Source organism: Scyliorhinus torazame, chromosome 7, assembly GCF_047496885.1.
Source record: "Scyliorhinus torazame isolate Kashiwa2021f chromosome 7, sScyTor2.1, whole genome shotgun sequence".
In the NCBI taxonomy this organism is placed as follows: Eukaryota; Metazoa; Chordata; class Chondrichthyes; order Carcharhiniformes; family Scyliorhinidae; genus Scyliorhinus; species Scyliorhinus torazame.
The window spans coordinates 301401632-301473514 of record NC_092713.1 but is presented as its reverse complement, the minus strand read 5'-3'; the positions used below and the strand labels follow the sequence as shown (position 1 = coordinate 301473514).

Here is a 71883-nt window from a genome sequence, read left to right as displayed (position 1 = left end):
TGCACCGGTGAGGACCACTACAAAGGGAATGCAGCACTGTTGGAGGAGCAGTACAAAGGGAGTGCTACACTGTTGGAGGAGAAGTACAAAGGGAATGCTACACTGCTGGAGGAGCAGTCCACAGGGTATGCTACACAGTTGGACGAGCAGTACAAAGGGAATGCTACACTGTTGTAGGAGCAGTACAAAGGGAATGCTACACTGTTGGAGCAGCAGTACAAAGGGACTGCTACACTGTTGGAGGAGCAGTACAAAGGGAATGCTGCACTGTTGGAGGAGCAGTACAAAGGAAATACTACACTCTTGGAGGAGCAGTTCAATGGGAATGCTACACTGTTGGAGGAGCAGTACAAAGGGAATGCTGCACTGTTGGAGGAGCAGTACAATGGGAATGCGACACCGTTGGAGGAGCAGTACAAAGGGAATGCTACAATGTTGGAGCAGGAGTACATTGGGAATGCTACACTGTTGGAGGAGCAGTACAATGGGAATGCGACACCGTTGGAGGAGCAGTACAAAGGGAATGCTACAATGTTGGAGGAGCAGTACAAAGGGAATGTTACACAGTTGGAGGAGCAGCACAAAGGGAATGCGACACTGTTCGAGGAGCAGTACAAAGGAATGCTGCACTGTTGCAGAAGCAGTCCAAAGGAATGCAGCACTGTTGGAGGAGCAGTCCAAAGGGAATGCAAAACTGTTGGAGGAGCAGTACAAAGGGAGTGCTCCACTGTTGGAGGAGCAGTACAAACGGTATGCTACACTGTTGGAGGAGCAGTACAAAGGGAATGCTACACTATTGGAGGAGCAATACAAAGGTAATGCTACAATGTTGGAGGAGCAGTACAAAGAGAACACTGCACCGGCGAGGAGCAGTACAAAGGGAATGCTGCAATGTTGGAGGAGCCGTACCAAGGGAATGCTACACTGTTTCAGGAGCAATAAAATGGGAACGCTGCACTGGCGAGGAGCAGTACAAAGGGGATACTACACAGTTGGAGGAGCAGTACAAAGGGAATGCTACATTGTTGGAGGAGCAGTACAAAGGGAATGCTACACAGTTGGAGGAGCAGTACAAATGGAACACTGCACCTGCGAGGAGCAGGACAAAGGGAATGCTGCACTGTTGGAGGAGCTGTACAAAGGGAATGCTACACTGTTGGAGGAGCAGTACAAAGGGAATGCTACAATGTTGGAGGAGCAGTACAAAGGGAATGCTACACAGTTGGAGGAGGAGTACAAAGGGAACACTGCACCGGCGAGGAGCAGGACAAAGGGAATGCTACACTGTTGGAGCAACAGTACAATGGGAATGCTACATTGTTGGAGGAGGAGTACAAAGGGAATGCTACACAGCTGGAACAGCAGGACAATGGGAATGCTACACTATTGGAGGAACAGTACAAAGGGAGTGCTACATTGTTGGAGGAGGAGTACAAAGGGAATGCTACACAGCTGGAACAGCAGGACAATGGGAATGCTACACTATTGGAGGACCAGTACAAAGGGAATGCTACACCGTTGGAGGAGGAGTACAAAGGGAATGCCACACAGCTGGAACAGCAGGACAAGGGGAATGCTACACTATTGGAGGAACAGTACAAAGGATATGCTCCGCTGTTGGAGGAGCAGTAAAAAGGGAATGCTGCCATGTTGGAGGAGCAGGACAAAGCGAATGCTATACTGTTTGAGGAGGAGTACAAAGGGAATGCTACACTGCTGGAGGAGCAGTACAAAGGGAATGCTACACTGTTGGAGCAACAGTACAAAGGGAATGCTATACTGTTGGAGGCGCAGTAAAATGGGAATGCGGCACAGCTGGAGCAGCAGTACAAAGGGAATGCTACACTGTTGGACGAGCAGTACAAAGGGAATGCTACAATGTTGGAGCAGCAGTACAAAGGGAATGCTACACAGTTGGAGGAGGAGTACAAAGGGAACACTGCACCGGCGAGGAGCAGGACAAAGGGAATGCTACACTGTTGGAGCAACAGTACAATGGGAATGCTACATTGTTGGAGGAGGAGTACAAAGGGAATGCTACACAGCTGGAACAGCAGGACAATGGGAATGCTACACTATTGGAGGAACAGTACAAAGGGAGTGCTACATTGTTGGAGGAGGAGTACAAAGGGAATGCTACACAGCTGGAACAGCAGGACAATGGGAATGCTACACTATTGGAGGACCAGTACAAAGGGAATGCTACACCGTTGGAGGAGGAGTACAAAGGGAATGCCACACAGCTGGAACAGCAGGACAAGGGGAATGCTACACTATTGGAGGAACAGTACAAAGGATATGCTCCGCTGTTGGAGGAGCAGTAAAAAGGGAATGCTGCCATGTTGGAGGAGCAGGACAAAGCGAATGCTATACTGTTTGAGGAGGAGTACAAAGGGAATGCTACACTGCTGGAGGAGCAGTACAAAGGGAATGCTACACTGTTGGAGCAACAGTACAAAGGGAATGCTATACTGTTGGAGGCGCAGTAAAATGGGAATGCGGCACAGCTGGAGCAGCAGTACAAAGGGAATGCTACACTGTTGGACGAGCAGTACAAAGGGAATGCTACAATGTTGGAGCAGCAGTACAAAGGGAATGCTACACAGTTGGAGGAGGAGTACAAAGGGAACACTGCACCGGCGAGGAGCAGGACAAAGGGAATGCTACACTGTTGGAGCAACAGTACAATGGGAATGCTACATTGTTGGAGGAGGAGTACAAAGGGAATGCTACACAGCTGGAACAGCAGGACAATGGGAATGCTACACTATTGGAGGAACAGTACAAAGGGAGTGCTACATTGTTGGAGGAGGAGTACAAAGGGAATGCTACACAGCTGGAACAGCAGGACAATGGGAATGCTACACTATTGGAGGACCAGTACAAAGGGAATGCTACACCGTTGGAGGAGGAGTACAAAGGGAATGCCACACAGCTGGAACAGCAGGACAAGGGGAATGCTACACTATTGGAGGAACAGTACAAAGGATATGCTCCGCTGTTGGAGGAGCAGTAAAAAGGGAATGCTGCCATGTTGGAGGAGCAGGACAAAGCGAATGCTATACTGTTTGAGGAGGAGTACAAAGGGAATGCTACACTGCTGGAGGAGCAGTACAAAGGGAATGCTACACTGTTGGAGCAACAGTACAAAGGGAATGCTATACTGTTGGAGGCGCAGTAAAATGGGAATGCGGCACAGCTGGAGCAGCAGTACAAAGGGAATGCTACACTGTTGGACGAGCAGTACAAAGGGAATGCTACACTGTTGGAGGAGCAGTACAAACAGAATGCTACACTGTTGGAGGAGCAGTACAAAGGAAATACTACACTGTTGGAGGAGCAGTACAATGGGAATGCAACACTATTGGAGGAGCAGTACAAAGGAAATGCTACACTGTTGCAAGAGCAGTACAAAGGAAATACTACACTGGTGGAGGAGCAGTAAAATGGGAATGCTACACTGTTGGAGGAGCAGTACAATGGGAATGCGACACCGTTGGAGGAGTAGTACAAAGGGAATGCTGCACTGTTGGAGGAGCTGTACAAAGGGAATACTGCACTGGCGAGGAGCAGTACAAAGGGAATGCTGCACTGTTGGAGGAGCCGTACAAAGGGAATGCTGCACGTTTGGAAATCAGTACAAAGGGAATGCTGCACTGTTGGAGGAGCAGTACAAAGGGAACGCTGCACGGTTGGAAATCAGTACAAAGGGAATGCTACACTGTTGGAGCAGCAGTACAAAGGGAATGCTACACAGCCGGAGGAGCAGTACAAAGGGAATGCTGCACTGTTGGAGGAGCAGTACAAAGGGAATGCTACACTGTTGGAGGAGCAGTACAAATGGAATGCTGCGCTGTTGGAGGAGCTGTACAAAGGGAATGCTACACTTATAAGGAGCAGTACAAAGGGAATGCTACACTGTTGGAGGAGCAGTGCAAAGGGAATGCTACACTGTTGGAGGAACAGTACAAAGGGAATGCTGTGCTTTGGAGGAGCAGTACAAAGGGAATGCTGCACTGTTAGAGGAGCAGTATAAAGGGAATGCTACGCTGTTGGAGGAGCAGTATAAAGGGAATGCTGCACTGTTGGAGGGGCAGTACAAAGGGAATGCTACACTGTTGGAGGGGCAGTACTAAGGGACTGCTGCACTGTTGAAGGAGCAGTACAAAGGTAATGCTACACTGTTGGAGGAGCAGTACAAAGGGAATGCTGCACTGCTGGAGGAGCAGCACAAAGGGAATGCTGCACTGTTGGAGGAGCAGTACAAAGGGAATGCTGCACTATTGGAGGAACAGTACAAAGGGAATGCTGCACTGTTGGAGGAGCTGTACAAAGGGAATGCTACAATGTTGGAGGAGCAGTACAAAGGGAAGGCTAGACTGTTGGAGGAACAGTCCGAACGGAATGCTACACTGTCGGAGGAGCCGTCAAAAGGAAATGCTACAATGTTGGACGAGCAGTACAGTGGGAATGCTACACTGTTGGAGGAGCAGCACAAAGGCAATGCTACACAGTTGGACGAGCAGTGCAAAGGGAATGCAACAATGTTGGACGAGCAGTACAGTGGGAATGCTACATTGTTGGAGGAGGAGTACAAAGGGAATGCTACACAGCTGGAACAGCAGGACAAGGGGAATGCTACACCATTGGAGGAACAGTACAAAGGGAATGCTCCGCTGTTGGAGGAGCAGGACAAAGCGAATGCTCTCCTGTTTGAGGAGGAGTACAAAGGGAATGCTACACTGTTGGAGGAGCAGTACAAAGGGAATGCTACACTGTTGGAGCAACAGTACAAAGGGAATGCTATACTGTTGGAGGCACAGTACAAAGGGAATGCGGCACAGCTGGAGCAGCAGTACAAAGGGAATGCTACATTATTGGAGGAGGAGTACAAAGGGAATGCTACACAGCTGGAACAGCAGGACAATGGGAATGCTACACTATTGGAGGAACAGTACAAAGGGAATGCTACACCATTGGAGCAGGAGTACAAAGGGAATGCTACACAGCTGGAACAGCAGGACAAGGGGAATGCTACACTATTGGAGGAACAGTACAAATGGAATGCTACGCTGTTGGAGGAGCAGTAAAAAGAGAATGCTACCATGTTGGAGGAGCAGGACAAAGCGAATGCTACACTGTTGGAGGAGGAGTACAAAGGGAATGCTACACTGTTGGAGGAACAGTACAAAGGGAATGCTACACTGTTGGAGCAACAGTACAAAGGGAATGCTACTCTGTTGGAGGAGCAGTACAAAGGGAATGCGACACTGTTGGAGGAAAAGTACAAAGGGAACGTTGCACACTCGGAAATCACTACATAGGGAATTCTGCACTGTTGGAGGAGCAGTACAAAGGGAATGCTACACTGTTGGAGGAGCAGTACAAATGGAATGCTGCGCTGTTGGAGGAGCTGTACAAAGGGAATGCTACACTTATAAGGAGCAGTACACAGGGAATGCTACACAGCTGGAGCAGCAGTATAAAGGGAATGCTACACTGTTGGAGGAGCAGTGCAAAGGGAATGCTACACTGTTGGAGGAACAGTACAAAGGGAATGCTGTGCTTTGGAGGAGCAGTACAAAGGGAAGGCAACGCTGTTGGAGGAGCAGCACAAAGGGAATGCTGCACTGTTGGAGGAACAGTACAAAGGGAATGCTGCACTGTTGGAGGAGCTGTACAAAGGGAATGCTACAATGTTGGAGGAGCAGTACAAAGGGAATGCTAGACTGTTGGAGGAACAGTCCGAACGGAATGCAACACTGTCGGAGGAGCCGTCCAAAGGGAATGCTACAATGTTGGACGAGCAGTACAGTGGGAATGCTACACTGTTGGAGGAGCAGCACAAAGGCAATGCTACACAGTTGGACGAGCAGTACAAAGGGAATGCAACAATGTTGGACGAGCAGTACAGTGGGATTGCTACATTGTTGGAGGAGGAGTACAAAGGGAATGCTACACAGCTGGAACAGCAGGACAATGGGAATGCTACACTATTGGAGGACCAGTACAAAGGGAATGCTACACAGTTGGAGGAGCAGTACAAAGGGAACACTGCACCGGCGAGGAGCAGTACAAAGGGAATGCTACACAGCTGGAACAGCAGGACAAGGGGAATGCTACACTATTGGAGGAACAGTACAAAGGGAATGCTCCGCTGTTGGAGGAGCAGGACAAAGCGAATGCTATACTGTTTGAGGAGGAGTACAAAGGGAATGCTACACTGTTGGAGGAGCAGTACAAAGGGAATGCTACACTGTTGGAGCAACAGTACAAAGGGAATGCTATACTGTTGGAGGCGCAGTACAAAGGGAATGCTACACTGTTGGAGCAACAGTACAAAGGGAATGCTATACTGTTGGAGGAGCAGTACAAAGGGAATGCTACACTGTTGGAGCAACAGTACAAAGGGAATGCTATACTGTTGGAGGCGCAGTACAAAGGGAATGCGGCACAGCTGGAGCAGCAGTACAAAGGGAATGCTACATTATTGGAGGAGGAGTTCAAAGGGAATGCTACACAGCTGGAACAGCAGGACAAGGGGAATGCTACACTATTGGAGGAACAGTACAAAGGGAATGCTACACCATTGGAGGAGGAGTACAAAGATAATGCTACACAGCTGGAACAGCAGGACAAGGGGAAGGCTACACTATTGGAGGAACAGTACAAAGGCAATGCTACGCTGTTGGAGGAGCAGTAAAAAGGGAATGCTACCATGTTGGAGGAGCAGGACAAAGCGAATGCTACACTGTTGGAGGAGGAGTACAAAGGGAATTCTACACTGTTGGAGGAGCAGTACAAAGGAAATACTACACTGTTGGAGGAGCAGTACAATGGGAATGCTACACTGTTGGAGGAGCAGTACAATGGGAATGCGACACTATTGGAGGAGCAGTACAAAGGAAATGCTACACTGTTGCAAGAGCAGTACAAAGGAAATACTACACTGTTGGAGGAGCAGTAAAATGGGAATGCTACACTGTTGGAGGAGCAGTAAAATGGGAATGCTACACTGTTGGAGGAGCTGTACAAAGGGAAAGCTGCACTGCTGGAGGAGCAGTACAATGGGAATGCTGCACTGGCGAGAGCAGTACAAAGGGAATGCTGCACTGTTGGAGGAGCTGTTCAAAGGGAACGCTGCACTGTTGGAGGAGCTGTACAAAGGGAATGCTGCACTGTTGGAGGAGCTGTACAAAGGGAACGCTGCACTGTTGGAGGAGCAGTACAAAGAGAACACTGCACCGGCGAGGAGCAGTACAAAGGGAATGCTGCAATGTTGGACGAGCTGTACAAAGGGAATGCTGCACGTTTGGAAATCAGTACAAAGGGAATGCTGCACTGTTGGAGGTGCAGTACAAAGGGATTGCTGCACTGTTGGAGGAGCAGTACATAGGGAATGCTGCACTGTTTGAGGAGCAGTACAAAGGGAATGCTGCACTGTTGGAGGAGCAGTACAAAGGGATTGCTGCACTGTTGGAGGAGCAGTACAAAGGGAATGCTGCACTGTTGGAGGAGCAGTACAAAGGGAATGCTGCACTGTTTGAGGAGCAGTACAAAGGGAATGCTAAACTGTTGGAGGAGCAGTACAAAGGGAAGGCTGCACGGTGGGAAATCAGTACAAAGGGAATGCTGCACTGTTGGAGGAGCAGTACAAAGGGATTGCTGCACTGTTGGAGGAGCAGTACAAAGGGAATACTGCACTGTTGGAGGAGCAGTACAAAGGGAATGCTGCACTGTTGGAGGAGCAGTACAAAGGGAATGCTACACTGTTGGAGGAGCCGTACCAAGGGGATGCTACACTGTTGAAGGAGCAGTACAAAGGGAATGCTGCACTGTTGGAGGAGCAGTACAAAGGGAATGCTACACTGTTGGAGGAGCAGTACAAAGGGAATGCTGCACTGCTGGAGGAGCATTACAAAGGGAATGCTGCAATGTTGGAGGAGCAGTACAAAGGGAATGCTACACTGTTGGAGGAGCAGTACAAAGGGATGCTGCACTGCTGGAGGAGCATTACAAAGGGAATGCTAGACTGTTGGAGGAACAGTCCGAACGGAATGCTACACTGTCGGAGGAGCCGTCCAAAGGGAATGCTACAATGTTGGACGAGCAGTACAGTGGGAATGCTACACTGTTGGAGGAGCAGCACAAAGGCAATGCTAGACAGTTGGACGAGCAGTACAAAGGGATTGCTACAATGTTGGACGAGCAGTACAGTGGGAATGCTACACTGTTGGATGAGCAGGACAATGGGAATACTACACTATTGGAGGAACAGTACAAAGGGAATGCTGCACTGTTGGAGGAGCAGTACAAAGGGAATGCGACACTGTTGGCGGAGCAGTCTGAACGGAATGCTACACTATTGGAGGAGCCGTACAAAGGGAATGCTACACTGTTGGAGGAGCAGTACAAAGGGAATGCGACACTGTTGGCGGAGCAGTCTGAACGGAATGCTACACTATTGGAGGAGTCGTACAAAGGGAATGCTACACTGTTGGAGGAGCAGTACAAAGGGAATGCTACAATGTTGGACGAGCAGTACAGTGGGAATGCTACATTGTTGGAGCAGCAGTACAAAGGGAAATCTACACCGTTGGAGGAGCAGTACAAAGGGAATGCTACACAGCTGGAACAGCAGGACAATGGGAATACTACACTATTGGAGGAACAGTACAAAGGGAATGCTACGCTGTTGGAGGAGCAGTACAAAGGGAATGCTACCCTGTTGGGGGAGCAGTACAAAGTTTTATGCTACCCTGTTGGAGGAGCAGTACAAAGGAAATGCTACTCTCAAGACGTTAAACTGAGGCCTGACCTATTGTCTCAGGTAAATGCAAATGATAGAGGGGAGCACGGTAGCACAGTGGTTAGCACAGTTGCTTCGCAGCTCCAGGGTCCCAGGTTCGATTCCTGGCTTGGTTCACTGTCTGTGCGGAGTCAGCACATTCTCCCCATGACTGCGTGGGTTTCCTCCGGGTGCTCCGGTTTCCTCCCACAGTCCAAAGGTGTGCAGGTTAGGTGGATTGGCCATGCTAAATTGTCCTTCATGTCCAAAGAATTTGGGTTTGGTTATGGTGGTAGAGTGATGGTGCGGGGCTTGGGTAGGGTGCTCTTTCCAAGGGCCGGTGCAGACTCGATGGGCTGAATGGCCTCCTTCTGCACTGTAAATTCTATGATTCTAACACACTATTGGATGAAAAGAAGGGGTGTACTTCCGGTGTCCTGGCCAATATTTAGCCCTTGACCACTAAATAAAAAAGTAAATGACCCATTGACTGTATTGGTGTTGAGGGATCTTGGCACCTTTCCATCGAAGGAGATATCAAGACAGATTGGTCAAAGACTTCGGTTTTAAAGATCTTCAAGGGGGAGGCAGAGGCAGAGGCGGAGGGATTGAGGTGGGGGGGGGGGGTGGAGAAAGGGGGATTCCAGAGTTTTAGGGCCCAGCTAGACGAAGGCACAGCTGCCAATGATGGAGCAATTACAGTCCATCAAGTCCAAGAGTTCCGAAAAAGAGGAGCACAGAGATCCCAGAGGTTGGTAGGGCTGCAGGAGATTACAGATTGGGAGGAGTGAGGCCGAAGCGGAGGATTTGAAAACAAGGCTGAAACCTGGACAAGGTGCCAGAGTGGGACAGTGAGAAATGGGGTGATGGGTGAATGGGACCTTGCGCAAAACTTAGGTTTATGGAGAATGGAAGATGGGTTTAATCAGTCTCTTCCAGTGGTGGGCAACCTGTGGCCTGGGGGTCCCATGGGGCCCAGCTAGATTCTGAGTGTGGCCCATGAGACATTTTGTTAACCGTTGCCCTTGTGCACAGTTGCTACATTGTGCTGATTTCTGTGCGTGTAGCTTTTTTCCGACCAGTGTGACTGAAATGATTTGCACGTAAAGCGAGGGCAGGTGAAGTGAGGTGTGTGCTGATTGCTCACAATGACTGAGAGAGCCGTGTGTGGTACTGAAAACAGTAAGAAGTCTTACAACACCAGGTTAAAGTCCAACAGGTTTGTTCCAAATCACTAGCTTTCGGAGCACTGCTTCTTCCTTAAACCTGTTGGACTTTAACCTGGTGTTGTAAGACTTCTTACTGTGCTCACCCCAGTCCAACGCCAGCATCTCCACAACATGTACTGAAAACAGGCTGAGAAGTTACACATAGGCCAGGAATAGAAACTATCTCATCAGACCCGGGCTGGAACTGATACCGGCCATCTGCAAAAGCACTCAAATCAAAGCATAAACCTGTTATTGCTCTTTGATTACCCACTCCAAAGGCTATGAATATGTAACAATCGGTGATCAACTTTGCAGCAGGATGAAGAACCGACAAAAGAAGCCAACGGACTCTATAATGAGCTGATGGCTGGTCAGACAAGGGGAGTTTCAGAGGACAATGGGTCTTGATTGAACCACCATGGATAAACAGGAGTATCCTGTCTTTCCCATTAACAAGTTGGGGTCTGGCTAGGACAATGGCCAGTGGTGGGCGTATACCTATGACTCAATCCAACCTTCCCAGTATAAAGAAAGGAACTTCAAACAGATCTTGAGTGATAACCTGGGAGTTCTCCAGGCACAACCATCGTAAGAAGAAAGTACCCTGGGTTTCGAAGCCAGAGAAGACACCCACATCGAGTGATCGTAGCCTTTACTAAGTGTGGGTAAAACCCAAAGCTGTGAGCCTGAGTCATATTTTCTTGAGCAATAGAATTGTGAATAAAATTGCGTTAAACTGTGAACCTGTTTTGTCCTTTGTTCATCTCGCAAATAAGGGCATCTGGGTAAAACTTTTGAGTAAGTAAACTGGTCGTTTTAAAGGTTTTAAAGGTACAACATTTTGTCGCCCCAGATGGCCCTTCGATAAGAAGCGATACGTTGCTCCAAAGTCGAACCTTCAACCCAGTATTCTCCAACACTCCGTCTGAGCCTGAATTAAGAGGGCAGATTGCCCCACGTAACGACCAGCCTTAAGTGAGTGGAAGGCTAATAAGATTTCGATCAATAAAATTAGGCCATAAACCGGGGCCGGGATTCTCCGAAATTGAATCCGGCGTCAAAACCGGCGCGAGCGACGCCGGCGTCAACGGCCCTCCAGGCCCAGTCATTGTCCCCTTCCTCGGGGGCTAGAATGGTGCCGGAGTGCTGTGCGCTGCTCCAACGGCAAAAGCTGGTCCCACACGGCCGGCGCGGGTCCGCACATGCGTGCCGCGGCCGGCGCGGGTCCGCGCATATGCACCACGGCCGTCTCCACGCCGGCCCCCTGGCAACATGGCGGAACCCTACAGCCCTCGGAGAATCCCGCCCTGGGTGACTGTAACACGAGGTGAACAAACTACGTATTTAGATCTCGGATAGTCAAGGGAGTGGTGTAGAATCTGTGGGAGGGAATTTAGTGAAAGCCGGGCCTCTAACCTAGAGGATTCCCACACCCCTGTGACATACAGCATTGCGCTGGTCAAGGAGACACAGCCTGAGTGAGTGAGACACAGACAGAGTGAGAATTTGGTAATTTGGTGCCGTGAGGTAATTCGGTGAAGAGTGGGAGAAGGTGCTTTTTCCCGACTGTTTTGTTCTCTCTCTTTCTCAGGGCCTAATTTCGGGAGTCGTTCGGAGGAGGAGGAGCAGTCTCTGTGAGTATAAAAACCTAACGATAACTTTGTTTTCCAGTTTTTTCCCCCCAAAGTGACGTCAGCGGGAAGCTGTGATCTGATTGGTTGATAGCAAATCTGCCCCAAATTTAAAAAAAACACAGCTGAACTCATAAACTTAAATTAAACAAATTAATTAATTAGTGATGGCTGGTCAGGTGATGTGCTTGAGCTGCTTGATGTGGGAGCTGGCAGATCCCATTGCGAGCTGCAGCGACCACATCTGCAGTAAGTGTTGGCTGCTCGAAGAGCTCCGGCTCAGAGTTGATGAGCTGGAGTCTGAGCTTGAAACACTGAGGCACATCCGGGAGGGGGAGACTTACCTGGACACTGTTTCAGGAGGCAGTCACACCTGTCAGAGTAAGTAGTTTAAATCCTGCCAGTGGCCAGGGACAGCAGGGTGTGACTGCAAGTCAGGCAGGTAAAGGGAACCAGCAGTCAGGAACTCAGGAGCCTCAGCCCTTGACCCTGTCCAACAGGTATGAGGCACTTGCTCCCTTTGTGGATGGCGAACAGGGCTGCAGGAAGGATGAGTCAGCTGACCAAGGCACCATGGTTCAGCAGGCCATTCAAGGGGAGGGAGTAAATAGGCAAGTTGTAGTTGTAGGGGATTCTATTATCAGGGGGATAGATAGTATCCTTTGTGAGCAGGATAAAGAGTCCCGCATGGTATGTTGCCTGCCCAGTGCTAGGGTGCGGGACATCTCTGACCGGCTTGAAAGGATACTGGAGAGGGAGGGGGAGGATCCAGTTGTTGTGGTCCATGTCGGTACCAACAACATAGGCAAGTCTAGAAAAGAGGACCTGTTTAGAGATTAGAAAGAGCTAGGATTCAAATTAAAAAACAGGTCCTCAAGGGTCATAATCTCCGGATTACTGCCCGAGCCACGTGCAAATTGGCATAGGGAGGCAAGAATAAGGGAAGTTAATACGTGGCTGAAAGAGTGGTGTGGGAAAGAGGGGTTCCTTTTCATGGGACACTGGCATCAGTTCTGGGACAGGGGGGACCTATACCGTTGGGATGGTCTCCACCTGAACCGAGCTGGGACCAGTGTTCTGGCGAAAAGAGTAAATAGGGTGGTCAATAGGACTTTAAACTAGAGATTGGGGGGGAAGGGAAAGTCAGGGAACCAAGAGGTGAAGTAATCAGTGGGAAGCGTATCTGCTTAGGAATACAAAAAAGCACGAAAAGACAAAACTCAGGAGAGGTTACGATAGTCCCAATCCCACAAAATATGACACAGTGTATGGAAAGGCTCAGTAAACCAAGGTCCACCACATTAAGAAAACAAAAAGGGACGGTCAATAGAGAATTAAAGGTGCTATATTTAAATGCGCGCAGTGTACGGAACAAGGTAGATGAGCTTGTGGCCCAGATTGTGACTGGCAGGTATGATGTGGTAGGCATCACAGAGACGTGGTTGCAGGGGGTTCAGGACTGGCATTTAAACATCCAGGGATTCACAACCTATCGAAAAGACAGAGGGGTGGGCAGAGGGGGCGGGGTTGCCTTGTTAATTAGGAATGAAATTAAATCAATAGCACTAAACGACATAGGGTCAGATGATGTGGAGTCTGTGTGGGTAGAGTTGAGGAACCACAAAGGCAAAAAAAACATAATGGGAGTTATGTACAGGCCTCCTAACAGTGGTCAGGACCGGGGGCACAAAATCCACCACAAAATAGAAAGTGCATGTCAGAAAGGCAAGGTCACAGTGATCATGGGGGACTTCAATATGCAGGTGGACTGGGTAAATAATGCTGCCAGTGGACCCAAGGAAAGGGAATTCATTGAATGTTTACAGGAGGGCTTTTTGGAACAGCTTGTGATGGAGCCCACGAGGGAACAGGCCATTCTGGACTTAGTGTTATGTAATGAGCCAGACTTGATTAAAGATCTTAAAGTAAGGGAACACTTAGGAGGCAGTGATCATAATATGTTAGAATTCAATCTCCAATTTGAAAGAAAGAAGGTAGAATCAGATGTAAAGGTGTTACAGTTAAATAAAGGTAACTACAGGGGCATGAGGGACTGGGAGCAAAGCCTAGTGGGAAAGACAGTAGAACAACAATGGCAGGAGTTTCTGGGAATAATTGAGGACACAGTACAGAGGTTCATCCCAAAGAAAAGAAAGGTTATCAGAGGGAGGATTAGGCAGCCATGGCTGACAAAGGAAGTTAGGGAATGCATCAAAGCAAAAGAGAAAGCCTATAATGTGGCAAAGAGTAGTGGGAAGTCAGAAGATTGGGAAGTCTACAAAAACAAACAGAGGATAACAAAGAGAGAAATAAGGAAAGAGAGGATCAAATATGAAGGTAGGCTAGCTAGTAACATTAGGAATGATAGTAAAAGTTTCTTGAAATACATTAAAAACAAACGGGAGGCAAAAGTAGACATTGGGCCGCTCCAAAATGATGCTGGTAATCTAGTGATGGGAGACAAGGAAATAGCTGAGGAACTAAATAAGTACTTTGCGTCAGTCTTCACAATAGAAGACATGAGTAATATCCCAACAATTCAGAAGAGTCAGGGGGCAGCGTTGAATACGGTAGCCATCACAAAGGAGAAAGTGCTAGAGAAACTAAGAGGTCTAAAAATTGATAAATCTCCAGGCCCAGATGGGCTACATCCTAGAGTTCTAAAGGAGTTAGCTGAAGAAATAGTGGAGGCGTTAGTTATGATCTTTCAAAAGTCACTGGAGTCAGGGAAAGTCCCAGAGGATTGGAAAATCGCTGTTGTAACCCCCCTGTTCAAGAAGGGAACAAGGAAAAAGATGGAAAATTATAGGCCAATTAGCCTAACCTCGGTTGTTGGCAAGATTCTAGAATCCATTCTTAAGGATGAGATTTCTAAATTCTTGGATGTGCAGGGTCAGATTAGGACAAGTCAGCATGGATTTAGTAAGGGGAGGTTGTGCCTGACAAACCTGTTAGAGTTCTTTGAAGAGATAACAAATAGGTTAGACCAAGGAAAGCCAATGGATGTTATCTATCTTGACTTCCAAAAGGCCTTTGATAAGGTGCCTCACGGGAGACTGCTGAGTAAAATAAGGGCCCATGGTATTCGAGGCAAGGTACAAACATGGATTGACGATTGACTGTCAGGCAGAAGGCAGAGAGTTGGGATAAAAGGTTCTTTTTCGGAATGGCAACCGGTGACGAGTGGTGTCCCGCAGGGTTCAGTGTTGGGGCCACAGCTGTTCTCTTTATATATTAACGATCTAGATGATGGGACTGGGGGCATTCTGGCTACGTTTGCCGATGATACAAAGATAGGTGGAGGGGCAGGTAGTATGGAGGAGGTGGGGAGGCTGCAGAAAGATTTAGACAGTTTAGGAGAGTGGTCCAAGAAATGGCTGATGAAATTCAACGTGGGCAAGTGCGAGGTCAGGCACTTTGGAAAAAAGAATAGAGGCATGGACTATTTTCTAAACGGTGACAAAATTCATAATGCTGAAGTGCAAAGGGACTTGGGAGTCCTAGTCCAGGATTCTCTAAAGGTAAACTTGCAGATTGAGTCCGTAATTAAGAAAGCAAATGCAATGTTGTCATTTATCTCAAGAGGCTTGGAATATAAAAGCAGGGATGTACTTCTGAAGCTTTATAAAACATTAGTTAGGCCCCATTTAGAATACTGTGAGCAATTTTGGGCCCCACACCTCAGGAAGGACATACTGGCACTGGAGCGGGTCCAGCGGAGATTCACACGGATGATCCCAGGAATGGTAGGCCTAACATACGATGAACGTCTGAGGATCCTGGGATTATATTCATTGGAGTTTAGGAGGTTGAGGGGAGATCTAATAGAAACTTACAAGATAATGAATGGTTTAGATAGGGTGGATGTAGGGAAGTTGTTTCCATTAGCAGGGGAGACTAGGACCCGGGGGCACAGCCTTAGAATAAAAGGGAGTCACTTTAGAACAGAGATGAGGAGAAATTTCTTCAGCCAGAGCGCGGTGGGTCTGTGGAATTCATTGCCACAGAGGGCGGTGGAGGCCGGGACGCTGAGTGTCTTTAAGACAGAAGTTGATAAATTCTTGATTTCTCGAGGAATTAAGGGCTATGGAGAGAGAGCGGGTAAATGGAGTTGAAATCAGCCGCGATTGAATGGTGGAGTGGACTCGATGGGCCGAATGGCCTTACTTCCGCTCCTATGTCTTATGGTCTTATACCTGAGGGAGAGAGAGAGAATAAGAAGAGAGAGAAATGGCAGAATGCCCAGAGTGAGAAGTGACCCAAGTGAGTATTAAAGTAAATTAGAAAGGGTGTGGGACCTAGAGGTCAATAAGTAGAGTACGGACCCTCGAGGTTAAAAAGCGCGGCACAGTTGCATCAGCGTTCCTCTCACCACGTGGTGGCTGGTTTACCCACCCCCTCCTGTACTGTTTGGTAGCGTTAGCCGTCCTGTTGTTGGTAAATTCATTAGTATTGGCGTAAATCCGGCGTGCATTCCATATCTGTACTGATGAGTATCGAGTGGAGAAATTAGCAAATGGCACCGGGATCCCAGAAGGTCATGGAAGAAGGAAAGGATATTCAAAACGCCTTGTGGAAGGTGACAAAAGGCTGCTCGAGGGATCCTTTGTGTCAAAGAGGGGAGGGGGATATGAGAATTAGAAAAAGTTAGTGTAGAAATATGAGTTTTCGAAGAAGTCAGTATGGAAACATGGGGCGAAATTCTCCGTTATCGGCGGAAAGTCCGCCGATCGGCGCAAAAAACGGCGCAAATCCCACTTGCATCACGTCATAAAAATGGGACGATAGTCTCCGGCCCGAAATGGGCTAGCAGCGACGTAACGGGATCGGCGCTTGCGCACTGGTTCACGCCGTGCAGCGTCATACGCGCTGCACGGCGTGACGGCTCATAAGGCCGCGCTGCTCCCCCCCACCCGACCGGAACACCCGACCGCAACACCCGACTGGATGGCTGGCCGTCGCTCAGCCCCGAGGTTCGAGTCACGCGATGTGGAGGCGCTCCTGGACGCGGTGGAGCAGAGGAGGGACGCCCTGTATCCCGGGCACGGCCGCAGAGTTGCCCCACGCCACAGCCGTCGTCTGTGGAGGGAAGTGGCAGAGGCCGTCACCGCTGTGGCCCTGACACCACGGACAGGCACCCAGTGCCACAAGAAGGTGAACGACCTCGTCAGAGCAGGCAAGGTGAGCCTCCCCATATCCCCCTCCCCATATCCCCCCTCCCCCAGATCCCCCCTCCCCCATATCCCCCCCTCCCCCATATCCCCCCTCCCCCATATCCCCCCTGCCCCATATCCCCCCTCCCCCATATCCCCCATATCCCCCCTCCCCCATATCCCCCCCTCCCCCATATCCCCCCCTCCCCCATATCCCCCTCCCCCATATCCCCCTCCCCATATCCCCCCTCCCCCATATCCCCCCTCCCCCATATCCCCCCTCCCCCATATCCCCCCTCCCCCATATTCCCCCTCCCCCATATCCCCCATATCCCCCCTCCCCCATATCCCCCCCTCCCCCATATCCCCCCTCCCCCATATCCCCCATATCCCCCCTCCCCCATATCCCCCATATCCCCAAGTGAATCCAGCCCTAACCTTAACCTCTGCAATGCACGCGCAACCGATGGCGTGCATTCATATACCTGCCTAACACTGTTGCCTTTTACCCCTGTCCCCCCCCCCCCCCCACAGGAGAAGCGCGCACACAACAATAGCGAGCATGTGAGGACTGGAGGAGGGCCCGCTGATGAGAAGCCACTGACCGTACACGAGGAAAGGGCCCTGGAACTGGCTGGCGGACCTGAGGACCGCGAGGTTGCTGATGCAGAGGTCGGGGGCCCACCAGCAAGTGAGCCACCGACAGCCCGTCCCCATATCCCCCCTCCCCTATATCCCCCTCCCCCGTATCACCTGATCACTGCCTGATGTCTAACCATGCATGCTTCATTGTGTATCGCAGGACCAAACGTCCAGGCACCCATCCCCGCAGAAGCACACCGCCCGCAGGATGCCCCTCGGAGACCACAGGAGACGGAGAGACCCGCACCCTCCAGCATGCGACGCCCGCAGGATGCCCCTCGGAGACCACGGGAGACGGAGAGACCCGGACCCTCCAGCATGCGACGCCCGCAGGATGCCCCTCGGAGACCACGGGAGACGGAGAGACCCGGACCCTCCAGCATGCGACGCCCGCAGGATGCCCCTCGCACACCACGGGAGACGGAGAGACCCGGACCCTCCAGCATGCGACGCCCGCAGGATGCCCCTCGCACACCACGGGAGACGGAGAGACCTGGAGCAACAGGGAGATGACACCCCCGTCACGTGCGGGAGTGACCACCCAGCGGTGAGGGGGGCAGCCACAGGCCCCCGTCACATCCGAGCCAGGACACCACCATCCCGGACACCACTACCCAGGACACCACTACCCAGGACACCACTACCCAGGACACCCCTACCCGGGACAGCACTACCCAGGACACCCCTACCCGGGACAGCACTACCCAGGACACCCCTACCCGGGAGGACGAAATACCAGACAGTGACTCAGAGTGGATGGGTGGAGACGAACCCCCACCCCAAAGTGCCATGGAGTCAGAGTGGGACGAAGAGCATGACACAACGCCACTGCTGTCACCAACACCCTCCACCATCGCAGAAACACTCACCACGGTTGGGCACTTTAGTGATGAGGCGTCTGGTACACTCACTGGTGCGCACAACACAGCCGTCCCGGTACAGCAGGTGGAGGTAGGAGCAGCAGAGGGACCGGGCGGTCGGAGGGCAGCCCAGGCCAAGCGAACATCTGCCGCCCAGATGGATCCCGGGTTCCTGCAGTTACCACACCCACACATAGATCCGATGCAACCACCGACCCGGAGACGAGCGAAGAGGGTGACGGGCGGCTTGCGGCGGCCGCAGATGGAGGAGTCCACCCGCGTCCAGGAGCTGGGAGTGGTCCCGGTCATGCGTGCCACCCAGGCTGACACCGCACGGGTGGCGTCCGCGGTGGAGGCAATGGTTGCGACGGTGTCAGACATGGGGAACGGTTTGCGAGGCCTGGGGCCTTCCGTGCAGGCGGCGTCTGTTGCCCAGGAAATGGCTGCCCTCTCACAGGAGGCCATGAGCCAGTGCCAGCGCCAGATGGCAGAGGCGCTCAACGCCATAGCCCAGTCTCTGCAGGCCATGGCACAGTCTCAGCAGGCCATGGCCCAGTCTCTGCAGGCCATGGCCCAGTCTCAGCAGGCCATCGCTGAGGGCATCGGCGCCAGTGGCCATGTGCGAGCCGACGTCGCACTGTCACAGACAGGGTTGGCCAACACCCTGGGCTCCATGGCTGCAAACCTGCAGACCCCTGTCAATACCAGCACGGGCCTCCAGGACTGGCAGCGCCAGATGTCGGGGGGGCGTCGGATGGCCAGTCCGTTCGCATCCCCCACCCATGTAGAGGCCTGGGGGCCATCGGGCACCCCGAGGGAGGAGGAGGTGGTGTGGTCCGTCCCGGCTCCCTCTGTAGGGGAGGTCCCGGTACACCGCGACACCTCGGACTCCCCCCCTTCCGTCCCAGGTGCATCGGGTGGGCAACGGGCAGGACAGGCTGGCAGCTCGCCATCCCAGTCGCCCGGGCCGCAGCCTGGCCCAGCTAGGCCAGGACGCTCCAGGAAACGGCCGCCAAAGGGATCCAGTGTCAGAGGGCAGGAATCACAGGAGTCCACCTCCAGTTCTGCTGTACCGTCTGGGGAACCACGTAGACGTAGTCAAAGGGCCCGTAAGGCCAAACAATTAGACACTGAGTAAGTTGGCACGGGTGCAGGGCACAGATGAGTTTTAGGGGCTAGGGCACGTGCATGAACTCCTTTGGTTATTAAAGTCAATGTTACACCTACCGAAGCTGCCTTTGTGCTCTGTCCAAAGTGTGCGGGCGTGTCATGTACGTTGAGCGCAAGTGTGTGTGTGAGGGGTGGTCTTACCTCAGCCCCAGGTGAGTCTGCCCCCTTCCCCATGGGCCGCCATCAACATCCCCCGGGCAGAGGATGGGACCGTGCGCTGCAGTGTCACAGCCGCATGCAGGGATGGTCCAGGTGGATGGTGGTACTGTGGCCATGGGTCAGACATAGTCCAACGATGTAGAGCCAGGAGCTCATCGCAGGGCGGGTTGTCATCATCCTCCATGGCCTGCGATAGACACGCGTCCACCCGCAACTGTGTGAGCCCGGCCTGTTGTGCCGCCGGTGGATCGGCAATGGGGGGGGGGGGTGGTGTGCATGCGGGTAGGGTGGGTGGGGTTGGGGAGGGGGGTGAGGGTGCTGGGTGGGTGGATGGGTGGGGGGTGTGGGTGGTCAGCTGTTGCCATGGTGTGCGGTCTGTGGCCATACTACCCGATTCCCACGCCCATCTAGTCAGTGAAGCGGGCGTCTATCAGTCTGTCCCGTGCCCGCTGGGCCAGCCGGTAACGGTGGACAGCCACCCACCTGTGTCTACCCCGTCTGCCCTGACCATTGCCCCCATCCCCCTCATCTGGGGAGGACTGTGCCTCTTCCTGCTGCTCCTCCACTCCGCCCTCCTCTGCCTGCGGCACATCGCCCCTCTGCTGGGCTATGTTGTGCAGGACGCAGCACACCACAATGATGCGGCCAACCCTATCTGACCGATACTGGAGGGCGCCCCCAGAGAGGTCCAGGCACCTGAAACGCATCTTCAGCACGCCAAAGCACCTCTCGATCACTCCCCTTGTCGCTACATGGGCATCATTGTAGCGGTTCTCCGCCTCATTGCGTGGCCTCCGTATAGGCGTCATCAGCCACGATCGCAATGGGTAGCCCCTGTCGCCCAGCAACCAGCCCCTCAGCCGGGGATGGCGTCCCTCGTACATGCCGGGGATGGATGACCGCGACAACACGAATGAGTCGTGTACACTGCCTGGGTGACGGGCGCAGACGTGCAGGATCATCATGCGGTGGTCACAGACCACCTGTACGTTCATCGAATAGGTCCCCTTCCTATTAGTGAACACGGCCCTGTTATCTGCAGGTGGCCGCACGGCGACGTGCATCCCATCGATCGCGCCCTGGACCATGGGGAACCCGGCCACGGCAGAGAAGCCCACGGCCCGAACATCTTGGCTGGCCCGGTCCACGGGGAAGCGGATGTAGCGGTGCGCCATGGCATATAGGGCATCTGTCACTGCCCGGATGCACCGATGCACCGATGTCTGCGATATGCCGGACAGGTCCCCACTCGGTGCCTGGAATGACCCCGTTGCATAAAAGTTCAGGGCCACCGTAACCTTGACGGACACGGGGAGAGGGTGTCCCCCGCCAGTGCCACGCGGTGACAGGTGTGCCAGCAGGTGGCAGATGTGTGCCACGGTTTCCCGGCTCATCCGGAGTCTCCTCCTGCATTCCCGGTCCGTGAGGTCCTGGTATGACTGCCGGGGCCGGTACACACGGGGCGCCCTCGGGTGTCTCCGTTGCCGTGGGGCCGCGACGTCCTCCTCCCCCTCCTCGTCCTGTCGGTCAGGTGTCCCTCCAGCCTGGGCGGCTGCCGCCTGCCCCTCTGCGGCAGCCTGCGCCGCCTCTCTGGCACGCTCCTCCTCCTCCTCCTCATCCAGGGCAACATAGACATGAGCGGCTGCCACCACGGCGGCCAACATCGCTGGATGATCTGAAAACATGACGGCCTGGTGGGGGGGAGGGGAACGACGACATGTCATCATTGCCCATATCCCCTCCTCTCCCCAGCCAGGTGGCATGGACCGCATGGGTCCAACTGTTGGAGGCTGGCACCTGGCCAGGTGGACCAACTCATTTGCCCTCCCATCACCCTCCTCGGCACGGACCCCCTCCCCAACCTCCACCCCAGCACGGACCCCCTCCCCAACCTCCACCCCAGCACGGACCCCCTCCCCAACCTCCACCCCAGCACGGACGCCCTCCCCAACCTCCACCCCAGCACGGACCCCCTCCCCAACCTCCACCCCAGCACGGACCCCCTCCCCAACCTCCACCCCAGCACGGACCCCCTCCCCAACCTCCACCCCAGCACGGACCCCCCCCAACCGCCAAACTCCACCCCAGCACGGACTCCCCCCCCAACCCCCAACCTCCACCCCGGCACGGAACCCCTCCCCAACCTCCACCCCAGCACGGACCCCCCCCAACCCCCAACCTCCACCCCGGCACGGACCCCCCCCAACCCCCAACCTCCACCCCGGCACGGACCCCCCCAACCCCCAACCTCCACCCCGGCACGGACCCCCCCCAACCCCCAACCTCCACCCCGGCACGGACCCCCCCCAACCCCCAACCTCCACCCCGGCACGGACCCCCCCCAACCCCCAACCTCCACCCCGCCACGGACCCCCTCCCGGCACTCCCCCGGAGCCCAGCCTACTCTAACCACCCCCCCCCCCCCCGCCGCACACACACACACACAAGCCGAGACACACCTCTCCTCACGCAATCAGTCTGCGGCCACGCCATTTCCTGCCCAGAGCCAACCCCCCAGGCCGTCACTCACCTCCTCGCTGGTCGGCGTGAGCCTGGAGCACCGGGTCACGCCGATGAAAAGGAGGTTTGATTCACGTCGACGTGAACGGTCATCACGTCGACGGGACTTCCTCCCATCCGGGAGGGAGAATATCGGCAGGCCGAAAATAGGCTGCCTTGCGCAGACCCGTGACATTCTCCGCGGCAGCGGCGCCATTAACGCCCCGCCGACTTTTCTCCCTTCGGAGACTTCGGCGGGGGCGGGATTCACGGCGGCCAACGGCCATTCTCCGACCCTCTGGGGGGTCGGAGAATGACGCCCCTGAATCGTGTCACGCCGCCCCGATGCCGGGAAGCCATTCACCCGCCCGTGAAAAAACGGGTGGGCGCGCACGGCGCCGTTCCGCACGGAGAATCGGCGCAAACAGCCGTAGCGGCGATCCTCCGGCGGCGCCGCGATGCTCCGGCCTGGATGGGCCGAGCCCGAAAAACTCCGGGCGGGATTCTCCACTCCCGCGCCGCAGTTCCCACGCCGTTGTGAACGCCGTTGAGGTTCACGACGGCGCGAAACGGGCCCTATCCCGACCGATTCATCTACACGCGGCAGGCCTTGTCGTCGCGTAAAGGCCGCATACGTGACGTGGCCGGCGCCGCATAACTGGCGTCATCCGCGCATGCGCGGTTGCCGTCCTCTCTGAGACCGCCCCACAAGAAGATGGCGGACGGATCTTGCGGGGCCGCGGAAGGAAGGAGGTCCTCCTTCAGTGAGGACGGCCCGACGATCGGTGGGCACCGATCGCGGGCCATCCCACATTTGAGGTACCCCCCCAGTGCAGGATACCCCCTCACCCCTCCCCCCCCCGCAGGCCACCCCCCCCCCAGCATTCCCGCGCTGTTCCCGACGGCAGCGACCAGGTGTGGACGGCGCCAGGGGGGATCCCGCCATTTTGGGCTGGCCGCTCGGCCCATCCGGGCCTGAGAATAGCGGGGGTGCCGGAGAATCACCATTTTGGGTGTTTCCGGCGATTCTCCGGCCTGCGGCCCGCGGACCTCGACGGGGCCGTTCCCGCCGCTTGGGAGAATCGAATCGCGGGAGGGCGTCGGACCGGCGTCGCGGGAAATTTTGGCGGCCCAGGCGATTCTCCCAACCTGCGCCGTTCTAATATGCTCTAGGCCGGCGGGACTTCGGGGTTGAAGGGTCCGGGGGGCGGCCTGTGGGGGAGGAGGGGGGTCCAACCCCGGGGAGGCCCTCCGTAGTGACCTGGCCCGCGATCGGGGCCCACCAATCGGCGGGCCGGCCTCTCTGGCTGCGGACCTCTTTTCCCCCGCGCCGGTTGCTCGATCCCTGCGCCATTTGGCGTCGGGGCACGCGAGGGGTGTCGGCCAGTGCGCATGCGCTAGTTGCCGCCTGCCCAACTGCGCATGTGCAGACCCCGCGGCGCTGGGCCGACGCCGGAACCGGCAACTGGAGCGACGTGGGCCACTCCAGCGCCGTGGGCCGCTCCAGCACCGTGGGCCGCTCCAGCGGCGTGGGCCGCTCCAGCACCGTGGGCCGCTCCAGCACCGTGGGCCACTCCAGCACCGTGGGCCGCTCCAGCGGTGTGGGCCGCTCCAGCACCGTGGGCCACTCCAGCACCGTGGGCCGCTCCAGCACCGTGGGCCACTCCAGCACCGTGGGCCGCTCCAGCACCGTGGGCCACTCCAGCACCGTGGGCCGCTCCAGCGGTGTGGGCCGCTCCAGCACCGTGGGCCACTCCAGCACCGTGGGCCACTCCAGCACCGTGGGCCGCTCCAGCACCGTGGGCCGCTCCAGCACCGTGGGCCGCTCCAGCACCGTGGGCCGCTCCAGCACCGTGGGCCGCTCCAGCGGCGTGGGCCGCTCCAGCACCGTGGGCCGCTCCAGCACCGTGGGCCACTCCAGCACCGTGGGCCGCTCCAGCACCGTGGGCCACTCCAGCACCGTGGGCCACTCCAGCGGTGTGGGCCGCTCCAGCACCGTGGGCCGCTCCAGCACCGTGGGCCACTCCAGCACCGTGGGCCGCTCCAGCACCGTGGGCCGCTCCAGCACCATGGGCCGCTCCAGCGGCGTGGGCCGCTCCAGCACCGTGGGCCACTCCAGCACCGTGGGCCGCTCCAGCGGCGTGGGCCGCTCCAGCGGTGTGGGCCGCTCCAGCACCGTGCTGCCCCCCCAGGACCCGAGAGTCGGGGGCGGGATTCTCCACCCCCACGCCGAAGTGGCCGCGCCGTCGTGAACACCGTCGAGGTTCACGACGGCGCGGAACGGCCCCGGTCCCGACCGATTCAGGCCCTGACAATGGGCCAGTATCGGGGCCGCGTCATCTACCCGCGCGAGGCCTTGTCGCCCGCGTCAAAGCGGCGGCGCATAGATGACGCGGCCGGCGCCGCATAACGGACGTCATCCGCGCATGCGTGGTTGCCGTCTTGTCCAAATCCGCCCCGCAAGAAGATGGGGGACGGATCTTGCGGGGCGGCGGAAGGAAGGAGGTCCACCTTCAGAGAGGACGGCCCGACGATCGGTGGGCACCGATCACGGACTACCCCACATTTAAGGTACCCCCCGGTGCAGGATCCCCCTCGCCCCCCCACAGGCCGCCCCCCCCAGCGTTCACGCACCGCCCACGACTGTCGCGACCAGGTGTGGACGGCGTCGGGGGAAACCTGCCGTTTTGGCCTGGCCGCTCGGCCCATCCGGGCCTCATAATCACATGGGTGCCGGAGAATCGCCATTTTCGGTGTCTCCGGCAATTCTCCGGCCTGCAGCCCGCGAAACTCGACCGGGCCGTTCCCGCCACTTGGGAGAATCGCGGGAGGGCGTCGGACCGGCGTCCCCGGAAATTTGCGTAGGAGTGGAGAATCGCGCCCCGGGTCTCGGAACCAGCACCGGAGTAAAGTACTCCCGTTTTGGCGCCGGCACTCTGGCGCTGGACCAGAGAATCGCGGCCATGATGTTTAAGAAGTCAGTGTGGAAATCTGGGCGCACCTTAATGTTAGAAGCTAGGAAAAAGAGGTTAGCGTCTCCAGTCTGGAGAGTTCCCAGTCTCTGTCCAAAGAGGTATGATGTGTACTTTTGGGGAGCAAGCAATAGATAAAGATGACGGAGATATAAATTGGTGAGATATGTCTTTTGCGTTTCAACCAAAAAAAGCTAAATTAAGAATTTGGAAAGGAATCAAATTATATTCTGAATGCATATCTGAAAGAAATTGGGAAGTAGTTGGTTTTATTCAATATAAGGTTAAAAGTTAGTCTGCAGAATTTAATCAACTCATTAAGAGCGGCTGGCAGCTGGAAAAAAAGGAGAGCTGATGTATGTGTTTACTAAAGAATCTGTGAATTTCCTTTGGTGTTTCCAGTTTTTTTTACTTGTTATATTCTGCAAAACTGAGTTTTAAATCAATTGGCAGCTGTAAACTTGATTTTAATTTTCTTTTAAATTGACAAATTCATCTCAACCAAATGAACTAATTTGGCTCCAGGCCGAGTGTATCTTTGTGGTTTGGTTTTCAATCCAGATAAATCGCAAGTCACAGCCAACAATTCTAGCTGTTTCAAGATTTCCAAGATTGCTCTGTCACAACACAGTGACAATGGGGACATAAAGGCTTTCACTTTTGTGGAATGTTTAACTCATTCAGACTTCACTGTTGCCCTTTGAATTAAAGTGTTTTGTGAAGTGTTGCACTTACCTTCCACACCAATTGCCATGGCTGATGATTGTGGTAAACCACTGTTAGTATATTATATGTACTGTTTGCACATTCTCCCCGTGTTTGTGTGGGTTTCGCCCCCACAACCAAAAATGTGCAGGGTAGGTGGATTGGCCACGCTAACTTGCCCCTTAATTGGAAAAAATGAATTGGGTACTGTAAACCGTATAAAAAAAGACATAGGAATTGGGTTTTGAATATATGAATATGTAATTGAATAAGCTTTGAATATTTGATTTGATTTATTGTCACATGTACCGAAGTGCAGTGAAAAGTATTTTTCTGTGGCCAAGGGAATGTACGCAGTACGTACATAGTAGACTAAGAGAATAATCAACAGAGAACATTGACAAATGGTACAGTCCCTTCGGCGCGGGCTGAAGTGGGCCAACCCCTCCGACCTCCACCTAGCCCCCTAGACAGGTGAGAATTCCTCACCTTGGGGGCCTGTTGATGCCAGAGTCGTTTGAGGCATGATCAATTTGACTGGAGGCGAAGTTGAATCCAAACTGAGGCTTTATTAGTATCAGATGTGTGGCCTCCCACAGCAGCTGGCAAAATGGCTGTCAGCTGGAGGACACGCATATTTATAACCTGCTTCCTGGGCGGACCAAGCATGCAGGGGCCACAGGTGAACCTGTAGTGCAGGTTCTACCGTACAACCTCTAATATCAGAACACAGTGGTTTACCACATCGTTGACACTGGTTTATCTGCCGGCGTGGTGACTTCGTCCCCGGAAGGGAGAATCCCGCTGTATAATAAGCTGATGGCTGGTCAGACAAGCCGAGTTTCAGAGGACAATGGGTCTTGATTGAACCAACGTGGATAAACAGGAGTATCCTGCCTTTCCAATTAACCAGTTGGGGTCTGGCTAGGACCATGGCCAGTGGTGGGCGTATACCTATGACTCAATTCTAGCTTCCCAGTATAAAGAAAGGAACTTCGAACAGATCTTGAGCGATAACCTGGGAGTTCTCCAGGCACAACCATCGTAAGAAGAAAGTACGCTGGGTTTCGAAGCCAGAGAAGACACCCACATCGAGTGATCGAAGCCTGCCAACCTCCTTTACTAATTACGGGTAAAACCCAAAGCTGTGAGCCTGAGTCATATTTTCTTGAGCAATAGAATTGTGAATAAAATTGCGTTAAACTGTGAACCTGTTTTGTCCTTTGTTCATCTCGAAAATAAGGGCACCTGGGTAAAACTTTTGAGTAAGTAAACTGGTCGAACGTATCAGAGGTTTTAAAGGTACAACCCCGTGCACTCCCTCTGTACACAATGTGCACATATTCATTTTGTTTTTAAGATTTTTAATTGATGCCAGTTCTATTAATGTATAAATGAGTAAGCGGTTTCTATTACTCATTGTGGAACATTTAGTGTGTATTAAAAATCTTATTCATGGGGTCACGATCAGTGAACAGTCCTGATTTCAATCTTGCCACCCACTAAGATGCAGGAGGGCGATTCATGCAGCCACTCACTAGCCTGGGTATCCTATCACTGGCTGTGCAAGTAACATAGACCAGGACAAGGGTTTTAGCCTCGAATGCGTCAGGGTTGGAATCAGGTGTGGACGTAAGCGGTCTTGGTGATGCATGGGTATGTGGGCAGAAGCTCATTTCGGGGCCAAATGCAACATTCTGAGGTTGCAAACAGCTTGATTTTAGATGGTTGCCAGGGGAAGGAAAGGAAACCGGTTTAGCTCAGCTGGCTGGATGTCTGATTTGTGATGCAGAGCAAGGCCAGCAGCGCGGGTTCAATCCCCGTACCGGCTGAGGTTAGTCATGAAGGCTCTGCCTTCTCAACCTTCCCTCTCGCCTGAGGTGTGGTGATCCTCAGGTTAAATCACCACCAGTCAGCTCTCCCCCTCAAAGGGCAAAGCAGCCGACGGCCATTCAGGACTATGGCGACTTTACTTACTGTGGGCAGCATGGTAGCACAGTGGGTAGGTAGCTTGTTGCTTCGCAGCTCCAGGGTCGATTCCTGGCTTGGGTCACTGTCTGTGCGGAGTCTGCACGTTCTCCATGTGCCTGCGTGGGTTTCCTCCAGGTGCTCCGGTTTCCCCCCACAAGTCCTGAAAGATGTGCTTGTTAGGTAATTTGGACATTCTGAATCCTCGCTCAGTGTACCCGAACAGGTGCCGGAATGTGGTGACTAGGGGCTTTTCACAGTAACTTCATCACAGTGTTGATGTCAGCCTACTTGTGGCAATAAAGATTTTTTTTTGTTGAATTAAAGCGGTACTCAGGGTGCAGGGGTTTATGGCAGGGGGTCAGGGAGAGAAGGTCTGTGTCACAGTTGTCCACCTGAGAGAGTGGACAGGGTGTGGCAAGTAGCCGATTACTTCACCCGCCTCTCTAATCTAATCTTAAATGTTGACAGTTTGTGCCTCACCCACAAGTCCTGGTATCAGAGCCTGGCGGCTACTCTCTGGGTGAGCCATGTGTCTCCTGCCTCTGTGCTGAAGCATAAAATGATATAGGAAGCAGAGGAGACAGCAGAGAAGAAGGCCAGTCTGCCCATCGTGCTGGTACCGGCTTTTGGGGAGAGCTATGAGATTAGTCCCACTCACTCTTTTCCCCTGAAGCCTTTGCTAGTCAAATATTTATCCAAAGCTCTTTCTGTCTCTGCACCTTTAAGGCAGTGCAATCCAGATCAGAACAGGCTGCGTAAATAATGCGTCTCAGCAGCTTTTTTTTTGTGTCTCACATTTTAATCGAGACCCTCCCCCCCCTCCCCCCCACCGCGCAAAAAAAAATACTGCAAACCTGACCCATTCTTACCAACGAGTGCAATGTCCCAATTAAACATTTTTCAAATCTTTGCTATTTGTATCTCCCCATCTCCAGGCTGGACTCAAAATGTCAACTTCGGGGACAAGAACCGAAAGTTGTTGCCCTCATGTTCGAGGCTGTATTTGTCCCACAAAAGAACTTTGCCGGAGGCAGCCAGTTGCAGAACCAGTTTCGAGTGAGGAAATGTGATGCCCTGTCCCTCACTTGAAGCGTCAGCAGAAAGGAATCATGTTCCTTTAAAGAGGAGGATGGTTGTGACACATCAGCAGCGGAAAAGGGGGAGGAGGGTGGATCCTCAAGGCAGGCAGGTGCCGCCGAGGTGAAGCGCAGAAAGCGATTCTCACACAGCCAGCTGGGCTTTGTTGTGTGAGCTCCTGTTTTTGATGAGAAGCTCAGGAAGGCTCTCAGGGATGGAGGAAGCCATCGTCATGGCACAACACAACTGCTCCAAGGGTGAGTGCAGACCCTGTGGTCAGATCAGCCAGTGTTCCGGGGGGGGGGGGGGGGGACAGGCAAGTTTTGCAAAGTTTGGAAGGTGGAGTGTCGCTTTTGGAAAATTCTACATTCTTGAATTTTGGCCAGATCCCTATTTGGAACTTCCCTGGTTTAATTGTTCGTTTTGCATTGCCAACTGCGTGTAAAGTTGTCCAATTCCAAATTTGTTGGGTTAACGGGCACATGAAGAGGTGTCGATCGCTCGGGGGCCTTGAACAATTGGATCAGAACTTCTTGTCTGAGTTCTGCTTGGTGTGACAGCTGAACCAGGATGTGCGGGTGTGGGGGGGGAGTGAGATCGGGTGGGTTGGAGGGGTAAATAGGTAAACAGTCCAGGGCTGTGAAAAGGCAAAAGTGCTGAAAGTAACATTCTATAGATCATTGAAATTAGCTCTGTCTATGGGGCAAGGAGGCTCAGAGCCCATTCATTGGATGGACTGAACGCCTGCAGAGGGGTCAGGAAAAGTTTTCCACCCTCGGAGTTAGGATTTGTAAGCATTTTATCTTCTAAGTAGGGTGACCAGAACTGGGCAGGTTCCATGTTGCTCTTGGATTAACAAAGTGTGTGCTCCTGGTTTATTGAAATGTCATGCTAACCCCATACATAATACACATGCCCATCCTGTGACCAGTTCTGGGCACCACACTTTAGCAAGGTTTGTTGAGACCGCATGATAATAATCTTTATTAGTGTCACAAGCAGGCTTACATTAACACTGCAATGAAGTTACTGTGAAAAGCCCCTAGTCGCCACACTCTGGCACCTGTTCAGGTACACAGAGGGAGAATTCAGAATGTCCAATTCGCCTAACCTGCACGTCTTTAAACTGAGAGAAGAAACCGGAGCACCCTGAGTAAACCCCCGCAGACACGGGGAGAACGTGCAGACTCCGCACAGGCAGCAACCCAAGCCGGGAATCGAACCTGGGACCCTGGAGCTGTGAGACAACAGTGCTAACCTCTGTGCCACCGTGCCTCCACGGGGCATACACCGGAGATTTACTAAAATGGTATCTGGGATGAAGGACATTGCTTATGTGGAGAGACTGGAGAAGCTCGGGCTGTTCTCGTTTAAAGTGGAGATGGTTGAGTGTTGATTCGACGGCGATGTTCGAGATCTTGAAGGGTTTTGGCGAATAGATAGAAACTGTTTCCAGTCGCAGGAGACTTGGTGACCAGATTTCAGATGACTGTCAAAGCAAGCAGGGCTGGGAGGAGGGAGGGAATCGCTACCAGTGAGTCCTGGAGCATGCTGCCTGAGAGGGTGGTGGAAGTAGATTCAATAATCGATTTCAAAATGGAATTAGATAAACACTTGGAAAACAAATGTTTCCAAGGCTGTGGGGCAAAGGGCCCGTGCTAGCAGGATGGGTGGAATTTTGCGCGTTGCATTATTCATGATTTATTGAGTGAAGATGATTTAGTGCGAGCTGCACATTTAATGCAGACTGCTCCAAGCTTAAAATGGACTGCTACTGGCTTAGTGGAAGTGGTGGCTAGTTATACAGCAGAGTATAACATTACAAAGAGGCTGGAAAGCTTAAACGTGGGTGGTCAGGTACAAAGATAAATCATAAAGACAGTGAAATGTTCAGGCTCTTCATACAAATCTCTGTCAGCGTTTCTTAATTAATACATACTTGCCCAAATGATTGTTAATTTTGTCCCAGATCATCGTTTCTCAAAGCTTTTCCACTATTGAGGTTGGGCTTGTAGTTGCTGTGTTTATCCTTGTACCCTTTTTTGAACAGGCATGTAGTATTTGCAATTCTTCAGACCCCCTGTATCTAAGAGGATTGGTAAACCATGGGGTGTACTTCCACCATTTCCATCCTTAATTCCCTCATCATCTTCCAATTCATCCCACCCAATCTTGGTGACTTATTGGCATTAGGTACAACCAGCCACTCCCGACACCTACCTGATGCTCGATCAATAACTCCAGAAGTGAGATTGGAAGACAATTGAAGGCTTTATTGGACTAGATGTTTCCCCCAGCAGCGCAGGTACAGAATGCAGCTGCTGGGGAGACACAGGCTCTTATACTCCGCCTTACTGGGCGGAACCAGCAGGCAGGCTTCACCAATGATATTGCTGTCTCAGGTACCTCCCACACCAATGGTCTTACAGCATCAACCTGTGTACCGTAATACCCCTAATACCGACTACCACATTCACCCCCTGTTAAAAAAAAGAGTCCGGCGGGGGTGGTGGTCTTGCGTTATACAGTGGTAGAGGTTGAGGTTATGGTGGTACCCGGTATACATTAGTACAGTGTTTTGCCTCGTTACATGTCGCAACTATTTACAGTATTTATTTACATTCAAAATGAAGCAATTAGTCGGTCGGGGGCCCTGGTCGTCCTCTGCGATCGTCGCAGTTTCGGTGGTGATGCCGGTGCCGGCTCGGGCATCCGTGGCTTCGGCTTCTTCGGCAGTTTCATCACCCCTAGATAGGACCAGTGTGATAACCGATCCACCTGGGAAGTGGGCGGCTGTGGGGTGCGCCGGTGGGAGGGAGGGTGGGATTGGTGGTGGGGGTGTGGGTGGGGACCCAGCGAGCGCCAGGTCCCGCAGGGAGACCATATCCTGTCAGCCGTCGGGGTACGCCACGTAGGCGTATTGAGGGTTAGCGTGAAGGAGGTGGACCCTCTCGACCAATGGGTCCGACTTGTGCACCCGCACGTGTTTGCGGAGCAGGATGGGTCCAGGAGCTGCCAGCCAGGTTGGGAGCGAGGTCCCGGAGGAGGACTTCCTAGGGAAGACAAGGAGACGTTCGTGAGGTGTCTGGTTGGTCGTGGTACACAGCAGTGATCGGATGGAGTGGAGAGCATCCTGAGGACCTCCTGCCAGCGGGAGACTGGGAGATTCCTGGACCATAGGGCCAGTAGGACGGTCTTCCAGACCATTCCGTTCTCCCTCTCTACCTGTCCGTTTCCCCGGGGGTTGTAACTGGTCGTCCTGCTCGAGGCAATGCCCTTGCTGAGCAGGAATTGATGCAGTTCGTCGCTCATAAAGGAGGATCCCCTATCACTATGTATGTAGGCGGGGAAACTGAACAGTGTAAAGATACTGTGGAGGGCTTTTATGACGGTGGCTGTGGTCATTTCGGGCAGGGGATGGCAAATGGGAACCGGGAGTACTCGTCAATCACGTTCAGGAAGTACGTGTTGCAGTCGGTGGAGGGGAGGGGCCCTTTGAAGTCCATACTGAGGCGCTCAAGGGGACGGGAAGCCTTTATCAGGTGTGCTTTCTCTGGCCGGTAGAAGGGCGGCTTGCACTCCGCGCAGATTTGGCAGTTCCTGGTGGCGGTCCTGACCTCAATGGAGTAGGGCAGGTTGCGGGTCTTAATGAAATGGAAGAATCGAGTGACCCCCTGGTGGCAGAGGTCCGCGTGGAGGGCCCGGAGTCGGTCCACTTGTGCATTGGCACATGTGCCGCGGGATAGGGAATCAGGAGGCTCGTTTAGCTTCCCGGGACGATACAAGATCTCATAGTTGTAGGTGGAGAGCTCGATTCTCCACCATAAGATCTTATCGTTCTTTATCTTGCCCCGCTGTGCATTATCGAACATGAAAACAACCGACCGTTGGTCAGTGAGGAGAGTGAATCTCCTGCCGGCCAGGTAATGCCTCCAGTGCCACACAGCTTCTACTATGGCCTGGGCCTCCTTTTCAACTGAGGAATGGCGGATTTATGAAGTGCGGAGGGTGCGTGAGAAGAAGGCCACGGGTCTGCCCGCTTGGTTGAGGGTGGCTGCCAGACCTACGTCGGACGCGTCGCTCTCGACTTGGAAGGGAAGGGATTCATCGATTGGGTGCATCATGGCCTTTGCAATGTCCGCTTTGATGCGGCTGAAGGCCTGGCGGGCCTCTGCCGACAGGGGAAAAACCGTGGATTGAATTAGTGGGCGGGCCTTGTCCGCATAGTTGGGGACCCACTGGGCATAATATGAAAAAAATCCCAGGCAGCGTTTCAGGGCCTTGGAGCAGTGGGGGAGGGGAACTCCATGATGGGGCGCATGCGTTCTTGATCTGGGTCTATAACTCCATCATGCACTATGTAGCCTAGGATGGCTAGACGGTCGGTGCTGAACACGCACTTGTCCTTGTTGTAGGTTAGATTAAGGATTTTTGCGGTATGGAGGAATTTTCGGAGGTTGGTGTCATGGTCCTGCTGGTCGTGGCCGCAGATGGTGACGTTATCGAGGTACGGAAACGTGGCCCGCAAACCTTACCGGTCAACCATTTGGTCCATCTCCTTTTGGAAGACCGAGACTCCATTTGTGACACCGAAGGGAACCCTTAGGAAGTGGTAGAGCCGCTCATCTGCTTCGAATGCAGTGTATTTGCGGTCGCTAGGGCGGATGGGGAGCTGGTGGTAGGTGGATTTTAGATCCAACCTGGACAAGACCTTGTATTGTGCAATCTGATTGATCAGATCAGATATGCGGGAGAGGGTATGCGTCGAGCTGTAGATACCTGTTGATGGTCTGACTATAATCGATGACCATCCTATGCTTCTCCCCGGTCTTTACAACCACTACTTGAGCTCTCCAGGGACTGTTGCTAGCCTCAATAATACCTTCCTTCAGTAACTGCTGGACCTCCGACCTAATGAAGGTCCGGTCCTGGGCACTGTACCGTCTGCTCCTGGTGGCGACGGATTTGCAATCCGGGGTGAGGTTCGCAAAAAGGGAAGGCGGATCAACCTTGAGGGTCGCGAGGCTGTAGACAGTGAGGGGGGTATAGGGCCGCTGAATTTAAAAGTTAAACTCTGGAGGTTACATTGGAAATCTAACCCTAGGAGCGTGGCAGCGCAGAGGTTTTCCTCGGGCGGTGTGTGGTCATCCGAACCGGGGTCCTGAGACTCCAGCCAAGATGGCAGTGCCCACTGGTCGCACATGGCTGGTGGTGTGCAAGATGGCAGCGCCCATCCATCGCACGTGGTCCCCGGGGACAAGATGGTGGCACCCGGGGCCCGCACATGGCTCTGGAACAGGAAGATGGCGGCGCCCACTGGCCGCACGTGGCTCGTGGAGAGGGTTGGGGTGGTGGTCCCGGTTCGCCCCCGGAGACCGCGGCGACCGCCCGGGCCTGGCATACCGCCACAAAATGGCCCTTTTTGCCGCACCCTTTGCAGGTGGAGAAGCGGGCCGGACAGCGCTGCCGGGGGTGCTTGGCTTGCCCTCAAAAATAGCAGCGGGGCCCCCTGGGGTTGCCTGGTAGTCGCACACCACAAGCTTGTGGGGGGATGGGGGATGCATCGGAATCGGCCGCGGGGGGGTTCCACGCTGCCCAAGGGGCCGACGCGCGGTTGGGTACGTAAGTGCGGGCATTTCGGGAGGCCACATCCAGGGAGCTAGCAAGGGCCCGTGCTTCCTTGAGGCCTAGTATCTCTTTTTCTAGCAGCCGCTGGCGGATTTGGGAGGACAGCATACCTGCAACAAATGCGTCCCGGATTAAAAGCTCTGTGTGGTCGCTGGCTGAAACTTGCGGGCAGTCACAGTTCCTACCTAACACCAGGAGCGCATGGTAGAATTCCTCCAGCGATTCCCCGGGGATTTGTCGCCTCGTCGCTAGCAGATGTCTGCCATAGACCTGGTTTACTGGGCGAATATAGTGTCCTTTCAGCAGGGTCATTGCGGCCTCAAAATCGTCCGCATCCTCGATGAGGGTGTAGATCTCTGGGCTCACCCTCGAGTGGAGAACTTGCAGTTTCTAGTCCTCCGTAGGTTCAGTCGTGGCCGAACTGAGGTACCCTTTGAAGCATGCCAGCCAGCGTTTGAAGGTTGCCGCTGAGTTTGGCACGTGGGGGCTGAGTTGCAGATACTCTGGCTTGATTCGGAGCTCCATTCTTTAAAATCTAGTCCAATAAATTGATGCTCGATCAATGACTCCAGAGCGAGATTAGATGACAATTGAAGGCTTTATTGTACTAGATGTTCCCCCCAGCAGCGCAGGTACAGAATGCAGCTGCTGGGGAGACACAGGCTCTTATACTCCGCCTTACTGGGCGGAACCAGCAGGCAGGCTTCACCAATGATATTGCTGTCTCAGGTACCTCCCACACCAATGGTCTTACAGCAGCGACCTGGGTACCCTAATACCCCTAATACCGACTACCACACTACCCTTTATCAATTTTCAGCCCACCCAGCACCTGAATTGTCTCCCCCTTCACTGTGACATTGGCAGCATCTTCATCCTTGATTTGCTCCTGGTTTAACGGATTTGAGCAATAAATTGTCAGAAGGAAAGGCTTGCATTCTTAAAATGCGGGTTTCCATGACCTCCGGATATCTCAAAGCACTTGACAGCCAGCGAGATACTGTTTGAAGTTCAGCCACCACTGAGTGAGATGTAGCAGCCAATCTGCACACTGCATTGTGATATATGGTGAAAAGCTGGAAATGGTGTAGATCCAATGAAATTTGGGGCGGAGGAGGGGGTGAGGGTGTACAGGTTAACAGCTTGGATTGGATTGGATTGGATTTGTTTATTGTCACGTGTACCGAGGTACAGTGAAAAGTATTTTTCTGCGAGCAGCTCAACAGATTAAATACATGGGAAGAAAAGGGAATAAAAGAAAATACATAATAGGGCAACACAACATATACAATGTAACTACATAAGCACTGGCATCGGATGAAGCATACAGGGTGTAGAGTTAATAAGGTGAGTCCATAAGAGGGTCATTTAGGAGTCTGGTAACAGTGGGGAAGAAGCTGTTTTTGAGTCTGTTCGCGCGTGTTCTCAGACTTCTGTATCTCCTGCCCGATGGAAGAAGTTGGAAGAGTGAGTAAGCCGGGTGGGAGGGGTCTGTGATTATACTGCCCGCTTTCCCCAGGCAGCGGGAGGTGTAGATGGAGTCAATGGATGGGAGGCAGGTTCGTGTGATGGACTGGGCGGTGTTCACGACTCTCTGAAGTTTCTTGCGGTCCTGGGCCGAGCAGTTGCCATACCAGGCTGTGATGCAGCCAGATAGGTTGCTTTTTATGGTGCATCTGTAAAAGTTGGTATGGGTTAATGTGGACATGCCAAATTTCCTTAGTTTCCTGAGGAAGTATAGGCGCTGTTGTGCTTTCTTGGTGGCAGCGTCAACGTGGGTGGACCAGGACAGATTTTTGGAGATGTGCACCCCTAGGAATTTGAAACTGCTAACCATCTCCACCTCAGCCCCGTTGATGCTGACAGGGGTGTGTACAGTACTTTGCTTCCTGAAGTCAATGACCAGCTCTTTAGTTTTGCTGGCATGGAGGGAGAGATTGTTGTCGCTGCACCACTCCACTAGGTTCTCTATCTCCCTCCTGTATTCTGACCCGTCATTATTCGAGATCCGGCCCACTATGGTCTATCGTCAGCAAACTTGTAGATGGAGTTGGAACCAAGCTTTGCCACGCAGTCGTGTGTGTACAGGGAGTAGAGTCGGGGGCTAAGTACGCAGCCTTGCGGGGCCCCGGTATCGAGAACTATTGTGGAGGAGGTGATTGTGGTCTGTTGATCAGAAAATCGAGGATCCAGGTGCAGAGTGGAGAGCCAAGTCCTAGATTTTGGAGCTTTGATAGGAGCTTGGCTGGGATTATGGTGTTGAAGGCAGAGCTGTAGTCAATAAATAGGAGTCTAATGTAGGAGTCCTTGTTGTCGCGATGAGTGTAGGGCCAGGGAAATGGCGTCTGCTGTGGACCGGATGTGACGGTATGCGAATTGCAGTGGATCAAGGAGTTCTGGGAGTATGGAGGTGATGCGCTTCATAGAATCATTGAATTTACAGTGCAGAAGGAGGCCATTCGGCCCATCGAGTCTGCACCAGCTCTTACAAAGAGCACCCTACTGAAGCCCACGTATCTACCCTATCCCCGTAACCCAGTAACCCCCACTTACATTTTTTTTGGACACTAAGGGCAATTTAGCATGGTCAATCCACCTAACCCGCACATCTTTGGACTGTGGGAGGAAACCGGAGCACCCGGAGGAAACCCACGCACTCACGGGGAGAACGTGCAGAGTCCGCACAGACAGTGACCCAAGCCGGGAATTGAACCTGGGACCTGGAGCTGTGAAGCAACTGTGCTAACCACTATGCTACTGTGCTGCCCACTTGATCAACCTCTCGAAGCACTTCATTACAACTGAAGTCAGGGCCACCGGTCGGTAGTCATTGAGGCACGTTGCCTGGTTCTTCTTTGGTACCGGTATGATGGTGGTCTTCTTGAAGCAGGTGGGGACCTCGGACTGGAGTAAGGACAGGTTAAAGATGTCCGCAAACACTTTTACCAGCTGGTCCGTGCAGGCTCTGAGTGCACGACCAGGGGTCCCGTCCGGGCCCGTCGCCTTCCGAGGGTTCACTTTTAGGAAGGCCGATCTGACTTTGGAAGCTGTGATGGTGGGTATGGGTGAGCTATGGGCTGCTGGGGCACTCGACAGAGGATTGTTGGTTACCTGCACGAACCGAGCATAGAATGCATTGAGTTCATCGGGGAGGGGTGCGCTGCTGCCGGAGATACTGCTCGGCTTCGCATTGTAGCCCGTTATGTTATTTAGCCCTTGCCACAACCGCCGAGAGTCTGTCTGTGACTCTAGCTTGGTTTGATATTCTCACTTGGCATCTCGGGTGGCTTTGCGGAGGTCGTACCTGGATTTCTTGTAAATCTCCGGCCCCATTTAAAAGTCACGAACAGCCAGAGAAAATAATCAGACTGGTCAATGGAAAGCTGGCCATTGCACCTAGAGGCTAGTATACAAGGGGATAGAAGTCTCAATAGTGTAAATTCGCCTAAATGTTGAGGGAAACTGCATCAGCAGAAACCAAAAGAATTGAGTTGGAGAAGGGTGGGTGCATAGGGGGGGCCGGCGGTGGGGGGGGGGGGGGGGGGGGGGGCGGTGCGGGGGGTGTTGGTAATCCTTAAAAATAAGGAAGAAGTGTGAATGAAGCCCTCTTGGATTCTGCTTTCTCAACCACACTCTGCTCTCTCTACAGGATCTTATGTGACATTGGTGTGCCCTTCGACTTCCTGTGAGGCGTTGTGTCAGATTATCCATGTGAAGGATCTAGCCGGCTCCTCCCTGAATGAATCGCTGGCACAGGATCCAACGGGGCAATCTCTTGATTTCTACATTGGTCTGGCCCTGGCCATTTTCTCCAGCTGCCTCATCGGTATCAGTGTCATTCTCAAGAAGAAAGGGCTGCTGCGTTTGGCCCAAATAGGTGGCACCAGAGCAGGTAAGGGGTTTGTTGTAGTTCTCACTCCGCCCCTCTTTAGATCCCGGGACTGATGGAGGAAGCCCCTCTCACTTTCGTTAATTGGGCCATTCCCCCATCAATCGGCCCACGTGGGCTTTGTGTTCTTGCCTTGCCGAAACCATAAAAGAGAGAACTTGCATTTGTACAACATCAATCACCATGTCATTGAGTCCCAAAGTGTTTCAGTAAAATTATGTAGACTTTATGAAGTGCTTTTCTAAAGCAGGAAATGCAGCAGTCCATTGATAAATTACCATAACTGAGTCATTTTATTTGAGGAATAAATATTGATCCTAAACACCAGGGAGAACCCCCCTTCAACACAGTGGCATCTTTCGCATCCATTTGACAAATTGAGGCAATCTGCCCGAAAGTATCATCCAAAAGGTGACCCCCTTGGACAGTGCAACACTCTGGAGTGTCAGAGTAGATTATTGGCTCAAGTGCCGTATAGGAGGCTGTTAAACAGAGCCCATGGTGTTAAAGGTGGATAGAGGATTGGCTGACTGGTAGAAGGCAGAGAGTGGGGGTAAGATGGCAGCCGATGACTAGTGGTGGGCCTCAGGGGTCGTTGTTGGGACCACAACTTTTCACAAGATACATGAACGATCTGAAAAAAGGAACTGAGGGCATTGTTTGCAGATGATATAAAGATCTGTAGTGGGACAGGTCGTATTGATGAAGCAGGGGGGCTGCAGAAGGACTTGGATAGGCTAGGAGAGTGGGGAAAGAAGTGGCAAATGGAATACAACGGGGAAAAGTGTGAGGTTATGCACTTTGGTAGGAAGAATAGAGGCATAGACTATTTTCTAAATGGGGAAATGCTTCGGAAAGCAGAAGCACAAAGGGACTTGGGAGTCTGAGTTCAAAATTCTCTTAAGGTTAATGTGCAGGTTCAGTCGACAGTTAGGAAAACAATTGCAATGTTATCATTCATGTCAAGAGGGCTAGAATACAAGACCAGGGATGTACTTCTGAGGCTCTATAAGGCTCTGGTCAGACCCCAGTATTGTGAGCTGTTTTGGGCCCCATATCTAAAGAAGGATGTGCTGGCCTTGGAAAGGGTCCAGAGGAGGTTCACAAGAATGATCCCTGGAATGAAGAGCTTGTCATCTGAGGAGCGCTTGAGGACTCTGGGTCTGTATTCGTTGGAGTTTAGAAGGATGAGGGGGGATCTTATTGAAACTTACAGGATACTGAGAGGCCTAGATAGAGTGGACGTGGAGAGGATGTTTCCACTTGTAGAAAAAACTAGAACCTGAGGCCACAGCTTTAGACTGAAGGGACAATCCTTTAAAACAGAGATGAGGAGGAATTTCTTCAGCCAGAGGGTGGTGAATCTGTGGAACGTTTTACCGCAGAAGGCTGTGGAGGCCAAATCACTGAGTGTTTTTAAGACAGAGTTGGATAGGTTTCTTAATTGATAAGGAGATAAAAGGTTATGGGGAGAAGGCAGGTGAATTGGGGATATGAAAATGTCCGCCATGATTGAATAGCGGAGCAGACTCGATGGGCCGAATGGCCTGATTCTACTCCTATGTCTTATGTCCTCAAGAGTGACCCTGAGGAATAATGCTGCTCACTGAGGGATGGGGGTAGGTCTGTGATCACCTCCACCCGGCAATATTTACACTTGCTCCTTTGCTCTGGGAGGTTCCACTATGTGACCTTCTGTCCCCACACACTCGCTATTGGTTGCCTCCCCTCAGCCAAATGGAAAGTGAACTGACTCCGCTTTACTTAACTCGGGGCGGGACGGTGGTGCAGTGGGTTAGCACTGCTGCCTCTCGGTGCCGAGGACCCGGGTTCGATCCCGGCCCCAAATCACTGTGGAGTTTGAACGTTCTCCCTGTGTCTCCGTGGGTCTCACCCCCACAACCCAAAGATGTGCAGGGTAGGTGAATTGGCCACACTAAACTGCCCCTTAATTGGAAAATAAAGAATTGGGTAATCTAAATTTATTGAAACAAATACTCAACTCAGTGATTCCTCACTGACTGCCAGTCACTGTCATTGGTTTCCCCTCTCAAATGGACGTCTCTGATACCAGTCTTCAGCCAATTTGAATCACACCACATGATATCATGAATGGCTGAAGGCACCGGACATAGCAAAGGCTGTGCGCCCAGGGTACACTGCTCCAGAACTAGCTGCAATCCCAGCCACGCTGTTCCAGTACAGCTACAACACGGGTATCATTCTGACATAGTGGAAAATTGCAGGACAGATCCATTCCTACCAATTGCCACACCATCAGTCTACTTTCCATCATCAGCAAAGTTGAAGGTGGCATCGGCGATGCTATCAAGCATCTACATTCACTGGGAACCTGCTCAGCAATGCTGATGTTGGATTCTGCCAGGACCACCTGGACCTCATTGCAGCCTTGGTTCAAAATTGGACAAAAGAGCTGAACTGCAGAAGTGAAGTGAGTGTGATTGCCCCTGACATCAATGCAGCATTTGACCCAAATACGACATGAAGGAGCCCAGCGAAATTGAAGTTAATAGGAATTGGAGAGTAGTCGCCATTAACAAAAAAAGGAATGGGTGTGGTTGTTGGAGGCCAATCATCTTACCCCCTTGGGGCATCACTGCAGGAGTTGGTCCAGCCATCTTCAGCTGCTTCAGAACTGATCGCTCCAACGTGAGGCCAGAAGTGGGGATGTTCGCTGATGACTGCAGACTGTTCAGTTCCATTTGAACCTCCTCAGTTAATAAAGTAGTCCGTGCCTGCGTGCAGGCAGCAAGGTCCGGATAACACTCAGCCTTGGCCTGAGACGTAACAATTAGCATGCACGCCACACAAGTGCCAGACAATGCCCATTGTTACGAATTCAATCAATTGTGTCCCTGGGTGTTAAATTAACGGTCTATGGAAATTGTAACATGTAAGGTACAGGATGTTCCAATACTGGTTATAATGGTTCCTGCTGAGTAACAAGGGTGGGACTCTCCTGAGTGTTTTGATAGGTCCCCAGATCAGTTCAAGGGTCAGCGAACAACAATTGGTGGTCTGTCTGTGGGAGAGTGAGGAGCAGAAGGAAGAAACACCAGAGGGACAATGTTAAAGCTTCCGAGTGGGAGTAACATTTGGAGAGGATTCCTAGGAGAGATCTTCGAATGTGAAGGTGGGAATCCTGTTTCACCAGATTGTTGGACATGATGTTTACTGACATCTGGGCGGGCTTTTGAGAAATCCATGGACTCTGTCTTGGTTGCATCTGTCATTTACTCTGTAGTGTGGTGTGTCTGACCACAGTTCACCTGTTAATTCACATGTACCCCATACTTATCCTGAATGTTAGAGTAGGAAATACCTATTGTATATTGTTTTATCTTTCTGAACTTGTATAATAAATTTTGTTTTCAGTTTGTTCAAAACATGTGGAATCTTGAGGCTTTACTCCAAAAGCAGGTGGCTTGAATCAGAACTTTTATCTACTTTAAACTAAACGTTATTGGTCCCTAATCGGATCGTTCCCCCCATGGCCTGGTGTGTGGCCAAGGATTGTAACACCGTCACCGACAAGAGAGAATCTAACCCCCCCCCCCCCCTCCCCCCGGATAGCCAATGGCATTGCCATTGCCAAATACCCCACCATCAACATCCTGGGGTTACCATTGAACAGAAACCTAACTGGATCAGTCACATAAATACTGCGGCTATAGTAGCAGGCCAGAGGCTGGCATTTCTATGGTGAGCCAGCTCATGGCTCCCCACAGTGTTTCCGCTATTTGCAATGCACAAGTCAGGAATGCTATGGAATACTCTACATGTCTGGATGGGTGAGGCTCCAACACTCAGGGAGTTACAAACCATCCAGGACGAAGCGGCCTTGCCTAATTGGCATCCTATCCTTCACCTTAACAATTCACTTCCCCACCACTGGCTGCAGTGTGTATCATCTAAAAGGTGCACTGCAGCAATCTGTCCACGTTTCTTCAACAGTACCTCCCAAACGCCCATCCTCTATCACCTGGAAGGCCAAGGCAGCAGAAACATCGGAAAAGCAACACCCCAGCATTAAGTTGCCCGCTCACGTCGCACACCATCTTGACTTGGATCTGTGTCGCCATTCTTTCAATGTCGCTAGATGCAAGATTTGGAATTCCCTTCCTAATGCCACACGGACTGCAGGGGTCCAAGAAGTTGGCTCACCACCACGCTCCCGAGGGCAATTAGGAATGACGGCCTAGTCAATGTTACCCAAATTCAATGAATGAATTTTTTTCCAAGTCCTTCCTCCATATCTCTTTTTTTTTTAAATAAATGAAAGCGTGTACAAAAAACTGACAAAAACACCCCAGAGTTTTTTTTTCTGAGATGTGTCCTGGAGACTAATCTGTAATTCCAGAGTTATCATGAAATGGTACATCACAGAACTCGCCCATTTTTGGAAAATTCTTGGTAGTTTTTTTCCTGAAAAAGAAAGAACTATAGCACCTTTCGCTACCTCCGAATATTCCAAAGCAGTGTAGCCAATATTGTAATGCAGGGAAACTCTGAGACCAATGTGTGCACAACAAGCTCCCGCAATCAGCAATGACCAGATTAGCTGTTTTTATTGATGTTGATCCCGGGATAAATATTAGCAGAATCCAGGCTTTTCTTGGTGAAGATAAGGCTCTCTCTAGATTGCATTTTTCTCAGATACAGGAACTGCAGTTGTGTAAACATTGTGCCTTAGTTTTGTGTTTGTCCTTGTTGTCTGTTCTAGGGGACGGTGGCCATGGTTACCTGAAGGATTGGATGTGGTGGGCTGGCCTTCTAACAAGTAAGTAACAAACCTGCAGAACGGGTGAAGGCTGTATCAGTGTTTGCTGAAATAAGAGACAGTCATATTGTTGGAGAACGTGCCCCAGTGTGTAATTAGGAGCTGTTCAGCTTATTATTCCACTAACTCTTAGGTATTATTGCTCGAATGTAAACATGTACAAACACTTCATGTTATATTTTCACGCAGAAGAGGAGATGCGATGGAATGGCCCAAATCGTCAGGTCTCTAGATCGTCAGATACGTGCCCCAAGACATTCATTGGGACCCTGTGGAAGCCCTGACACCCTGCCCTCTGTGGAAATTACCTGGGAAGTTTCAACTTCCGCGAGGCAATCCCCCTGTTCCCAGGACCCCTTCCATGAGTGTCTCTGACTCAGTTGGAGTCAATGACCTTGGACAGTTACCCAGGAAATGTTTGTACAGAAGAAAATCCTCGCCTAACTCCTCTGTAACTTCAGAATAGAACTCCAACCATGCACATTGACCTCCCCCACCCCTCCCCCACCATCACCCAACTACCCCTGGGTCCCCAACTAAGCACCCAACCAAATTCCCTGACGACCCGACTATCCCCTAATCAGACTGTAACCACCACCACGTGACCTGAGCTGACCCACTGCCAACCTGGCTACCCTACCCGACCCGGCAACCAACCCATGCCACCTCACCCACCCAGCCCCCTTAACCAACTCACCCAATAGGCTGCCTTGCCCATTCACTGATTCATCCATTCAGTGACATTCGTATTGGACCTTTAAACTTAACATTTGGCAGCCATAAAAAGGCACCGTATCCTGTCATCCCCCCCCCCCCCCCCCCCCCCCCCCCCCCCCCCCCCCCCGCGCAAAAGCACTGCGAAGGAGCTCTTAAAGGGACACTGTGCTCTGTATTTCTGGTAAAGCCGTAATCAGAAGGTCTGGCAAGAAATGCGCGGCAGCGTCGCGGTAAAATGTTCCAGCGGAGCGGCAATCCAATGACTGCCTCGCCTTGCAAGAAATCATGTTGTGAATTGTTAAAATCTGAAATTGGCTGCCTGAAAGGGTGGTGAAAGCAGATTCAAGAGCAACTTTAAAAATAGAATTGGAAAAAGACTGGAAGCCAAAAACATTTAAGGGTTGTGTGGAAACAGTAGATGAATGGGGGTAATTGGAAAGCTTTTCCAAAGAGCTAGCACAGGTACAATTAGCCAAATGGTCTCCCGTGCTACATGATTATCTGAGGATTTCCGTGAAAGATTTTTCATTGAATCCACTTCAGCTCCTGTGATCTATTCACCTGAGATCGCACAGTTGTTCAGCAAACCCACTGGTCACAATGCGAAGACTCGCTTCTGCGATATCCTCTCATTCCATGGCCAGTACAGATATGTTTTCTGTCGTCTTCCTTCAAACTTGCGAACACTTCAGCAGCCTATGTAGATGTCCTGCTCTCTCTCCAGTCCCACTTTGTGTGGCTGCACGCCACCCTTCCATTTTTTTTTGTTGCTTTCTCCTAATATTATCCTTCACTTCTCTTGCCAAATTCAACTCAAGACTTCTCTTGCTCGCTTTGCCACTTTTACACCCTGGCATTCCTCCTCATGTTAATTCTGTAGCATTTTCCTGCATGGCTTGAATCCAGCAGGGGCACTACGGGACAAATGTCCTCCTCCTGTGCAATGTCGTTGTTTTTATTCTTTTGAGTTTTTGGGAAAAAACTGTTTATTCCTACTCTTTGATTTTCTCTGCCAACCAGTTTTCCATTGAGTTCAACCAGGCTTTGCTTTGCCTGGGTGCAGAGTGACCTGTTGCATTCGGAATTGGCTCCAAAAAGGACTGAATGGTTCCTCCACCCACCTGACCATGCTCACAGCTGCCAGGATCACTCTGACAAAGCTTCCCAGGCGTGCAAAGTTGGCCTAATGCAGAATTAATTTGGTGATTTTTTTTTTGTTTGGCTTTTTTCAAACCTCACCAAGCTTCTTAACCTCCTACTCAAAATCTGAAAGCCATGCCCACCTTTGAGGTGCATAGGAACATAGAAAACCAGAGCAGTAGGAGGCCATTCGACCCTTTGCATCTGCTCCGCCACTGAATATGATCGTGGCTGATCATTCAACTCAATAGCCTGTTCCTGCTTTCCCCTCATATCCTTTTGATCGCTTTAGCTCCAAGAGATGTATGTCACTCCTTCTTGAAAACGTGCAATGATTTGGCCCCAACTGCTTCCAGTGGTAGTAAATTCCACAGACTCACCACCTCTCTGGGTGAAGAGATTTCTCCTCCTCTCTAAATGGTTACCCCGTATCCTCAAATTGTGAACCCCTGGTTCTGGACTCCCCCGCCATCAGGAACATCCTTCCTGCATCTACCCTGTCTAGTCCTGTTGGAATTTTACAGATTTCTAGGAGATCCCCCCTCATTCTTCTGGACTCCACTGAATATAATCCGGACTGATTCAATCTCTCTTCATACATCAGTCCTGCCATCTCAGGAATCAGCCTGGTAAAACTTCGCTGCACTCCTATGGCAAGAACACCCGTCCTCAGATAAGGAGAGCAAAACTGCGCACACTATTCCAGGTGTGGTCTCACCAAGGCCCTGTATAATTGCAGCAAGACATCCCTGCTCCTGTACTTGAATCCCCGCGCTATGAAGGCCTTCTTTATTTGTCTTCTTTACCACCTGCTGCACCTGCATTTTTACTTTCAGCGACTAGTATACAAGGACACCCAGGTCTCTTTGCGCAATCCCCTCTCTCAATCCACAGCCATTCAGATAATAATCTGTCTCCTTGTTTTTGCTACCAAAGTGGATTACCTCACACTTATTCACATTATACCTCATCTGCCATTCATTTGCCACTCAAATTGACCAAATCATCCTGAAGGATCTCTGCAGTCTCCTCACAGTTCACCATTCCAGCTTTGTCATCTGCAAATCTGGAGATATTACATTTAATTTCCTCATCTAAATCATTGATATATATTACGATCCCTGCGGTACCCCACTAGTCACTGCCTGCCATTTGGGAAAAAACTGTTTATTCCTACTCTTTGATTTTCTCTGCCAACCAGTTTTCCATCTATCTCAATACATTACCCCTATCCCACGTTCTTGAATTTTACACGCTAATCTCTAATGTAGGATTTTGTCGAAAGCCTTCTGAAAGTTCAAATAAACCACATCCTCTGTCTCCACCTCGTCAACTCTACTAGTTATATTTTCAAAGAATTCCAAAAGATTTGTCAAGCTTGATTTCCCATTCGTAAATCCATATTGATTCTGTCCATCGTGCCACTTCTCCAAGTGCTCAGCCATTAAATCTTTTACAATGGACTCTCGCATTTTCCCCACTCCCAATGTCGTCGGACTGACTGGTCTATAATTTCCTGTTTTCTCTCTACTTCCCTTTTTAAATAGTGGGGTGACATTCCCTACCCTCCAATCTACAGGGACTGTTGCAGAGTGTATAGAATCTTGGAAAATGACCACCAATGCATCCACTATTTCTAGGGCCACTTCCTTAAATACCTTGGGGTGTAGGTTATCAGGCCCTGAGGATTTATCGACCTTCAATCCCATCAATTTCCCCAACATCATTTCCCTACTAATACTGATTTACTTCAGTTCCTCCAGCTCACTAAACCCTGTGTTTCCCAACATTTCTGATATATTATTTGTGTCCTCCCTTGCGAAGATAGAAACAAAGAATGTATTTAATTGATCAGCCATTTCTTTGTTTCCCCCATTATAAATTCCCCTATTTCTGACTGTAAGGGACCTCCATTTGTCTTCATCAATCCTTTTCCCTTCACATACCTATAGAAGGTTTACAATTAGTATTTATGTTCTCTGCAAGCTTACTCTCATACTCTATTTTCCACTTCTTAATCAAACCTTTTGTCCTACTTTGCCAAATTCTAAACTGCTCCCAATCCTCATGTCTGCTGTTTTTCTGGCCAATTTGTATGCCTCTTCCTTGGATCTAATAATGAGCTGGATTCTACGGTTCCCCAGCCGTGTATTTCTCGGTGGTGTGCCGTTTACTGGCGGCAGGATTCTATATTCCCGCTGCTTGTCAATGGGATTTCCCATTGAAGTCACCCCACACCACCGGGAAACCCATGGGCAGGGGTACGCTGCAGGTGGGAAATGTGAATCAGAACAGCTGGAGAATTCTGGCCACTATCTCTAATTTCTCTGGGAAGCCATGGTTTGGCCACCTTTCCCGTTTCATTTTCACGCCAGACAGAACTGATAAATTGTTGCAGTTCACCCATGCACCTTTGAATGTTTGTCATTGGCCATCCACCGTCATTCCTTCAAGTAACGAGGTAGTATGGGCTGAGGTTAGAAACAGGAAAGGAGAGGTCACCCTGTTGGGAGTTTTCTATAGGCCTCCAAATAGTTCTAGGGATGTAGAGGAAAGGATGGCGAAGATGATTCTGGATAAGAGCGAAAGTAACAGGGTAGTTATTATGGGAGACTTTAACTTTCCAAATATTGACTGGAAAAGATATAGTTCGAGTACATTAGATGGGTCGTTTTTTGTACAATGTGTGCAGGAGGGTTTCCTGACACAATATGTTGACAGGCCAACAAGAGGCGAGGCCACTTTGGATTTGGTTTTGGGTAATGAACCAGGCCAGGTGTTAGATTTGGAGGTAGGTGAGCACTTTGGGGACAGTGACCACAATTCGGTGATGTTTGCGTTAATGATGGAAAGGGATAAGTATACCCCGCAGGGCAAGAGTTATAGCTGGGGGAAGGGCAATTATGATGCCATTAGACATGACTTGGGGGGGATAGGTTGGAGAAGTAGGCTGCAAGTGTTGGGCACACTGGATATGTGGAGTTTGTTCAAGGAACAGCTACTGCGTGTTCTTGATAAGTACGTACCGGTCAGGCAGGGAGGAAGGCGTCGAGCGAGGGAACCGTGGTTTACCAAAGAAGTGGAATCTCTTGTTAAGAGGAAGAGGGAGGCCTATGTGAAGATGAGGTGTGAAGTTTCAGTTGGGGCGCTTGATAGTTACAAGGTAGCGAGGAAGGATCTAAAGAGAGAGCTAAGACGAGCAAGGAGGGCACATGAGAAGTATTTGGCAGGTAGGATCAAGGAAAACCCAAAAGCTTTCTATAGGTATGTCAGGAATAAAAGAATGACTAGGGTAAGAGTAGGGCCAGTCAAGGACAGGAATGGGAAGTTGTGTGTGGAGTCTAAAGAGATAGGCGAGATACTAAATGAATATTTTTCGTCAGTATTCACTCAGGAAAAAGAGAATGTTGTGGAGGAAAATGCTAAGACCCAGGCTATTAGAATAGAGGTACGTAGGGAAGAGGTGTTGGCAATTCTGGACAGGCTGAAAATAGATAAGTCCCTGGGGCCTGATGGGATTTATCCCAGGATTCTCTGGGAAGCCAGGGAAGAGATTGCTGAGCCTTTGGCTTTGATTTTTATGTCATCATTGGCTACAGGAATAGTGCCAGAGGACTGGAGGATAGCAAATGTGGTCCCTTTGTTCAAGAAGGGGAGCAGAGACAACCCCGGCAACTATAGACCGGTGAGCCTCACGTCTGTTGTGGGTAAAGTCTTGGAGGGGATTATAAGAGACAAGATTTATCATCATCTAGATGGGAATAATATGATCAGGGATAGTCAGCATGGCTTTGTGAAGGGTAGGTCATGCCTCACAAACCTTATCGAGTTCTTTGAAAAGGTGACTGAACAGGTAGACGAGGGTAGAGCAGTTGATGTAGTGTATATGGATTTCAGTAAAGCGTTTGATAAGGTTCCTTACGGTAGGCTATTGCAGAAAATACGGAGGCTGGGGATTGAGGGTGATTTAGAGATGTGGATCAGAAATTGGCTAGCTGAAAGAAGACAGAGAGTGGTGGTTGATGGGAAATGTTCTGAATGGACTTCAGTTCCAAGTGGCGTACCACAAGGATCTGTTCTGGGGCCGTTGCTGTTTGTCATTTTTATCAATGACCTAGAGGAGGGTGCAGAAGGGTGGGTGAGTAAATTTGCAGACGACACTAAAGTCGGTAGTGTTGTCGACAGTGCGGAAGGATGTTGCTGGTTACAGAGGGACATAGATAAGCTGCAGAGCTGGGCTGAGAGGTGGCAAATGGAGTTTAATGTAGAGAAGTGTGAGGTGATTCACTTTGGAAGGAATAACAGGAATGCGGAATATTTGGCTAATGGTAAAATTCTTGGAAGTGTGGATGAGCAGAGGGATCTCGGTGTCCATGTACATAGATCCCTGAAAGTTGCCACCCAGGTTGATAGGGTTGTGAAGAAGGCCTCTGGAGTTTTGGCCTTTATTGGTAGAGGGATTGAGTTCCGGAGTCATGAGGTCATGTTGCAGCTGTACAAAACTCTGGTCCGGCCGCATTTGGAGTATTGCGTACAGTTCTGGTCACCTCATTATAGGAAGGACGTGGAAGCTTTGGAACGGGTGCAGAGGAGATTTACCAGGATGTTGCCTGGTATGGAGGGAAAATCTTATGAGGAAAGGCTGATGGACTTGAGGTTGTTTTCGTTAGAGAGAAGAAGGTTAAGAGGAGACTTAATAGAGGCATACAAAATGATCAGGGGGTTAGATAGGGTGGACAGTGAGAGCCTTCTCCCGCGGATGGAAATGGCTAGCACGAGGGGACATAGCCTTAAACTGAGGGGTAATAGATATAGGACAGAGGTCAGAGGTAGGTTCTTTACGCAAAGAGTGGTGAGGCCGTGGAATGCCCTACCTGCAACAGTAGTGAACTCGCCAACATTGAGGGCATTTAAAAGTTTATTGGATAAGCATATGGATGATAATGGCACAGTGTAGGTTAGATGGCTTTTGTTTTTTGACTTCCCATGTCGGTGCAACATCGTGGGCCGAAGGGCCTGTACTGCGCTGTATCGTTCTATGTTCGCCAATCCATCATAGTCAACTTGTGCCTCATACATCGCAGTTTTTAAAATTTAGATTATCCGCCATACCTTCCTCACAAGCCCCCATTATTTCTTCCTGTATACCCTGTCCTACAGTGTGGTTACTATTAGGGCCCCTAAAACCACTCCCACAAGTCTATTTCCCATTTACTATTTACTATTCCCTTTACTATTTCCCATCTCCACTCAAAGTTATTCTACATCTGGATCTCCAGAAATAAGGTCACCTACCTCTATTGTGCCGATACCATCCTTAGTTAACAGTTACCCCTCCACCTTTTGCTCCCTACCTGTTGTTCCTGAATGTCATAGAGCCTTGAATAAGGGCAGCAGGGTGGCACAGTGGTTAGCACTGGGGACTGCGGCACTGAGGACCCGGGTTTGAATCCCGGCTCTCGGTCACTGTCCGTGTGGAGTTTGCACATTCTCCCCGTGTCTGCGTGGGTTTCACCCCCACAACCCGAAAGATGTGCAGGTTAGGTGGATTGGCCACGCTAAATTGCCCCTTAATTGGAAAAGAAATAATTGGGTACTCTAAATTTATTTTAAACAATAGAGCCTTGAATATTCAGGTCCCAGTCTTTGCCAGCTGCAGCTATGTCTCTGTAATGATTATCTGGGGCGGGATTCTCCGACCCCCCCCGCCGGGTCGGAGAATCGGCAGGGGCTGGCGTGAATCCCGCCCCCGCTGGTTGCCGAATTCTCTGGCACCGGATATTCGGCGGGAGCGGGAATCGCGCCACGCCGGTTGGCGGGCACCCCCCCGGCCCGGATGGGCCAAAGTCCCGCTGCTGGAATGCCTGTCCCGCCGGCGTGGATTAAACCACCTCTCTTACCGGCGGGAGGGGAGCGGTTTAAGATAATTTGCACTAGATAAAAGTGGGTGGGTTGGGTCGTTATATTTGCATTAGTGAGTAGTTGAAATACAAAAATCAACTAATAATACTGGGAAGACCAACAAAAACACATCCACGTATCAGTGCCATTCTCTGCCCAGGAGCCGCAGCTGTGCAGGCCTCTCCCACACGGCTCAATCTCACCAGAACCTAATCCTGACATCCACATAGTCCACTGACGCTCAAGGTGCAGTTGAGCATCCTTGACTTCCAGTGTGTTTAACCCACGGTGACGTGCCAATTAAATGCAGCACTCACCACACCAGCAACAAGAGCATCAGCAACCTGCAAAAGCATCTCTTCAACAGTATCATCGGGTGGCCCATTCGGATCAATGTCGCGCACCACGGGCGAGATTCTCCGACCCTCCGCCGGGTCGGAGAATCGTCGGGGGCTGGCGTGAATCCCGCCCCCACCAGTTGCCGAATTCTCCGGCACCGGATATTTGGCGGGGGCGGGAATCGCGCCGCGCCGGTTGGCGGCCCCCCCCCCCCCGCGATTCTCTGGCCCGGATGGGCCGAAGTCCCGCTGCTAGGATGCCTGTCCCGCCGGCGTGGATTAAACCACCTGTCTTACCGGCGGGACAAGGCAGCGTGGGCGGGTTCCGGGTCCTGGGGGGCGCGGGGCGATCTGGCACCGGAGGGTGCCCCCATGGTGGCCTGGCCCGCGATCGGAGCCCACCGATCCGTGGGCGGGCCTGTACCGTGGGGACACTCTTTTCCTTTCGCCTTCGCCATGGTCTCCACCATGCCGGAGGCGGAAGAGACCCCCTCCACTGCGCATGCGCGGGGATGCCGTGAGCGGCCGCTGACGCTCCCACGCATGCGCCGCCCGGCAAAGTCATTTCCGCGGCAGCTGGCGGGGCACCAAAGGCCTTTCCCACCAGCTGGCGGGGCGGAAATCAGTCCGGCGCGGGCCTAGCCCCTCAAGGTGGGGGCTCGGCCGCTCAAGATGCGAAGGATTCCGCACCTTTGGGGCGGCGCGATGCCGGACTGATTCGCGCCGTTTTTGGCGCGGTCGACGGACATCGCGCCGATTGTGGAGAATTCGGCCCCAGATCATTTTTTTCTATTTGCCCTGTTAATTCATCTGTTTTGTTACGAATTCTACCTGTATTCAGGCACAAAGAGCTGTACTTCTCTGCCGCTCCGCGCCACTTTCCTGTCCCAGCCCGCCGGCGGGATTCTCCGTTAAACCGGCCGGTCTCCCATTGTGGGGCAGCCCCACGCCGTGGGGAAACCCCCGGGCACCGGCAAAATGGAGAATCCCGCCGGTGGAGAATCCCGCCCAAAGCCTTCAGTTCTGGGGCAAAATTCTCCCGAAACGGCGCGATGTCCGCCGACTGGCGCCCAAAACGGCGCCAATCAGACGGGCATCGCGCCGCCCCAAACTTTGGGGGCCGAGCCCCAATCTTGAGGGGCTAGGCCGACGGCAGAGGAATTTCTGCCCCGCCAGCTGGCGCGGAAATGACATCTCCGGGCGGCGCATGCGCAGGAGCGTCAGCGGCCGCTGACAGTTTCCCACGCATGCGCAGTGGAGGGAGTCTCTTCCACCTCCGCCATGGTGGAGACCGTGGCGGAGGCGGAAGGGAAAGAGTGCCCCCACGGTACAGGCCCGCCCGGATCGGTGGGCTCCGATCGCAGGCCATGCCACCGTGGGAGCACCCCCGGGGCCAGATCGGCCCGCGCCCCCCCCCAGGACCCCGGAGCCCGCCCGCGCCGCCTTGTCCCGCCGGTAAGGTAGGTGGTTTAATTTACGCCGGCGGGACAGGCAACTTATCGGCGGGACTTCAGCCCATCCGGGCCGGAGAATCGAGCGGGGGGGCCCGCCAACCGGCGCGGCGCGATTCCCGCCCCGCCGAATATCCGGTGCTGGAGACTTCGGCAACCGGCGGGGGCGGGATTCACGCCAGCCCCCGGCGATTCTCCGACCCGGCGGTCTTTTAAAATTATTTTTGTAACATTTTTCTTTTTCTGCTCATTCCAGATTAGTCACAATTTAGATGGTGATGTTTGTGTGCCTATGGGGCTGTGGAGAATAATCATGGGATGGACAGGTTTGTGGGCAAGGCCAGCAGTATTATGAGCAAAAGGAACCCAGATTGAGGTTTGCGTTGGAACAGGGGCGACTATTCAGCCCATCAAGCCAGTTCTAGCATTCAGTGAGATCACTGATCTTCGACCTAACTCCATTCATTAGCTTCATTTCCCTGGTTAGCAAAAACCTATCAATCCTGGATTGAAATCAACCTTTGAACCAGCCTTAGTCCAAACATGGACAAGAGCGGTGAACTTGAGATGAGGCGAGAGAGAGACTGCCCTTGTCATCAAGGCAGTATTTGATCGAGTATGGCATCAATGGGCCTTAGCAAAACTGGAGTCAATGGAATTCAGGGAGAAAATTCCACTAGCACAAATAAAGATGGCTATGGTGTTCGGGTCAATCATTTCCATCCCAGGATGTCACTCCGGGAGTTCCTCAGAGTGGTGTCCTGGGCCCAACCGTCTTCAGCTTGTGTCCAGATGCAGCCAGGCATGAATAACATTCAAGATTGGGCTGATAAAGTGGCAAATAACATTTGCACCACGCAAGTGCCAGGCAAAGGCCATCTCCAACAAGGCAGAATCTCCCCTTGACAATCAATGATATTACTATTACTAAATTCTCCACTATCAATATCCTGGGGTTACCATTGTCCAGGAATTGAACTGATCAGCCATATAAATACTGTGCTACCAGAACAGGTCCGAGGCTGGGTATCCTGCGGCGAGTAACTCACCTCATGACTTCCCAAAGCCTGATCACTGTCTACAAGGCACAAGTCAGAAGTGTGATGGAATACTCTCCACTTGTTAAGATGAGTGCAGATCCGACAACACCAAGGAGCTTGATACAATTTGGACAACGCAGCCCGCTTGATTACCACACCATCCACTACCTCAAACATTCACTGCCTCCACCACCGACGCACATCAGCAGCATATCTACCATCTACAAGATGCACTGCAGCAAGTCACCAAGGTTCCTTCAACAGCACCTAAAGAGGAAAAGGCAACAGACACATGGGGACACCATCGCCTGCAAGTTCCCCTCCAGGCCACCCACTATCTTGACTTGGAGAATATCCTTCACTGGCATTGGGTCAAAATCTTGGGATCCTTTCCTAACAGCACTGTGGGTGTACCTACACCACATGGGCTGCAGTGGTTCAAGAAGGTGTCTCAATACCGCCTTCTTGAGGACAATTAACAATGAGCAACAAATGCTGGCCTAGACTGTTAAGGAATGACAGAAAGTTGGGTGGGAGGGTGAGCTGTGAGGGGGATGCAGAGATCCTTCAGTGTGATTTGGACAAGTTGAGTGAGTGGGCAAATCAATGGCAGATGGGAGTATAATTTTGATAAATGTGAGGTTATCCACTTTGGTAGCAAAAACAGGAAGGCCCATTATTATCTGAATGGTTAGAGATTGAGAAAGGGAAATGTGCAATGAGACCTGGGTATCCTCGTACACCAGTCGCTGAAAGTAAGCATGCAGGTGCAGCAGGTGGTGAATAGGCAAATGGCATGTTGGCCTTCATAGCTTCATAGCGAGAGGATTCGAGTACAGGAGCAGGGATGTCTTGCCGCAATTATACAGGGCCTTGGTGAGGCCAAACCTGGAATATTGTCAATGGTAGCCATGATGTGGAGCTGCCGGCGTTGGACTGGGGTGAGCACAGTAATAAGTCTTACAACACCAGGTTAAAGTCCAACAGGTTTGTTTCAAACACGAGCTTTCGGAGCACTGCCCCTTCCTCAGGTGAATCTCAGGTGTTGTAAGACTTCTTACTGTGGAGTATTGTGTGCAGCTTTGGTCTGCTTATCCGAGGAAGGATGTTCTTGCTCTGGAGGAAGTGCAGCGGAGGTTTACCAGACTGATTTCTGGGATGGCGGGACTGACGTACGAGGAGAGGTTGAGTGGGTGAGGATTGTGTTCGCTGGAGTTCAGAAGAACGAGGGGGGGATCTCATAGAAACCTATAAAATTCTGACGGGACTAAACAGAGTAGATACTGGACGGATATTCCCAATGGTGAGGTGTCCAGTACTAGGGGTCACAGTCTGAGAACACAGGGTAGACCATTTGGGACAAAGATGAGGAGAAATGTATTCACCCAGAGAAATTTATTCGGCCTGTGGAATTCGCTACCACAGAAAGTAGTTGAGGCCAAAATATTGTATGTTTTCAAGAAGCAGTTAGATATAGCACTTGGGGGGGAAAGGGGATCAAAGGATATGGGGAAAAGCGGGATCAGGCTATTAGGTTGGTTGATCAGCCATGATCATCATGAATGACGGAGCAGGCTCGTAGGGGCAAATGGCCTCCTCCTGGCCTATTTTCTATGTTTGCCAGTCATAATCTCAATAAAAAGCACCCACTACTGTTTGTGGATGCGATTTCCATACTTCCACCTATTGTGGGAAGAATTGTTTCCTAACTTGCCCGATGAATTGATGTATTTGGATTTTTATAACCTCGGCAATCCTTGATTTTTGCTTATTTGTCACGTCTGAGCGGATAAGTTGTATCAAGGGTTGAAACGCGGATGTTTGTGCATTCTGTTTGCAGATCATATAACATGACGTAAATTTTATACGTCGCTCAAAAGAAAGGTGCTTAAACTCATTGAAATATTATACTTGTGAATTGTTTATTCCGTGTAACCCAAGGCATGTCTAACTGGAGCCAATTGAAACAAATCAGTTTGAAGTCAATGCAAAGTTGCATGGACTACTTTAGACACCAGAATATGAGATGGAACGAAAAAAAAAAATCACTTTTAATTTCCCAAATGTGATCTCAACAATCGGTAAACAATTCTATTCAATGTCATTAGCTTTAGTGATTTTTTTTCCTTCATCTGCATTAATGCCCAACAATGTGGCAGAAAGCACTCTGGATATTTCTGGTTATCCTGCTGCTACTCTTAGATTCGTCTATTCCAATGTTATCCTGCTGGCCTCGCATCTTCCACTCCATATAAATGTCTGCACATCTAAAACTCTGCTACCTGAATCCTAACTCACACTAAGTCCCGTTCGCTGATCAACCCAGTGATCTGGATCTACATTGACTCCTGGTCCGGCAACCGCACCATTCCCAAATTCTCATCTTTCTTTTCAAATCTCTCCTGGCCCCGCCTCTCCCTATCTCTGTAATCTCCTTCAGCCCTCCACGGTGGCACAGTGGTTGGCACTGCTGCCTCACAGCGCCAGGTACCCGGGTTCAATTCCGGCCTTGGGTGACTGTGTGGAGTCTGCACGTTTTTTCCCCCCCGTGTCTGCTTGGGTTTCCTCCGTGTGCTCCGGTTTCCTCCCACATTCCAAAGATGTGCAGGTTAGATGGATTGGCCATGCGAAATTGCCTCTTAGTGTCCAAAAAGGTTCGGGGATTGGGCGCGAGCCTGGATGGGGTGCTCCTTTGGAAGGTCGGTGCAGACTGGATGAGCCAAACAGCCTCCTCCTACACTGTAGGGACTCTGATTCTATGCACCCTCTGAGCTTTGCATACCTCTTCTGGCTTTTTGCTTATCCTCGATTTTAATTTCAGCACTGATGGTGAACGTGCCTTCAGCTTTCAGCATCCTGAATTCCTTCCTTTTATCTCTCTACCTTGTTACCCCTTTTCCCTCCTCAAAGACATTCCTTAGAATCCATCTGATTGACTAAGCTTTTGATCTTCTGTCCTAATATCGTCTTCTGTGGCTTGATGTAAAATTTTGATACTGCTCTTGTGTAGCACTTTGGAATTCAATATAATATTGTGAGGGCTGTATAAATATAAGTTGTTTATAAAGAAATTAAAATTCTAAAGGGCCATTGTTATAAGCTTGCGTAACCAAAGGGAAGCCCTAACTGCTGGCGGTGTGCTTTTACAGAATCAGCTAACATGTGTGATGCTGGCCATAACAGTCTCTTTGTTCCAAAAGCACTTCACTCTATTTAAGGCGAACCAGCCACATAAACACTGTGGTGACTAGAGCAGGCCAGCGGATGGTCATTCTGCGTCAAGTAATTCCCCTGATTCTGGGTAGGATCTCCGTCACCTACAAAACACAAGCCAGGTGTGTAATGGGATACTCGCCACTTGCCTGGATGAGTGCAGCTCCAACAACACTCAAGAAGCTTGGCACCATCCAGGACAAAGCAGCCCACTTGATTGGCACCCCATCCACCCCTTAAATACTCCCTCCCTCCACCACTGGTGAACAGTTGCATCAGTGTGTATTATCCAATTGATGCTCTACATCAATGACCCCGTTACCATCTAGAAAGACAAGGGCAGCTGATACCTGGGAATGCCATCACCTGCTATCTTCCAAGCTATTCACCATCCTGACATGGAAATATACTGCCGTCCCTTCCACTGTCGCTGGGTCAAAATCCTGGAACTCCCTCCCTAACAGCACTGTGGGTGTACCTACACTACAGGGACTACAATGGTTCAAGAAGGCAGCTCACCACCACCTTCTCAAGGGCACTTGGGACTGGGCAATAAATGATGGCCTGGCCAGTGAGGCCCACATCCCTTAAATTAATAAGGGATTAATTACCTGACCAGGAAGCTGAACGCACCGAGTGGAGTGACAACCGTTGCAGGAGCAAAGGCGTACGCTGCAAAGTTCATCGCTTCTCCAATGCCCACGGGAAGAGACAAGGCACTGGATTACTACATTGCTAGGAACAAGAAGGACAAAGGCATGGGATTGCCAACATCAGCAAGTTCCCCTCCAAGTTTCACATACCATTCTGACCTGAAAATGTATCACCATTCCCTCACTGATGCTGGGTCAAAATCCTGGAACTTGCTGTGTGAAGTGTTGTGGGTGTACCTACTGCATATGGGCTGCTGCAGTTGCACCATCTCGAGGTGCAACAATGGATGGGCAGAAAATGCTGCTCCTCCTAGTGTTGTTCATATCCACAGAACAATTTTAAAAAAAATTTATGCAGTGCTTTTTTTTTGAAAGGATGTTTTATATCGGGCAATGTACTAATCCAGAGCCTTGTCTCTTCCAGTGGGCATTGGAGAAGCGATGAACTTTGCGGCGTACGCATTCGCTCCTGCAACGGTTGTCACTCCACTCGGAGCGCTCAGCGTCTTGGTCAGGTATGTCCAACGAACCAAACTGGTGTCAACACAAATCGGCATTTTAAAGAATTTTCATTTGCATTCCCCATCTTCTCAGTTTTCCAGCCATGGTCCCTCTCCGGATGGTGCTGACCTCTTGCTAGGTTCCAGTCCACAGCAGCACATCGCCATCCCGTACCAATGGGCCAATCTTGGGTAATAGCTCCCAATGTGGCCCGATACCAATTTGTGTTTGGTTGTTCTGTCATCAATTTACATAGATGATTCGGAGTTGGGGACCAAGTGCAATGTGTCCAAGTTTGTAGCTAACACTCAGATGAGTGGTAAAGCAAAAAGTGCAGAGGATACTGGAAGTCTGCAGAGGGATTTGGATAGGCTAAGTAATGGGTTAGGGTCTGGCAGATGGAATACAATGTTGACAAATGTGAGGTTATCCATTTTGGTTGGAATAACAGCATAAGTGATTATTATTTAAATGATAAAATATTAAAACATGCTGCTGTGCACAGAGACCTGGGTGTGCTAGTGTATGAGTCGCAAAAGGTTGGTTTATAGGTGCAACAGGTGATTAAGAAGGTGAATGGAGTTTTGTCCTTCATTGCTAGAAGGATGGAGATTAAGACTCGGGAGGTTATGCTGCAATTGTATAAGGTGTTGGTGAGGCCACATCTGGAGTATTGTGTTCAGTTTTGGTCTCCTTACCTGAGAAAGGACGTACTGGCACTGGAGGGTGTGCAGAGGAGATTCATGAGGTTAGGCCCAGAGCTGAGGGGGTTGGATTACGAGGAGAGGTTGAATGGACTGGGACTGTACTCGTTGGAATTTAGAAGGATGCAGGGGGACCTTGTAGAAACATATAAAATTATGAAGGGGATAGATAGGATAGATGCGGGCAGGTGGCAGGTGAAAGCCGAACTAGGGGGCATAGCCCCAAAATAAGGGGAAGTAGATTTAGGACTGAGTTTAGGAGGAACTTCTTCACCCAAAGGGTTGTGAATCTATGGAATTCCCTGCCCAGTGAAGCAATCGAGGCTCCTTCATTAAATGTTTTGAAGATAAAGATAGATAGTTTTTGAAGAATAAAGGGATTAAGGGTTATGGTGTTCGGGCCGGAAAGTGGAGCTGAGTCCACAAAAGATCAGCCATGATCTCATTGAATGGTGGAGCAGGCTCGAGGGGCCAGATGGCCTACTCCTGCTCCTAGTTCTTATGTTCTTATATGTTCTCCACTTGGAACATTTTACTATGTTAAAAAGATATGAATGTTGCAGGATAATCCACTGTGGGAGCCATCACAGCCAAGACAAACAACTGACCCTTTGATACATGAGAAATGGGTCATAAATGCTGGCAAACATGCACATTGTGGTAATACCAGGTATTGCAGTACCTGAGAGGTGAATGACCATTGGCTAGACCTAGGAGTCTACCATTGGCTAATGTACATAGCCCCGCCCTGAGAGGCGGGGTATAAGAACCCTTGCCAACCCAGCAGCCTTCACTTTCTGTATCAAAGCTGCTGGGTACAGTTCTAGCTGATTAAAGCCGATTAGATATGACTCACCTTGTCTCGAGAGTTATTGATTGTGCATCACACATCCTGAGAATGAATTGAAAGATGTAGGCAGCTGTCATCTTAGTCCATAGTTTTACCTCCACCTTTGGAGTAAATGTCCTCAATAAACAGGTGCAGTGTGCAGCTTGGAGGGTTAAATTACCACAGATTGATTTGGATGGGGAAAGCCTATTACTGATCTGACCGTCTTCCTGTTTTCTAGCACCCTGAAGCAGGTAGGAATCATAGAATTTACGGTGCAGAAAGAGGCCATTCGGCCCATCGAGTCTGCATCGGCCCTTGGAAAGAGCGCCCTACCCAAGCCCATATCTCCACCCCATCCCCGTAACCCAGCCACCCCACCCAACCTTTCTGGACACAAAGGGCATTTTAACATGGCCAATCCACCTAACCTGCACGTCTTTGGACTGTGGGAGGAAACCGGAGCACCCGGAGGAAACCCACGCAGACACGGGGAGAAAGTGCAGACTCCGCACAGAGAGTGACCCAAGCCGGGAATCGAACCTGGGACCCTGGAGCTGTGAGGCAACTGTGCTAACCACTGTGTTACCGTGCCCTCCCTGTGTAGTGACACATTCAGCAATGCAGCACTCCCTCAAATGCAGCACAGCCTGTGTACTCGGTGCAAAACACTGTGGCCCATGCTATAGGGAGGCCCAGGATCATTGGCCAAGTCACCTGCCAATATCCAAAGAAGCCAATCTGAATGTGGGTTTGGGCCCAGGCCTTCCTGACCTCTCCTTAGTTCCTCGACATTGGTGTGGTCCTGGCCCTTGTCCCTTCCAATCTCTCCTCCCTACCTCGGGTTATGATGTTTCCCTGGCCCTTCCTGAACACAGTAGCCCACCCCTCTCAAGGTTCACTGAAGCCTGACAAGCCAGCCTTGTGTTTTGATTGTGTTTACACAAATATAAAGAATTGCCATTTAGAATTCGAACATGTAGTTGCCTTACTCCTAAGTTAAGGGGTATTATGGACATGGTTCTAGTGTGACATTATCACATTGCGCCAGTTGATAAGTGAGTTTTAAATGTAATGAAATGAGGTAAAAATGTCCATTTATAAGCATTAAACTTCCATGTAATTAATGTTAAACTGTGAATCTATATACAAGTGCTTATTGATTCATTCTTACTGCTGAGCAGTATTTCATCCAAGATAGTTCTTCTAATTAATGAAAAGAGAAAACACAATAATCTTTAACAGAGATGTTATTGATAGCTCTAGTGTTGTTATAAGTCACTTTACACAGGTTTTCCCGTCATTTTGCCAAGATTGACTCAATATATTGGAAAGTTTTGTGAAAGGAATGTAAATGATTTTGTGAATTCCTGAGCCTGTAGCTTGAAGAAACAATTGGAATTGTGTGAGATACAATGATGGTGCGAGGAAGTGGCCTGAAAACTACTCCACCATCCATGGCTTGGTCAGTGTTGACATCCCCTCCCTTGAGTCAATGGTGTGGCCCTGCACCCACTTTGTCAGCCAGCTAGAGTGCCTTTCACAACCTCACAAAAGTGCTTCTCTCAGCTACTGTGAAGTACTTCTGGAGCTAATGTTATGAAGCAGGGAATTCTAACACCCTGGACAAAATTCTCCGTAATTGGCGCGATGTCCGCCGACCGATGCCAAAAACGGCGCAAATCAGTCCGGCATCACGCCGCCCCAAAGGTGCGGAATCCTCCGCATCTTGAGCGGCGGAGCCCGCACCTTGAGGGGCTAGGCCCGCGCCGGACTGATTTCCGCCCCGCCAGCTGGCGGGAAAGGCCTTTGGTGCCCCACCAGCTGGGGCGGAAATGACATTGCCGGGCGGCGCATGCGCGGGAGCGTCAGCGGCCACTCACAGCATCCCCGCGCATGCGCAGTTGAGGGGGTCTCTTCCGCCTCCGCCATGGTGGAGACCATGGCGAAGGCGGAAGGAAAAGAGTGCCCCCACTGCACAGGCCCACCCGCGGATCGGTGGGCCCCGATCGCGCGCCAGGCCACCGTGGCCCCCCAGGACCCCAGAGCCCGCCCGCGCCGCCTTGTCCCGCCGGTAAGAGAGGTGGTTTAATCCACGCCGGCGGAACAGGCATTCCAGCAGCGGGACTTCGGCTCATCCGGGCCGGAGAATCGCCGGGGGGGGGGGCGCCAACCGGCGCGGCGCGATTCCCGCCCCCGCCGAATCTCCGGTGCCGGAGAATTCAGCAACCGGCGGGGGCGGGATTCACGCCAGCCCCCGGCGATTCTCCGACCCGGCGGGGGGTCGGAGAATCCCGCCCATCTGCACTTGGCAAGATTCACAAATCGGACCAGATGCTGGGGGATTGGGGTCAACATTGGATGTTACAATGCCCTAGGTCACTGGCCGTGTGGAGTTTGCACATTCTCCCCGTGTCTGGTTGGGTTTCACCCCCCTCCCCCACAATCCAAAGACGTGCAGGGTAGGTGGATTGGTTGGGCTAAAATTGCCCGTTAATTGGAAAAAATGAATGGGATACTCTGAATTAATTTTTTTAGAAAGCAATAGGTGGATAAAAATTGCAAACATTTGAAATACATGGGAGCCTATGGTTGAGGTCAAAGAGCTTAAAGTAAAGAAAATCGATGCGCAAGTCATACAAGGGGAAAAATAACATGCCTGATTGAGGGAGAGGGTTGGGTGGGGGGGGGGGGGGGGTGAGGGGGGTGGGAGGAGAGAGAGAGAGAGAGAGAGAGAGGAGGGCGGAAATACCAAGGCCCACAATTTCTCTTCTTGGTCCTGGTGCTGGCCCAGGTTAATCTAACAGTGACAGGGGTGGCAGCAAATATGTCAAACTTTCACTGAAGTACCTTTATCAAAAATTTCCCTTCCGTCCCATCTCCCCCCTCCCCCCCCCCCGATCTCCAACATGTTGCAGTGCCATTACCCAACCATTCCCCCTCCAGCTTTATACTCATCCGCCCCTCCCCCAACCTCACCCCTTACCCACACCAAACTGGAGATGGCTTAGTTGATGTTTGTTTATTGCAGAAAGATGTTTCGAATCCCTTTGTGTTGGTTTCTTGACTTATTCTCCCTCCTTCCCCACTCTCACGTTCAGTGCCGTGTTGTCTTCCTATCTCCTACAAGAGCGATTAAACCTGCTGGGGAAGATGGGATGTCTGTTCTGCATTCTGGGATCAACCGTCATGGTGATTCACGCCCCTCAAGAGGAGGAGGTGAAAACGCTGGAAGAAATGGCACTGAAACTCAAAGAACCAGGTTAGTTTGGGAACAGACAGGGGGCTTCACTTATTTAAAAATTCACGCGCGGAGTGTGGGTGTCACGGGCATTTATTGACTGTCCCTGGTTGCCTGGAGATGGGTCATCTCTTTAAACAACTATATAGCGGTTAGATACACACTGGACTTGCTGGGCCACTTCGGAAGGTAGTTAAGACTCAAGACATTGGTCTAGACAAGGTGAAGCCAGTGGGTTACCTTCCCTAAAGGAACTTTAATGATCTAGTTGGACCTTTTACAACAGTCTGACAACCTTGTGGTCACTTTTGCTGAACCCATCTTTTTAGTTTCCAGATTAAAACAGAGCTGAGTTCGTGGGTGGGATTCTTCGGGAATCGGCGGGTCGGGCAACTCCGGCGGGAAGGAGTGCCGTGAACCAGTCCGGCGTCGGCGGCGGCATGGTTTGCGCGCGCCGGCCGGCACGGAAGGGGCTTGGCGCCACGCCAACCGGTGCCAAAGGGCCTCCGCCGGCCGGCGCGAGTTGGCGCATGCGTGGGAGCGGCAGCGTGAGCTAGCGTCATCCCAGCGCATGGGCAGGTGGGGGGTCATCTCTGCGCCGGCCATCGCGGACCGATACACCAGCCGGTGCGGAGGAATAGAGTGCCCCCACGGCACAGGCCCGCCCGCGGATCGGTGGGCACCGTTCGCGGGCCAGGCCACCATGGGGGCACCTCCCGGGGCCAGATCACCCCGCGACCCCCCGGAGGCCGCCCGCGGAGCCAGGTCCCGCCGGTAAGTATGTGTCATAACATACGCCGGCGGGACCGGCCGGAAAAAACGGGCGGCCACTCGGCCCATCGCGGGCTGGAGAATCTGCCAGCGGCCGCCGACCGGCGGGGAGTGGGAGAATCCCGCCCCAGATTCTCAAACTGCTCTGGTATAATTTGAACTCACTTTCTTCGGATTATCAGAACATAAGAAATGGGAGCAGGCCCATTGAGCCTGCTCCGTCATCCAATAGGATTAACCCCAATCTTCAGTTTCAATTCCACTTCCTGCTTCCCATTTCCCTTGATTCCCTGAGACGCCTGAAATCTGTCAATTCAGCGATAAAGCATCCACAACACTCTGGGGTAGAGAGTTCCAAAGATTCACAACCCTTTGAAGGAATTTACTCCAATAAGTAACCACTACACAACCAGTGGGACACCGAACCTGGCCTGCCAGCTGCTTGCACCCAGAGGTCTGGAGGTGTTCAATTCCCCAGGATGCCCCTGATTCAGAGCAAAAATGAAGCTAAATTTTTAAAGCCCCAATTTGACCCTGGGACAGGAGATGGGGATGGGTGGGAGAGTTGGGGCTGGGGGCAGGCGGGGTTAATGAATGAATGTTTTGTGCCTGCAGGGTTCCTGGTGTTTGCGTGCCTCTTACTGATCGCAGTGCTCATCCTCATCTTCTACACGGCCCCCAGACACGGAAGCACCAACATCCTGGTCTACATTGCCATCTGTTCCCTGATCGGTGCTTTCTCTGTCTCCTCTGTGAAAGGGATCGACATTGCCATCCGAGGGTGCTTCGCCAAACTCCCTGTGTATAAACACCCATTAACTTGGATTCTCATCTTCTCATTGCTGGCCTCCATTATCACCCAGATCAACTACTTGAACAAATCCCTCGACGTTTTCAATACCTCAGTGGTCTACCCTATTTACTACGTGTTCTTCACCACTATAGTTATCACCACCTCAGTCATTCTGTTCAAAGAATGGTACAGCATGTCTGTGATCGACATTGTGGGCACAGTCTCCGGCTTCGGAACCATAATTCTCGGTGTCTTCATGCTTCACGTCTTTAAGGACCTGAACTTTAACCTGAAGAGCTTGCCAACAACACTCAGGACACAAGAAGGAGTCTGCGTCACTCCTATGACGAAACTAGATGACAAGCACATCCTTATAGACAGCATGGACAATTCAGTGTTCACTGAGGAGAAACCCAGGGTATTTGTTATTTATGGATGAAAGTTCTAGGTTTATAGACAATTTAACAAAAAAAAGAGTTCCAATGTGAGAGATAGACTCGGGCGGACTGTGAAACTATTTAGTGTTTTGGTGCAGCGTCTCATCGTGCGAACTGGTTTATGCCCCATACCCAATAACCCAGAGATTTCACTGGTGAAATGTCAGATCATTCCACAGGATTTCAATTCCGTTCCAATCTATAACCTAGTGAGGCGACAATCTGAATCAACGAAACAAAGAGCCCGAGGCTGACTCACAGTGATTTCCTCACATCTCTTACACTTCACATCCCCTTGCAACCAGGGCAAAGACATCTTGCGTTTGAAATGGGTTTTAAATGGTGGAGTTATATCCACGATCAGCCCGGCTCTGTCCCTGGTCAGGATTGGACATTCGAATGAAGAGCCAATGTCAAACCTATCAGCAGCACAAATAGCCAGGCTTGTGTACTGGGAAACTCTGTGATTCAACCAGTATACATGTCAAACTATCCCATTTTTAATTTAATTTTTATCGAAGAAACCGCACTTTTGAAGTGCAAGTTTATTGCTCCCTCATTTCCGTCAGGTGATTTACTGACTTTCTTGTCCCTTTCTTGTCCCTTTCTTGTCCCTAACCCTAACCCTAATTTGGTCTTCAGATTTGATCACACTGTTTGCTCGTGGCTGCTTGAAAGTTCATGAAAAGGTCAGCCTGCGCGGTTAGCTCATCTTAATCGAAGAGGCAGTTTATGTTCACCTTAATGCCCCAGGCTAGGGAGGGAAGAATCAACCGCTGCTTATCCCTATCTAGTGTGTGAAGGGTGTGTGTGTGTTTACGTAAATGCCACATGAGGAAAACACTGGATTTGGACCAAGGCCTACAGATGGAGCTGGAAAGCACCGCCGAAGGTCGGATTTAGCCCCCTCGGAGCATGAGCGCAATGGCCAGTACTGCATACCCGCTGTGACAGCCTGAGTCAAACCCTGGAGTAAGGGCTTCAACCCACAACCTCTTCACTAACTGTGATGAGAAAGCTATCCACTTAGCCAAGACTGAGACATTGTCAGGATTTGTCCAATGGACGCACTGCCTGCCTTTTCTCAATCCTCTTACTTGTGTCTTGATTTAAGACACTGCCGTAAAGCCAGTGCGTGTGGAATAACTCAGTAACCAATGCAACCCTTTCAGAGTGAATTGAATTTCCCCACCAGCAATGCTTCATTCAATCTCAGTACCATCAGACGGTGGGGAACCAGGATACTACCAGAGCTCAGGCTTAGATTCTGAGGAAAGATTACATAACCTAGGCTTATATTTCCTGGAACATTGAAGGTCAAGGGAATGATTTTATTGACGATTTGAGGATTTGAAAGAGTAGATAGGACTTCTAGGCCGAGGGGACATAAAAGTATGCCGGGAAATACTTATTTACACAAAGGGTGGTAGAAATGTCCCATAAAAGCAGTTGAGTTTAACTCAATTAATAATAACCCTGAGATTAATTATATTTTTGTGAGACAAGGGTATAAAAGGAGATGGAACCAAGGCAGGTAGATTGAGTTAGCATACGGGACATTCATTACCTTATTGAATACAGGCTTCAAGGGGCTGAATGGGCTCCTTCTGTTCATGCTTGTGAGTAATAGTTCCAATCTGGGTCATCCCTGACTGCACATTTGTCTTGCTCCAAGCTGATTTGTCTCATTTTCAACTTGGGAAGATAGAATATCAGGTGAAAAATCTGTAATGCTTTTTATGATTGCGGGCAAACTGATTTTAGCAGGTCCTTCGCGGCACAAAGACCAAGGGGGTTTTTAAAATAATTCTCTGGGTGCGGGCATTGCTGGCAAGGCAGATGTTTCTCCCCCATCCTTACGTTGCCTTGAGAAGTTAATGGCGGGGCTGTTCGTTGAACTGCTCCTTTCTGTGGGTTGAAGGTGCTTCCACTCTGATGCTGGGCGTTTTGTACGAGTTTAAACCAGGGAGTCAAACCTCCGTCCATTGTAATTCAGCAGGGAACGGTGGTCAGAAACTGCCCGCAAGCAGCATCTAATTTTTCCATCCTCGGTCACCACCTTGTGAAGTCTCAGTGAACCAGCCGGTGACTATTGAGACCAGGAGGCCCCCAGCTCCCAAGAATGGGCTGGGCTGAGTTCGCAAGTGTTTTGACGTGGACTGGGGAGCAAATATCAGCCGGGGTTTCTGCTGTTGACCACCGTGTCCATAACGAAGGGCGACTTGCCCCCCCCCCCCCGTAGAGCAAAGAATATTAGTAAACACAGGAAAATATTTCAGGGCAGACGAGCTTTGGAGCAGCAGAGAAGCAAAATCCAGCAAATGATGGAAATCTGAAAATTCTTGGAAGAATTCGGCAGGTCGGGCAGCATCTGTTCACGGAGAGACGAAAGGCAATCAACCTAAAATGTCAACATGTTCCTCTGTCCACAGATGCTGTCTGATCTCCTGGGTATTTCCAGCATTCCTTGTTTCTATTTACTTTCCAGCGCAGTTGTGGCTTTGAACGCGAGTCCAGTTCTGTCAGGCCCCAGATTTGACCCCTGTTCTGTACGACCCTCAATTCCATTCCGCATTGTGCAAGGTGGACGTATGTTTGCATACAGGCTAGGGAACATATTTTAGTCACTTGGAACCCTTCGTAAATGAATGCACCTGGAAGGGACAGCACATTGGAACAAGGTGAAAACAGTCCACTTTGTATTTTTCTACTTTATATCTATTTTTGTAACGTCATTTTACCGATTGTTTTTGTAAAGGGGAATTATGTCTCTGTTAATGCATTGTGATTCCTTCAGTGCTGAGTGCGTTTGACAGCTGACTTAAAGTCAAACAGAAGCAAGCCATAAATGGTGCAGCCGCAACAAATGTTTGACACTATTATTGTTAAAAGTTTCTACAGAAAAATAAAAATGAACTGTAATGTTTTAATTTTCATATGGATTTACCTTCTGGAGTCGATTGGTAAGTCATTCCTGCGAACCACGTGATTTTGGCCCTGTGCAGAGTTAGTTGGTCTTTACAGATGGCCCCAGTGCTTCATGATAGAAATCAGCCAGGTTCCGTACTCCTAACCACTCTCTCCTGACACATGTTTAGAAAAGTAGATGCAGGGGGAGGTCAGGATTGGGATCGCCTACAGTCCCTCCTTTGCGTGAATATGTTGTTCCCATTCTTTTTTTTTTCTTTTTATAAATTTTGAGTACCCAATTATTTTTTTCCAATAAAGGGGCAATTTAGCGTGGCCAATCCACCTAGCCTGCACATCTTTTGGGTTGTGGGGGCGAAACCCACGCAGACGCGGGGAGAATGTGCAAACTCCGCACGGACAGTGACCCAGGGCCAGGATTCGAACCCGGGTCCTCAGCGCCGTAGGCGGCAATGCTAACCACTGTGCCACCGTGCTGCCCTATGTTGTTCCCATTCTAAGAGAATGGGAGTTTTACTAGTTTACCCGGGTTGAAGGATATGGTGAGGGGCAGGGTTGAATGACACAAGAGAGAAGGTGGTGGGGGGGAGGAAGAGATGAGGGAGATGGTGGGGAGTGGGTGGGGGGGGGGGGTGGTATTCAGTTTGAGGGAGGCATGCAGAGGATGGTGGGGGTGATGAAGAGGAGAAGGTGGGGGTGATGAAGAGGAGAAGGTGGGATTGAAGGAGACAGAATAGGCCTATTTGGGATCAAGACCACTTATGGTTTGGTCATGACAAAACATGGAAGTTGTACCTGTTGTGTCCTCCGACGTGATGTGTACAGCAACTGAACACACAGGTTCTCACTGGTCTGCATGCCACACAGGGAACTAGAACACACTGTACACAACAAACAACAGCACACAGTAAATCCCCATGGAACAAAGCGATTATGTTGTTTCCACTGTTCAAAAAGGCCACTTAAATAAACTTAGAAAATCACTCCATCTGTGATATAAACAAGATCCACCACGGGATTCAGTATGTTCCGGAAGCAATCATTTTGCTAAGCGCCTGACCGCGCCTACCCAATTTGTTTTTTAAAAAAAACATTCTGCATTAGTCAATTGATTTGAAAATCCCGGCTCACTCCTGTGACTGGTGCTGCAGTTTCTCTCCCCCCTCTCAGCCTAGTAACTACGGGGCAGAGGCTAAATTCACTTTTGGTGAAGTCACAAACAAGGGGATTGGCTGCCTTGTATGGCATGTGTACCTGTGACCCCTTAACTCATCTGTCACGGATTGTGTGGTTGCACACCTATTCCGCCTGTTACACACTCGTCCATGAGGAAATTGATAAGGAGGAAGTGTTGCATAAACTGTCGATACTGAAAGTTAACAAGGCACCGCATCCAACGATATTGAAGCAAGTGAGATTGGAAATTGCGGGGACACTGGCCATAATCTTCCAGCCTTAGAACAAAGAAAATTACAGCACAGGAACAGGCCCTTCGGCCCTCCCAGCCTGCGCCGATCCAGATCCTTTATCTAAACCTGTCGCCTATTTTCCAAGGATCTACTTCCCTCTGTTCCCCTGCCCGTTCATATATCTGTCTAGATGCATCTTAAATGATGCTATCGTGCCCGCCTCTACCACCTCCGCTGGCAAAGCGTTCCAGGCACCCACTACTCTCTGCGTAAAAAGCTTTCCACGCACATCTCCCTTAAACTTTCCCCCTCTCACCTTGAAATCGTGACCCCTTTTAATTGACACCCCCACTCTTGGAAAAAGCTTGTTGCTATCCACCCTGTCCATACCGCTCATAATTTTGTAGACCTCAATCAGGTCCCCCCTCAACCTCCTTTCCAACGAAAACAATCCTAATCTACTCAACCTTTCTTCATAGCTAGCACCCTCCATACCAGGCAACATCCTGGTGAATCTCCTCTGCACCCTCTCTAAAGCATCTACATCCTTCTGGTAATGCGGCGACCAAAACTGCACGCAGTATTCCAAATGTGGCCTAACCAAAGTCCTATACAACTGTAACATGACCTGCCGACTCTTGTACTCAATACCCCATCCGATGAAGCATGCTGTATGCCTTCTTGAACACTCTATTGACCTGCGTTGCCACCTTCAAGGTACAATGGCCCTGAACTCCCAGATCTCTGTACATCAAATTTCCCCAGGACTATTCCATTGACCATAGTTCGCTCTTGAATTAGATCTTCCAAAATGCATCACCTCGCATTTGCTTGGATTGAACTTCATCTGCCATTTCTCTGCCCAACTCTCCAACCTATCTATATTTTGCTGTATTCTCTGACTGTCCTCCTCGCTATCTGCAACTCCACCAATCTTAGTATCATCTGCAAACTTGCTAATCAGACCACCTATACCTTCGTCCAGATCATTTATGTATATCACAAACAACAGTGGTCCGAGCACAGATCCCTGTGGAACACCACTAGTCATCTTTCTCCATTTTGAGACACTCCCTTCCACCACTACTCTCTGTCTCCTATTGCCCAGCCATCTAGCTAGTACACCCTGAACCCCATACAACTTCACTTTTTCCATCAACCTGCCATGGGAAACTTTATCAAACGCTTTACTGAAGTCCATGTATATGACATCTACAGCCCTCCCCTCATCAATTAACTTTGTCATTCCTCAAAGAATTCTATTAGGTTTGTAAGACATGACCTTCCCTGCACAAAACCATGCTGCCTATCACTGATAAGTCTATTTTCTTCCAAATATGAATAGATCCTATCCCTCAGTATCTTCTCCAACAGTTTGCCTACCACTGACGCCAAGCTCACAGGTCTATAATTCCCTGGATTATCCCTGCTACCCTTCTTAAACAAAGGGACAACATTAGCAATTCTCCAGTCCTCCGGGGCCTCACCCGTGCTCAAGGATGCTGCAAAGATATCTGTTAAGGCCCCAGCTATTTCGTCCCTCGCTTCCCTCAGTAACCTGGGATAGATCCCATCCAGACCTGGGGACTTGTCCACCTTAATGCCTTTTAGAATACCCAAAACGTCCCCCTTCCTTATGCCGACTTGACCTAGAGTATTTAAACATCCATCCCTAGCCTCAACATCCGTCATGTCCCTCTCCTTGGTGAATACCGATGCAAAGTACTCATTAAGAATCTAACCCATTTCCTCTGACCTCACGCATAAATTCCCTCTTTTGTCTTTGAGTGGGCCAATCCTTTCTCTACTTACCCTTTTGCTCCTTATAAACGAATAAAAGGCTTTGGGATTTTCCTTAACCCTGTTAGCCAAAGATATTTCATGACCCCTTTTAGCCCTCTTTATTGCGCGTTTGAGATTTGTCCTGCTTTCCCGATATTCCTCCAAAGCTTCATCAGTTTTAAGTCGCCTAGATCTTATGTATGCTTCCTTTTTCATTTTAGCTAGTCTCACAATTCCACCCATCATCCATGGTTCCCTAATCTTGCCATTTCTATCCCTCATTTTCACAGGGACATGTCTGTCCTGCACTCTAATCAACCTTTCCTTAAAAGACTCCCACATTTCAAATGTGGATTTACCCTTAAACAGCTGCTCCCAATCCACATTCCCTAGCTCCTGCCAAATTTTGTGATACTTGGCCTTTCCCCAATTTAGCACTCTTCCTTTGGGACCACTCTCGTCTTTGTCCATGAGTATTCTAAAACTTACGGAATTGTGATCGCTATTCCCAAAGTAATCACCGACTGAAACTTCAACCACCTGGCCGGGATCATTCCCCAATACCAGGTCCAGTATGGCCCCTTCCCGAGTTGGACTATTTACATACTACTCTAAAAAACTCTCCTGGATGCTCCTTACAAATTCTGCTCCATCTACGCCTCCAACACTACATGAGTCCCATTCAATGTTGGGGAAGTTAAAATCTCCCATCATGACCACCCTATTGCTCCTACATTTTTCTGTAATCTGTCTACATATTTGTACCTCTATTTCACGCTCGCTTTTGGGAGGCCTGTAGTAAAGTCCCAACAATGTTACTGCACCCTTCCTTTTCTTAGCTCTACCCATATTGCCTCGAATCCTCCATCGTGCCCTCCT

The 71883-nt window shown here is 50.9% G+C and overlaps 1 protein-coding gene across 1 annotated transcript; it reads left to right on the top strand.

The window, feature by feature from the left end:
• Positions 1 to 28890: 28890 nt before the first annotated feature.
• On the top strand, positions 28891 to 67827 carry LOC140427129 (magnesium transporter NIPA2-like). The gene is made up of 6 exons (XM_072512668.1): positions 28891 to 29095; positions 38116 to 38358; positions 43100 to 43156; positions 58034 to 58124; positions 62745 to 62905; positions 64271 to 67827. Exons 1-6 carry the CDS (start codon positions 29026 to 29028, stop codon positions 64885 to 64887), a joined length of 1239 nt encoding a protein of 412 aa, XP_072368769.1. The 5' UTR covers positions 28891 to 29025; the 3' UTR covers positions 64888 to 67827.
• The last annotated feature ends 4056 nt before the right edge of the window (positions 67828 to 71883 follow it).

Bases quoted from the DNA above. Each gene is read 5' to 3' on its own strand.
- LOC140427129 (XM_072512668.1), top strand. From the start codon at position 29,026: ATGAGAAGCTCAGGAAGGCTCTCAGGGATGGAGGAAGCCATCGTCATG. The intron at 43,157-58,033 runs GTAAGTAACAAA...TGTCTCTTCCAG, and splicing joins GTGGGCTGGCCTTCTAACAA to TGGGCATTGGAGAAGCGATG. The intron at 58,125-62,744 runs GTATGTCCAACG...TCTCACGTTCAG, and splicing joins GCGCTCAGCGTCTTGGTCAG to TGCCGTGTTGTCTTCCTATC.